Consider the following 72089-nt stretch of genomic DNA (forward strand, 5'->3'; position numbering starts at 1 on the left):
TCGCTAGTGGGGAGCGATTAATGGACTGTGCATCCATGCCCAGTGCTGACCACACACCGTTATGCCTGCACATTTGGGCTGTCCCCAGCATCATCCTGACTTGGTCCAAAGCTTAGGGTGAAAGCTTCTCAGATGCCTCCCTACCACTGGTCTGCCTCTCTTCTGTCACCAGAACGGCACAGAAATGCCGGCTAGATACTTGGGCTATATTTTAGGCTAAGTGGGGGATATCCATTCAAATTGGGGTGCAGTTCTGACACAGCATCAAATTTAAGCAAGTAAGGTGCTTTGGAAATGTTTCAAAGGATGAGAAAGGCGGATGTTACAGTTTCAAAGCACTAATAAAGCAAAATTAGGGAGTTACAGAAAGGGTTCTTTTTCTTTCTGTATGATTTTCTTTCTAATTATGGTCCTTTAAATAATTGTCTGGTGTTTTACGAAAGCAAAATGAGAGCTTAGTTAGAAATATTTACTGAAAGTGCCTGGAAAGGAGGAGGGAGGCAGAGAGGCAAGGGAGCCCAAAAGAGATATAGCTGAGATGGAAGTGTTACCTATTCTTCCTAGGCGCATTCGGTGCGTGAAGTTCTATCTGGACCCTCCTTGATAGTAGGGTGCAAGGCGAGAGAGAAGTAAGGGGTGAGGGGCAGCAGTCACAACTTGTGTGTGCAAGTGGGGGGGGTTGTGGTGGACATCTTGGGGTCGTGGTGGACAGCTCTTGGTGGACAGATCTTTGGGTCATGGTGGACAGCTCACTGAAAGTGTCGACTCAAAGTGTGGCAGCTGTGAAAAAGGCCAATTCCATGCCAAGGATCATTAGGAAGGGAATTGAAAATAAAACTGCTAATATTATAATGCCCTGATACAAAACTATGGTGCGACCACACTCGGAGCACTGCGTACAATTCTGGAAACCACATCTAAAAAAGGACATTGTAGAACTGGAAAAGGTGCAGAAGAGGGCAACCTAGATGATCAGGGGCCTAGAGCACCTTGTTTATGTTGGAAATTCTCTGTGGTGAGAGAATTCCTTTCTCAATATAGCAGAGTGCACAGAGGCACGACACAGCGGATTAGTTAAGCATGCGTGTTTGCTGAGCGTAAAGTAACTTGTAGCCAATTCATAGTTTCAGATTAATATAAAAGGCATTTATTAAGGAACTCCATTCTAGATAGGAAAGTGAGGATTTAGGATCTCTAATCTATCTATCTATGTGGATGCAGATGGATTCTGCATCCTCTCTGCACAAATGGTGCAGGGAGAGAATCTTGCCATGTTGCAAGGTAGGCAGCCAGGTAGGAAGAGAGAGAGGAAGGAGGAAGTCCCTGAGATTAGCAATCTACACATCAAAGGTATAGCATCAGAGCAGTGGAGAAGTGATGACCAATGTCTTGACCCTCTAGCCCTCTGACTTACTAGTCTATCCTCCACTGTCTGAGGCACAGAGACAGCGCAAAGTCCTTTATCTTCCAACAGTTTATGAGGCAAGACTACAACACCTGGGGCTATTTAGTTTAGAAAAAAGACGACTGCGGGGAGACATGATAGAAGTCTATAAAATCATACATGGAGTGGAGAAAGTGGATAGAGAGAAATTCTTTCCCCTCTCACATAACACTAGAACCAGGGGTCATCCCATGAAATAGATTTCCGGGAAATCTAGGACGAGCAAACGGAAGTATTTTTTCACATAACTCATAATCCAATTGTGGAATTCTCTGCCACAAGATGTGGTGACAGCCAACAACCTGGATGGCTTTAAGAGGGGTTTGGATAACTTCATGGAGGAGAGGTCTATTAACGACTACTAGTCGGAGGGCTATAGGCCACCTCCAGCCTCAAAGGCAGGATGCCTCTGAGTACCAGTTGCAGGGGAGTCACAGCAGGAGAGAGGGCATGCTCTCAATTCCTGCCTGTAGGCTTCCAGTGGCATCTGGTGGGCCACTTTGTGAAAAAGGATGCTGGACTAGATGGCCCTTGGTCCTGATTCAGCAGGGCTGTTATTGTATTTTTATATTCTTATGTAGAGTCCATTGGGTAGCACAGGTCAACAGATTCTGAAACCATGTGGCTTACCAAGGGCAAATATACTCAAAGTCATGACCCAGAGCTGTATTAGACCAATCAAGCAGCTATCCCTCCCTCCCTGGGAGGTATAGTGATCACTGCATGACAAAAGTGTCCATTGCTAAAGTGGACTTAATCAGTGCAGGTGTGACCTTGATGGTGAGGGAGACAAAGTTATTGAAAGCTAAAGGCGGTTAGCCTATAGCTTGTTGCTTTTGCTAAATCATAGAGGGGTCCCTTTTGTGCAACCCCCAAATACTGCTACTTGGCAACACTTCTGCCAGAGCCATAGATGTAGACGACTCTGAAAATGCTAGCATTTTCTCTAGTCTATGGTCCCAGAGGAACCACCTAATGGCACAGTGGGGAAGCAACCTGCCTAAAGAGCAGGAGGCCATTGGTTCAAATCCCTGCTGGTGTGTTTCCCAGAATATGGGAAACTCCTATATCGGGTAGCAGCGATATAGGAAGGTGCTGAAAGGCATCATCTCATACCGCACGGGAGAAGGCAATGGTAAACCGCTCCTGTATTCTACCAAAAAACCCCACATGGCTCTGTGATCACCAGTAGTTGACACCGACTCAACGGCACAACCTTTCCTTTCCATAGTCCCATATGCTATCGTAACGGGTGCCTTCTGTAGTCTCTCATCTCTTCTGATTCTGTTTTTAAAGCCCTAGCTAGGATGCAGACTAACATGGGGAACAAGGAAGGAGAAAGAAGATGCTGCACTGGCAGATGAAGAGGGTCACAGGATGTCCAGGCAGGGGGCTGGCCTCATTGCTCGGGTGTAGGAGCCCACCTGCTGAATGATGTGAGGGTTCAAAGTTCTTACTCTGTATCTGGGACTGTAACATCATTGGCTTTCCTGTAGCAATACAGGAAGACCCAGGTGCTTCATAAGGAAAACAGGACCAAGTCAGGGTTGGGGGCATCTTTGTTGGTGCCAGGCACTCCATCTTCCTGATCTTGATTTGGGCCTCAAAGAACAAGAAAAAGTGTGGATATGGGGAGGGGAAGTTGGAAACAAGCCAAGTGGAGAAAGTGCACAGCATCATTACTAATCACATGGAATGTCTGTTAAGGCATCAAACAGGGGCGTAACTACAATTGGGCAAGGGGAGACAGTTGTATGGGGGCCCACTGCCTTGGGGGGACACCCAGAGGCAAGTCACATGACTGACTCCCCCAGCCACGCACCTGCCCGGGCTTCTTTCAGTTGCATTCATCCCCTCCGGTCAAATCTTCTCAGATGGCCCTTTTGTCAGTCCCTGATTTCTGAGAGGTTCGGGGTGCTAGGACCCGTGAAAGGGCCTTTTTGGCTGCTGCCCCACTTCTCTGGAACTCCCTTCCTCTTCAGATTCATTTAGCTCCTTCCTTATTGGTTTTTAAATCTCTATTGAAGACTTTTCTTTTTCACCAGGCTTTTACCCTGTAGTTTACCTATTTGGTTTTTTTCTTTTTGTTAGTTACTTTAGTTTTTAATTTAGAATGTAATTTTAATGCTGTCTTGCTTTGTATGTTTTTGTACACTGCCCAGAGTCTTCGGAATGGGCGGTATATAAAATGTTTCAAACGAACGACAAATATAAATTTTACTATGCTTTTTGTTACCACTATTCAGCCTCATTTAAGATTTCTTTACTTCATGAGCTGGGCTTCAGTGAGGGTGGGCCCATCTTAAAATCTTGTCTCTGGGCCCACTCCAACCTTGCTACACCCCTGGCATCAAACTTAGGTTCCAGTTTCCCAGCGTGAATATGCTTCTGTTTAGGGAGCACGGACCCTATGCAGGGTTGGGCTGGACAAAAGGCATCCAAAATTCAGCTGATGACAGCCAATACCGCCCCCGCCCCGCCACTGCATGCACTTCCTGATTGCCTTGAGAATGATGCCATGCCATTATGTTGCATTTTGTGCCCGTGAGGCTGAAGGCAATGCTTCCTGCCCTCTTTCTAGGGGGGTTGCCATCCAAATGTGGGGGCTTCCAGCTACCAGGAGGAGATTGCTTGTTGGAGCTTGTACCCTTTGCCTCCCAAAATAGCTAAAAATGACTGCCCCAATTTTGCTTCTCGTGGAGGGACTAATAAAATTGGAAGAGATTTTGACTGGGCTCTAAATTTCATAGCCGACATGATGGGGCCTTGCCTCAGGTACCGCTGTACATAGGCTGCCCCGTCCATGGGTACAGCAGCATCAGGTGGTGATGTTGGGGTGCTTGGACAATTTAGGTCAGGAAAACTGCAGAGGAGAAGGTCAAGCATGCACACACACAAACCTCACTTAGCACAGCTGCTCTGATTGAGACTGGAGCTCCTGCAGCTGCTTTAAACTGGGGTTGGGGGATCAGGGGAAAAACCATGTATCAAATATGTCATGTCTATTTTGGCCCTGAAAGTGGATTATTTTCCTCTTGGTGCAGGTAATGACATGGCACAACAGTATGGATTTCCTGGATGGGCACAGGAATATGAGAAGAGCTTTGCAGGATCTCACTAGGACTTCCCTAACCGATTTGATACATCTCAAGTTCCTTATATCCTGCTCCAGTTCCCGTGTGAATTGCTCCTGCTTCTGGCCTTTTATGTACTTTGCATTGTCAATCCTCTGTGGGTAATAAAACACACATTTTTGTGTCGTGTCTCCCTGCTTTGGGCAATTGGACACTTGACACTGAAGTTTAGTTTCAGCACACCTAAATCTATAATATGAGAAGGGTCATAATCATGCATAACTTAGTTCAGGGGTTAGGGCCATCCCTAGGAGGGTGTGGGGCAGGGGGAAAGCAGCACTCCCCCTCAGTCACATTCCTCCACTGCTGCTGCATTGCTCCCCCTGCAACTGCCCCACAGACACAGCGCTAAGGAGCCAAGCAAGCAATCCAGCAATCCAAGCGATCCAGCAGCCAAGCGCTAAGGAGTTTTATCGCCTCCCTCCTCATTCCAGGCAAGAGAGAGGGGTCTTAATTTCCCAGCACTGCATGAGCTGGATAATAAATGAGAAGCATCTGATACATCTTTCCTGGTTCCTTTCCCCCTCTACACGGAAGGTATGCTTGCTTGGTCTATACCAGGGATTCTCAGCATTGGGTCTCCAGATGTGGCCTTCAACTCCCATAATTCCCATAATTGGACTCCCATAATTGGACTTCAACTCCCATAACTCCCATAACTCCATAACTCCCATAACTCCGATAACTTCAACTCCCATAATTGGACTTCAACTCCCATAATTCCCAACCAAAGGCCACTGCGGCTGGGTATTATGGGAGTTGAAGTCCAATAACATCTGGGGAACTCAATGTTGAGAATCCCTGGTCTATACCAATCAGAATGTGTTTCTGCAATTCAAGTGCCCTGTTTGAACTGCACACTAAGAGGAGCTGCTGGTGGGATTTTGTCAAGCCTGCACCAGTCCTTGTTGGGATGGGAGAGCAGGGGAGAAGGGCTGTGTAGTTAGCTGAAGCATTAATGGGTTCCTGCCACTAGGACCAGCCTGTCACTGCTCTGTCTTCCACTCATCCACTCAAGTTACTGGAATCAGAGAGCATCTGCCCTCCCCATGTCTACACTACAGACAAAGTTGTAGTATAGACATAGTAGGTTTGCCTGGGGTAAACCAGGCAAAATCTCAGGGGTGCAGATCCCCTGCTAAGCGTTTGAGGACTCTACCTGTAGTTTTCTGCTCACCACAAAACCTAAAAACGGATATCTTCAATCCCCAAAATATATCTCCCTTCCAAAAGTGTTTCCTTTGGTGTCTGTGGAGTGCATTAGAGTCAGAGATGGAAAACCAGTGCTGAACATGTTGGGAGGAAGCAAGGGTGCTAGTCCCCCGGAAATTAGAGCCTAGAAGGGACGGTGAGGCCATCACTGCATTTCCAAGGCTACAGTCTGTCTTGGCAAACCCCCATCCCTCCTTGCTTCCCTCCCGGCACCCCAGATCCCAAACATCCCTGGGATGCTTCCCTGGACCATGCGCCATAACACTCATCCTTCACCCTAGTAGGCAGAACTTCCATCTTCAAGGCAAATCTGCACACCAATAGTATCTCCTGGGTGCTTTCATGTGGGGAGAGAATCACCAAGGTGGTCTAACACCGACATTTTGAATTTCAGAAGGGGAAACTTCTCCAAAATGAGGAGTATGGTGAAAAGAAAGCTGAAAGGGTAAATCAGGAGAGTCACTTCACTCCAGAGTGCATGGAGTTTACTCAAAACCACAATACTAGAAGCCCAGTTAGATTGTATACCCAAAAGGAGGAAAGGTACCACTAAGTCTAGGAGGATGCCAGCATGGCTAACAGGTACTGTCAAGAAAGCCATGAAAGGGAAGAAGACTTCCTTCCGAAATTGGAAGGTCTGTCCAAATGAAGAGAACAGAAATGAACACAAGCTCTGGCAAAAGAAATGCAAGAGGACAATAAGGGAGGCAAAAAGAGAGATTGAGGAGAGAGATTGAGGAACATTTAGCTAAAAGCATCAAGGGGAATAACAACAACTTCTTTAAATACATCAGAAGCAGGAAACCTGCCAAGGAGGCAGTTGGACCATTAGACAATGAGGGAGTGAAAGGTATTATTAAGGAGGATATGGAGGTTGCAAAGAAGCTGCATCATGCATGGTGTGGAGAAAGTGGATAGAGAGAAATTCTTTTCCCTCTCACATAACACTAGTACCATGGGTCATCCCATGAAATGGATTGCCAGGAAATTTAGGACTAACAAACGGAAGTACTTTTTCACACGACGCATAATCGACTTGTGGAATTCTCTGCCACAAGATGTGGTGACGGCCAACAACCTGGATGGCTTTAAGAGGGGTTTGGATGACTTCATGGAGGAGAGGTCTATCATCAGCTACTAGTTAGAGGGCTAGAGGCCATCTCCAGCCTCAAAGCCAGGATGCCTCTGAGTACCAGTTGCAGGGGAGTAATGGCAGGAGAGAGGGTATGCCCTCAACTCCTGCCTGTGGCTTCCAGCGGCATCTGGTGGGTCACTGTGTGAAACAGGATGCTGGACTAGATGGACCTTGGGCCTTATCCAGCAGGGCTGTTCTTATGTTATGTTCTGATGTTCAGATTACACCCTCCAACAGTGACACTACATGTCTGTTAAGTTTGCTTCCATACTGGCTGTGTTTCGACACTGCAGTCCCTGCACTGTTCACATTTCAAGGTGCCGTTCATATTTCCAATGCCTTCTTTGGGGTTTTATCTTTGTGTTACAGTACTGTAATGTTGTGAAAAAAATAGCTGTATTTTCCCATTGTAGGATGGTTTGTACCAGCTAGAAAACACTGCTCTCCCTGCTAGTGGCTTTGCACAACAAGCTTTTTTTAATGGTTTCAAGCTGATACTGCCAAGCCGAAGTAAACTACCACTGAACAGTGGGTAATGTGGAAAGCACCCTGGGAATATCCCGCTCATGGGGAGTGTGCAGGCACACAGATTGCCCATGCTTTTCTTGTGGCGGCTTTGTTGGAAGCTCCCGGGGTCTTAGTCTGCCATCTTGTTCACATGGCCCACTGTAGTTCACACATAAACCAATGGGGGATTTTTAAAAACAATATTGAACACTTTTGGTTGGCCCCCTATTCTTGCATTTAAGCTAAGTTGGTTTGCCAGTCTTGTGCCACCTGCCAGCAGCATAATGCAGCCAGAAGTGAGAAAACTAAGCAGTCCTGCAGACCATGGGCAGATGGCCCCATCAAGAATCTGCAGATTGACTTTGCTGACCTGCCCCCCTCAAAAGGTTTCAAAAACCTTTTGGTAGTTATTTGTGTTTATTCTGGATGGACTGAAGCCTATTCCTGCCAAAAGGCAGATGCAGCCTCAGTGGCGAAACTATTATTGACTGATTTGATCCCCAGCTTTGGACTGCCTATCTCATTGGATTGCGATATGGGGTCACACTTTACCAGCAAAGTGACCCAAACTCTGAGCAAAACATTAGGGATCAAGATTCGGTTCATACCCTGCGCCATCCTCAGAGCTCATGTTTTGTGGAAGAAGAACTTGGATTTGAAGACCAAATTGGCAAAGACTGTACAAGACACTGGTTTGCCTTGGCCAGATGCCATGCCCTATGTTCCAATGTCCATTAGGAGTAGTCCTAATAGGAAATGCGGCTGAGCCCACATGAAATCATGATGACACAGCCTATGAGGGTGGGCATTGAACCCAGGATTAAGCACCTCTTGGGCAGCTTAGTACACCTGGACCATGATATTGTCTCTTATTGTATAGTTCTAACTAATACTTTTAAGTCTATCCACACTCAGTTCAGAGACCCATGTACCACTGCTGACTGAGGCATGTCAAAGTTCTCATTAGTAACTTCACTAGCAAATCTCAAGTCTTGTCCTTTTGCACAGCAAAAGCAAGGTTGATGAGACATTAGAACCTATTAGTATCCTATTTGTTCTTAACATCAGATGATTTCATGCAGTATTACTCCAACGAGATAATATCCAATAAAGTTAAATTATTTGTATTGTCTAACATGTAAAAGAATAACTCACATATAATTGATGCTGTTTCCCCAGAGTTTGTTGGTGAGATGATTCACATTGATGAATCTTGGACATTAAACATATTACGTTAAAAGACCATTGTTTTCAGATAGGTTCAGGTGAGGATTAAAAGTCTCTTTCCCAGAGAGGGCATTTTCCCCACTGGCCAGTAGGATCACAAGGAGAAGGTGAAAGATGAGCCAGTGCTTTCATTGGCTCTTGGACTGAGACAGCCCTACTAAGCTCTTCCCTATACATTGATTCTACATGGGATCTACTAGCTCTGCTTACATGATCAACATGGCTTTTAGTTCATCTAATAACATGATTTGATTGATTGATTAAATGCCATCTAGTCCGTGTCGACTCTTAGCGACCACATAGATAGATTCTTTCCAGGATGATCTGTCTTCAACTTGGCCTTTAAGCAAACTCAGTGGTGCATTCATTGCTGTTGTAACCGAATCCATCCACCTTGCTGCTGGTCGTCCTCTTCTTCTCTTTCCTTCAACTTTCCCCAGCATTATGGACTTCTCAAGGGAGCTGGATCTTCGCATAATGTTTCCGAAGTATGATAGTTTGAGCTTGGTCATTTGTGCCTTGAGGGAAAATTCTGGATTGCTCTGTTCTATGTTCCATTTGTTTGTTTTCCTGGCTGTCCATGGTATCCTCAAAAGTCTTCTCCAACACTAAAGTTCAAAAGTGTCAATGCTTCTTCAAAGTCCAGCTTTCACATCCATAGAGTGCCTTGACTTACTCCATTGCCGATCTGGAACCAGTCTGTGTCACCATGTTCTGTCTGGACTGTGGTTTCCTGTCCTGTGTATAGGTTTCTCATGAGAACAATGAGATATTCTGGAACACCCATTTTCCTAAGGATATTCCACAACTCGACATGGTCGACGTAATCGAAGGCTTTTCTGTAGTCAATAAAGCACATATTAACTTCTTTCTGGTATTCTTTGGCTGTCTCAGTTATCCAGCGGGCATCAGCAATGATGTCTCTTGTTCCTCGGCCTTTTCTGAAACCAGCTTGAGCATCCGGCATTTCCCTTTCCACATAGGGCTCTAATCTGCATTGGATGATCTTGAGCATTATTTTGCTTGCATGTGAAAGTAAGGAGATTGTGTGATGGTTTGCACAATCTGTTAAGTCTCCTTTCTTTGGTATGGGTATGTAGACTGACCTCTTCCAATCTGTTGGCCACTGTGTTGTTCTCCAAATTTGCTGGCATAGTTTGGTTAGGGCCTCAACTGATTCTTCTTCTGTTGCCTGCCATATTTCTGTACCTATTCCATCAATTCCTGTAGCCTTCCAAATTGGTAATGACCGGAGTGCTAATCTAATTTCATCTTCCCATACTAGAGGTTCTTGCAAGTAGGGACTATCTTCTGGAGTATCTTGGATGTTGACGTACCTGCTGTACAGATTTTCAGTATACTCCTTCCATCTCTGTTTGATCTTCTCTGAGTCAGTTACTATCTGTCCTTTGGCATCCCTTAACATACCAATTTGAGGTTGGAACCTCCGTCTGAATTCAGAGACCTTATGGAAAACTTGCCTTGTTTTTCTGTTTCTATTTCCATCCTCAAGGTCTTTACAGATGTCATTGTAGTACTGCTCCTTGTCTCTTCTGCTAACTGGGCAAAGAGGCACCTTTTAAAGGTGGTGATTCTCTTTATTGAGCAGGGGGAGATTAACTGGCCCTATTAACCTGCAGCACAGTACCTCCAGTGACTGTTGCTGGTGTCTATCTTGTGTTTCTTTTTAGATAGTGAGTCCTTTGGGGACAGGGAGCCATCTTTTTATTTATTATTTCTCTCTGTAAACCGCTTTGGAAACTTGTTGAAAAGTGGTATATAAATATTTGTTGTTGTTGTTGTTCTAACAGCTTTCTGAAATTCCCTATTAAGTTCCTTCCTGAAGTCTTTATCTTTCTTGACTTTGGCTTCTCTCTTCTTCTGGGCAATTTCCACCCTCTGTTCTGACATCCATTTTGCTTTTTGCTTTTTCTTGCTCTTTGGCAGTCTCTTTTCACATGAATCCTTAACAACTTCTTTGATTTCATTCCACAGTTCCTCTGGTTCCCTATCAATGAGGTTTAGAACTTCAAAGTGGTTCCTGATGTTCTCCTTAAAAATGGGGGTGGGGTACATTCTCAAGATCATATTGTGGAAACTGCTGGATAGCTTTGTTTTTCTGCTTTAGCTTGACTTGGAAATTGCACATGAGCAGTTCATGATCGGTTCCACAGTCGGCCCCCAGCCATGTCTTTGCTGTTATAACTGAGCTCTTCCACCTCCTTGCACTAATAATGTAAACAATGTGATTTCTGTGTACTCCATCTGGTGATGTCCATGTGTATAGGCACCGCTTTGGTTGCTTAAAGAATGTGTTCGCAATGAAGAGATCATTGGCTTTGCAGAAACTAATAAGTCATTCTGCTTCATTTCTCTTTCCTAGGCCAAAAAGGCAGACTGTTTTCCTCCTTACCTTTTCCAACTTTGGCATTCCAGTCTCCTACCACCAGCAGCACATCTTGCTTGCATGTTCTGTCAATTTCAGACTGAACTTGAGCATAAAACTCATCATAAATGAGAAAATCATAAAACTCATGAGCATAAATCACATAATAAAACTCATTGGCCAAAGTGTGCCGTCGAGTTGATTTTGACTCCTGGTGCCCACAAAGCCATGTGGTTTTCTTTGGTAGAATACAGGAGGGGTTTACCATTGCCTCCTCATGCACAGTATGCGATGATGCCTTTCAGCATCTTCCTATATCGCTGCTGCCCTGTATAGTACCAGTGGGGATTTGAACTGGCATCCTTCTGCTTGTTAGTCAAGCATTTCCCTGCTGTGCCACTTAAGGTGGCTTTAGATCCCAATCTATTTTTATGAATCCTAGCACGTCCAGAGTTCCTGAGCACCTCACATGTGTTTTAACAGCCACACCAACGTCCATCGGTATGAGTGAGATGAACCATACTAGTTAGAGTGCTGGATAAATAGGAATGGTGGTGGTGGTGGGATTCACATTAAAAAACAACAACCCCTTCTCAGCCATGAAACCATATAGGTAACCTTGTGACAGTGATGTGTTCTCTACCTAACTTTTTTCACAGGGGTTATTGTGAGGCTCAGGTGATGAAGCCACTCTGGGAAGAGCAGAATGTTTCAAGTTCCCTCCCCGGCTTCTCCAAGATAGGGCTGAGAGAGATTCCTGCCTGCAACCTCGGAGAAGCTGCTGCCAGTCTGTGAAGACAATACTGAGCTAGATAGACCAATGATCTGACTCAGTATATGGCAGTTTCCTATGTTCCTATGGAAGGGACCTTAGAAATCATCTAGTCTTTGTCCACATACACCAGTGCACATGTCCTCTCCGACCTGCTTCAAAATTGGCCCCTTGGTATACGGAAGAACTACGGGGGCTGAAGCAGCGAGGTAGATGACTAGAGCGCAAGTGGAGAAAGACTCGGCTCGAATCCGACAGATTGCAACATAGAGCTCATTTGAAGACCTATGCTCAGGCAATACATGCGGCAAAGAAGCGATTCTTTTCTGCCCGTATTGCATCTGCAAGTTCACGTCCGGTGGAGTTGTTCAGGGTTGTGAGAGGGCTAGTGAGTGCCCCTCCTCCTTTGAATTAGAATATGGAACCATTAATTACCCGCTGTGATGTGTTTAATGAATTCTTTGTGGAAAAAATCTCTCATATTCGGGCCGACTTAGACTCCGTCTCTACAATTACCTCAGTGTCTGATGTGGAGGTGTCCAGCGACTCCTCTTGTGTGATTAGGTTGGATCGGTTCCAGTTTGTGACTCCTGAGGATGTGGACAAGCTGATTGGAATGGTGCGGCCTACCACCTGTTCTCTTGACCCTTGTCCGACATGGCTTATATTATCTGGCAGGGGCGTTGTTGTAGAAGGCCTGGTAGAGATTATAAATGTGTCTCTGAGGGAAGGTAGGATGCCTCCTTGTCTTAAGGAGGCAATTATTAGACCGTTTCTGAAGAAGCCTACCCTGGATCCCTCAGACTTGAACAACTACAGGCCTGTCTCCAACCTTCTGTGGCTGGGCAAAATAATTGAGAGGGTGGTGGCCTCACAGCTCCAGACAGTCTTGGATGAAATTGATAATCTTGACCCATTTCAAACTGGCTTTCAGGCTGGCTATGGGGTGGAGACTGCCTTGGTCGGCTTGATGGATGATCTCCAATTGGCAATTGACAGAGGAAGTGTGACTTCGTTAGTCCTTTTGGATCTCTCGGCGGCTTTCAATACTATCAGCTATAGTATCCTTCTGGAGTGTCTGAGGGGGTTGGGAGTTGGAGGCACGGCTTTGCAGTGGTTCCGCTCCTGCCTCTCAGGCAGGTTCCAGATGGTGTCCCTTGGAGACTGCTGTTCTTCAAAATCTGAACTTTTGTATGGTGTTCCCCAGGGCTACATATTGTCTCCAATGTTGTTTAATATCTACATGAAACCGCTGGGAGAGATCATCAGGAGATTTAGTGCAGAGTGTTACCAGTATGCTGATGACACCCAAATCTATTTCTCCATGTCAGCATCATTGGGAGAGGGCATAACCTCCCTAAATGCTTGCCTGGATTAGGTGATGGGCTGGATGAGGGATAACAAGCTGAGACAATCTGGGTAAGATGGACGTACTCATTGTCTGGGGTTGGAACTCGAGACATGATTTTGATCTTCCTGTGCTGGATGGGGTTACACTCCCCCAGAAGGAGCAGGTGTGCAGCTTGGGAGTACTCCTGGGCCCAGGCCTCACCCTGGTATCTCAGGTGGAGGCCATGGCCAGGAGTGCTTTCTATCAGCTTTGGCTGATTCGACAGCTGCTTCCATTCCTTGAAGAGGATGACCTCAAAACAGTGGTGCATCAGCTGGTAACTTCCCGGCTTGACTATTGCAATGCGCTCTACGTGGGGCTGCCTTTGTACGTAGTCCGGAAACTTCAGTTAGTTAGAATGTGGCAGCCAGATTGGTCTCTGGGACAACCCGGAGAGACCATATTATGCCTGTGTTGAAACAATTACACTGACTGCCGATATGTTTCCGGGCAAAATACAAAGTGCTGGTTATTACCTTTAAAGCCCTGAACAGCTTTGGCCCGAGATATCGTAGAGAGCGCCTTCTTTTACATGATCCCCACCACACGTTAAGGTCATCTGAGGAGGTCCGTCTCCAGTTACCACCAGTTTGGTGGCGACTCAGAGGTGGGTCTTTTCTGTAGCTGCTCCCGGGCTGTGGAATGCACTCCCGGCAGAAATTCGTAATCTTAATTCCTTACTGTCCTTCAAGAGAGCCCTTTAAACCCATCTGTTTGGCCTGGCCTTTCAGGGATTTTAATTTGTTTTAACTGTTTTAATGTTTGCCCTGGTTCTCCAGGGTTTTTAGCTGTTTGAGTGTTTTAATTGGATTTATTCTGTTTTTATAGTTTTGATTTTAATTGCTAACTGGTTTTACTTGTTTTTATTCTGTTGCAAACCGCCCTGAGCCATTTTGGAAGGGCGGTATATAAATCAAATAAATAAATAAAATAAAATAAATAAAATAAATACTGAGGTGTACCTAGTGGATACGTTGCGAGTACATTGTAGCATGTAATCTGGAAAATGCCCAGGAGTCTTTCCCAGACAAGACCCCCCGTTTTAGAGCTCCCAAGGGCTTGGCTCTATGCTGTTTATAAAACATTTTTCTACCAAACCTTTCATCCAAAGCCCTGTTCCCATGGGTTGTGGGAGTGTGGCTTAATAGAGACCTCGCACTAACTGAGGCTGTTCTCACACGCAGCCTAACCCAGGTTAGGCATGCCCAGCCTGGATTATGGTTCCTTATGAGAAGTGCTAGGATCAGGCCTGATCCTGCTGGGCCAGTGTCACCTAACCTGACTACTAGCTCATGTGTGAGCCAGGGTGCTTCCAGCCCGGCTGCAGGTGCCCATCTCTTGGGAGGATCGCCCAATGCATTGTGCATGTTGTGCGGTGCATTGTGAAATCCATGGAGGCCAGGGTGACTCATCCCAGCCTGTTTATCTGCGCCACCAGTGTCAGTGTGGGTATTCATCTGGTTGTGTGGCCGCATGGCTTGCACTCCACCTAGTCTGTCCATGGTCGTCTGGGGGAAGGTAGTTTGAATCCTGTCTTCCTCCCTGCCCGCCCGACTGTGTGCATGCATTCCTGTCAACAACCCAGTGTGGAGCTGGGGTTTCTGTGTTTTGCAGTTCCTTTCAGTTCATTTAGCAAAAGTTGCAAGCAAAGCCTTGAGTGCCTTCTGTCCAGCTTTGCAGGGATTGGCTGGGCCCTGACTCATAAGAACATAAGAACAGCCCTGCTGGATCAGGCCCAAGGCCCATCTAGTCTAGCATCCTGTTTCACACAGTGGCCCACTAGATGCCACTGGAAGCCTATAGGCAGGAGTTGAGGGCATGCCCTCCCTCCTGCTGTTACTCCCCTGCAACTGGTACTCAGGCATTCTTCCTCTGAGGCTGGAGGAGGCCCACAGCCCACCGACCAGTAGCCATTGATAGATCTCTCCTCCATGAAGTTATCCAAACCCCTCTTAAAGCCATCCAGGTTGCTGGCTCTCACCACATCTTGTGGCAGAGAATTCCACAAGTTGATTATATGTTGTGTGAAGAAGTACCTCCGGTTGCTGGTCCTAAATTTCCTGGCAATCAATTTCATGGGATGACCCCTGGTTCTCGTGTTATGTGAGAGGGAGAAGATTTTATCTCTATACAATTTCTCCCCACCATGCATGATTTTATAGACTTCTATCATGTCTCCCCGCAGTCGTCTTTTTTCTAAACTAAATAGCCCCAGGTGTTGTAGTCTTGCCTCATAAGAAAGGTGCTCTAGGCCCCTGATCATCTTGGTTGCCCTCTTCTGCACCTTTTCCAGTTCTACAATGCCCTCTTTAGATGTCGTGACCAGAATTGTGGTGACCAGAATTGGAGTGCCTTCTGCATCCCAGGGGAGTCTCACTCAAAGTAGGGGGAATCAATCTGCCTAGAGAGAGTTGAAGACTTAACAAAGAGTGATTTTCTACTCCTGGAGTAAGCCAGAATGCTAGGCTGGTCAGTGTCCTTACTATCTTTCGGTTTGTTTTTGTGGTCTTGTTAACCTCTCTTCCCCCCTCTTCCCTGTTAAATCCAGGCTCTTATCCCTTTGTTCAAATAAACCACCCTTTTGTTTTGTAATTGCTGGTCTGTGTCTAGTTTGCCTAATTCTAACCCCCACTCCCCCATGGCCTAGCTGCTCAGTGGATGTGGGTGTGAAGAAGGGGGTAGCCCAAGAGTTAGCCTCCCACCTTATCAAGAGGGCTGCTACAGCAGCCAACACAGATTCAGCTGTGAAGGAAGAACTGGGACTGCAGAGCCAAACTTCTATTCCATCAGCAGCTCTGCTGGGTTAAAATTATTTGCCAGTAGAGTTGACATATTCCAGCTTCCAAAATCCGGGTGGCCTAATTTGTATATTATGCAAACTATGTGGCAACTAATTTGTATTGTATTGTATTGTATTTATTTATTTGACAGATTTGTATACTTTCCCCTCCTTCTCTGCCCTCAATCAATGTGTTGCAATCGATGGCTACCAGTCAATCAATGGCTACTAGTCTGGTGGTTATAGGCCACCTGCAGCCTCAGAGGCAGGATGCCGCTAAATACCAGCTGCAGGAGAGCAATGGCAGGAGAGGGGAAGGACTGGGCCATCCTGGCAGGGTATGGGGCCTGGGGCAAACCAGCCAGTATGGGGTCCCCTTCCAGCTGATTTTAATGGCAGCCAGAAGTGTGTGGGGGCCCCCTGGAAAAGCAGGCCCTGGGCGATTGCCCTGACCTAAGGACAGGGAACTATCTTATTTATTTATTACTAGTCATTAAGCCCGTTTCACTAATGGGCGCTAGAAGAGTTGTGCCTCCCCCCTCCCCTTGGGCGGAGCAGCAGCCGCCGCCATAGCAGTTGCAGCCGCCACCGCCGCCATCGGGCCCAGTCGCTCCGCTGCCGCCAGCAGGACCAGTTGCCCCTCCGCTGCCGCCAGCGGGCCCAGTTGCCCCTCCGCAGCCGCCGCCACCAGCGGGCCCAGGTGCTCCGATGCCGCCAGCGGGCCCAGCCGCGGCCACGGCCGCCCTTGGGCCCAGCTGCAGCCGCTGCCGCCCTCAGTCCCAGTCGCCCCGCCGCTGCCAAAGGGCCCAGTTGCCCCGCCGCGGCCGCCGCCACCAGCGGGCCCAGTCACCCTGCCGCGATCGGGCCCAGTCGCCCTGCCAGTGGGCCCGCCGCCACCTGAGCCGCCAACATGGCCGCCCACAGCCTGGCCTGTACGCGCGCGCCACGCATGCGCAGAACACCCCCAAGAGACACGGACGCAGGACACGGACGCAGGAACCCTAGGGTTTTTATTATATAGGATAGTCATTAAGCCCGTTTCATTAACAGGTGCTAGAAGAGTTGTGCCTCCCCCCCTCCCCTTGGGCGGAGCAGCAGCAGCCGCCATAGCAGTTGCAGCCGCCGCCGCCATCAGGCCCAGTCGCTCCGCCGCTGCCATCGGGCCCAGTTGACCCGCTGCCGCCCTCGGGCGCAGTCGCCCCGTCGCTGCCATCAGGCCCAGTTGCCCCGCATCGGCTGCTGCCGCCAGCGGGCCCAGTCGCCCCGCTGCGATCGAGCCCAGTCGCCCTGCCAGTGGGCCCGCCGCCACCTGAGCCGCCAACATGGCCGCCCACAGCCTGGCCTGTACGCGCGCGCCACGCATGCGCAGAACACCCCCAAGAGACACGGACGCAGGACACGGACGAAGGAACCCTAGGGTTTTATTATATAGGATAGTCATTAAGCCCGTTTCATTAACAGGCGCTAGAAGAGTTGTGCCTCCCCCCTCCCCTTGGGCGGAGCAGCAGCAGCCGCCATAGCAGTTGCAGCCACTGCCATCAGGCCCAGTTGACCCCTGCCGCCAGTGGGCCCAGTTGCCCCGCCGCTGCCAGGGGGCCCAGCTGCCACCGTCGCCCTCGGGCCCAGCCGCCGCCCTCGGGCCCAGTCGCCCCACCAGCGGGCCCAGTCGCCCCGCCGCGATTGGGCCTAGTCGCCCCGCCACCTCCTGAGCTGCCAACATGGCCGCCCACAGCCTGGCCTGTATGCGCACGCCACGCATGCGCAGAACACCCCCAAGAGACACGGACGCAGGACACGGATGCAGGTACCCTAGGGTTTTATTATATAGGATTGGTTTTTCTATGGAAGCAGCTTTAATCACGTTTATTGAAAGTAGTGTAAAGGTAGAAGTGGTCCTAGCACTTATACAACTAATATCACAGGGAGGTGGAAGTATGTGTTTGTGTTTGTGTATAAGAAATAAAGAGAGGGAGAGAGAGAGAGAGAGAGAGAGAGAGAGGAGGAGCAGTTTGCAGGTATGAAAGAGGAAGAGGAAGAGGAAAACAAGGACGATCTGACTGATGACTGAAGACATTTTGTGATGCAGGGATTCTCTCTGGAAATCTGATGTGGTGGAGCAGCATATCTGCCACATCGTAGCAGTTTTTGTTGTGTGTCTCTATTGATATTCTCTTTGTACATCTGTAAATGAAGCAAATAATTAAAAAAGCACCCATAGGCAGGTGTGTAGCGAGCTTCCCAGGGGCTGGGGGACAAAGTGCAGGCAGGGGGCTTCCATCGCTCGTGCTTTGTGCGCACCCCCCAAACCACACCCCCTTGTGCCTGACGTCTCATTCAAGGGGGTGGAGCAACCAACCGACCCCACCTAAGCCTTTCCCGTCCTCGTTTCAACTCACCTTCTGCTCGGGTGGTCCTACACATTTGTTTATTTATTGTTCAGTTTTTATACTGCCTTTCATAAAGCATCCCAAGGTGGTTCACAAAAGATATAAAACAATAAAATTCGATAAAGATCATTTATAACAGTTAAAATGTTCCTCACAGCCTGGCCGTTCCCCCTTCATTGACGCAGCATGTATCCATCGCTGGTCTGCTGCCTTCATCCCATCCCAGTGGCCCTCTCTCCCTGCTTTCTCCCCATGGCACACCTGTCAGCCGGCCAGCTCGCAGCAAGCAGCCGCCCGCCTTTTCTCCCCACAAGCGCGGGGTAGCATAAGCCATGCCATGTCTTCCAGCTCCATGCATGGATAGAGCGTGTCTCCCCCTCCCCCTCCTCTGGGGAGAGACGCAAATCCCTGAGAAGCCCAGAGTGGTAATAATGCTGCCCCCTCCCTCAGGGAGATGGAGGCAGGCTGGGAGGGAGGGACGCGAGCAGAAAACACAGGCATGCACCAGCAGAAGCAACCGGGCCGGGGCCACCACAACCATTAAAGCAAGCCACCACCAGCACCGCCACCGGTGGGTGGGTACCCTTTCCTCTCGCTTGTTTGCCAGAAGAGCTTCCCAGCTAGACGTGTGCTCCGCCTGCTGCCTTGCATCTCCCACACCCTGCCCATCACCCTCCACTCCGACTGCTGCTGGCTACTCCTCGCCTGCCCTGTCTTGGGCGCCGCTGCTGCTTCTGAGTGGAATGTGGGCAGCAGCAGTAAGCAGTAAGCAGCGAGGCAAGCAAACGAGGGGACTGTTCCTGCAGGCAGACATGCACGCATCTGAGCCTTGTGGGCCTCCTGACCCTCTGCGCCTGGGAACATTTGTCCCCCCTTGTCAAACGGACACTACGCCCATGCCCATAGGTCTCCAATGCTCTCCCACCCACAGGCATATAATTCCAGAGAAGTAGCCCTCCTGTGCTCTTGTAACAAAAAACCGACGAGGAGTCTTATAACAACTTGAAGTCTAACATGTTTATTGTAGCATAAGCTTTCATGAACGACAGTCCAGTCCACAGAGTTGCCAACTCTAACTGAAAACTGAAGAGTTCCCCCTCCCCAATATTTTTCATCGTATCCAGCCATTAACAGCTCCATGATGTTAACATCTCCAGGGTGGCTTTCAAGAGTCACCTGGAGACGGATGCCAATTCCTGGAGACTTCAAGCCAAGCCTGGAGGGTTGTTAACAACCCTGCACTAGGGGTGTGCACGGAACCGCGGAGCTGCGGTCCGGCACTGGGGTGGGGGGTTCCAAATAAGGAGGGGGGGGGCTTTACTTACCCCTCCCAAGAACGGCACCGTATTTCATTGAGCAAGCGGGCAGCATACCTCCCTGCCGCCCGCTTCATTCTCCTTCTCAGCGCGGCGCGGCTCCCTCCTTTTGAATTCTGAATCGGGCAGCAGGGTATCTCCCAGTCCCTGCCACCCTCTTCAATGCCCCCGCTCGGCTGGCAGCTGCCCCCTTCGAGCCCCCAAGACCCCTGCCGCCCCTTCCCTTCCCATTGCAAGGGGTCGGCAGGAGAACTCCCCTGCCGTCCCCGTCCCCTTCACCGGCTGGGCTGCAAATGGCTTCTAGGAAACTGCATTCATGCTATTGCATGTGTTTGTGAAAGAGCGCTCTTGCGCAATGGCACCAATGCAGTTGTTGTGGGTAAGCCGAGGGCTTCCCCTTCCCACCTTTGTTTGGGTCTCTTGGTTAGGTAGTTTGCCAGACACCAGTATCAGAGTTTCAAATCAAACTTTATTGCAATAACACAGAGCTCAAAAGGAAGGCGGCCGCCCCGAGACTTTGGGGCAACATCCTTATATAGCATGCTGTTTACAATTTATTCTTGCATCTGCGCAGTTTAGCTCAACTGGTTCCTATATCTATATATGGTTATACACTTGGTCCTACAAGCCTTGATTTGCTGAGATAGCTCCTATTGTAGCTTTTTTTAATACACGTGTCATGTTTCTGCCCCCCTCCTTCCCCCGAGGAAGGGCAGGCCTGTTTCTTGCAATTCTCTAGCTAAAGCTGAGTTTCGTTTCTACCTAGCAAATCAGTCTTGAGTTTCGTTTCTGCCTAGCAAATTGGTTGAGCTTGAGTTTCGTTTCTGTCTCAAAGAGACAGATGGTGGCAAACCGCATCCTTCTACAAAGAGCCGAATGTACACTTAATATCACACCAACTTGAGCACTTGAACTAAAGCAGGCAATTAAAATATAAATCATTTAAAAAACAAACAAACAAGTCAACAGTCTAACCCATCAACAATGTTATAAATGAAAGGTTATAGAACAGCACTAGGATTGTTAATTAAAAACTGACGCACTCTTCGAGCTGCTGCACAAAAGCCCGCCACTTTACGAGTAATGGCAGGTATGCTGTCCTCAAGCAGGAAAGCCACTTGTTGGTTAGGCGAATTTCCTGGGAAACAAGCCAACAGTGGAGATATTAGTTCTAAACGTAAGTCCCTATAGAAGGAGCAATAAAGCAAAACATGTTCGATTGTTTCAACTTCCCCATCACCACAGGGGTGTAGACGCTTCGCATAAGGAGTCCCACTGTAGCGACCTTCAAGGACAGCAGAGGGAAGGCATCTACATCTGGCCTGTGTAAAAGCCAACCTATATCTGGGGATGTCTAATTGTTGCAGATAAGATAAAGGAGCAACAAGGTACCTTGTGGTATCGTTACAGTAGAAACCCGGAGACTTAGATAAATCATCCTGCCGCTCCATGTCTAATATTTTCTGTTTCACCAAGGCACGGGCTTGTGATACTTCCATTTTGAGCAGGGTAAGCGGAAGCAACCCCAATGTTGCCAGTTTAGTAAATATTCTGCGTTCCCAAGAGGCATGAAATGAATCTTGTAATGTGAGAAATACTAAACTACCATGGGAGTGATGGATTTAAATCCAGTAAAAAATCGTAAGTATCCAATATCTAGCCTCCACCTTCACTAGACCCGTCTCCAGTCTCAATCTGGCATTAGAGACACAACGGGGGGTCGAAAGTACAGCTCTAAGAAATTTAGATTGAATTCTTTCCACCTGCTGAAAACTAGATAAAGGCCCTAGCTGTGTACCATATGTAAGCTGAGCAAGAGATTTGGCAAGAAAAAGTTTGATAGCAGAGGGTATAAAACGCCCCCCCTTACTCCAAAAAAACCTGAGAATAGCGGATGCACTCCTTTGAGCATTCTGGGACACATAGGTAGCATGTGGCTTCCTAGAGCCCAAGGCATGGAAGAGGACCCCCAAATAATTGAAGGTAGAAACTTGCTGAATAGGGTGGTCATCAATTTTCCAATTGTGATGTTTAGGTTTTTTACCGAGGGCCATGATCTTTGTTTTAGCATAATTAATTTCAAGACGATTTCCTTTACAATAGGAGGCCAATACCCCCAGGGCACGTCTGAGACCCACAGGTGTTCTTGCCAGGATAAGAATATCATCAGCATACAACAATGAGTTAATGTGCTTCTCTGCTAACTTTGGCGGGTGAAAATTCAGATCTGCCAAATGAGTAACCAAATCATTAATATAAAAATTAAAAAGAAGTGGAGCCAGTATACACCCCTGGCGTACCCCTTTCTGAGTGGGGATTGCAGAGGACAAATGGCCCCAGGGAGAGCCGTGCACCTTCAAGGCTGAGTTCTCATGTACAGAAGAGATCAAAGCCAAGAGGCGGCGATCTATCGAAGAAGCTCTCAATTTCTCCCACAATCTAGATCGAGAGATGGAATCAAAGGCAAATCTTAGATCTATGCAAGCCGCATAAAGCGAATTGGGATACTTCTCACAGAGGTGTTGCAAAATTAAACAATTATCCATGGTAGATCTACCTGCCCTGAACCCAGCCTGTTCCTCCACCAAGACTGATTCCCTGTACATCCAGTCCCTTAGCTTCCAGTAGAGATGTCTTGCTAATAACACTAGGGAGACTAATGGGTCTATAATTGGATGGATCACCTCTCTGACCTTTTTTAAAAATAGGCACGATAACTGCCAGCCCCCAATCCTGAGGGATGTGCCCTGTCCTATCTATCACTGTAAATAGAGTTGCTAAAACAGGTGTCCACCAATCAATATTGTTTTTAATCAACTCTGGAGGAATACAATCAATTCCAGCGGCCTTGCCAGGCCTAAGCTGGGCAATCAAATCTTTAATCTCCGCCTCCGAGACTGGTGGCCAGGGGGGTAATTCATCCCAGTTAATCTCTGTAGAAACAGAAGGAACAGTATTGCTATATAGAGACTGAAAATGGCTTTCCCATGTCTCAAGTGAAATGCAGCACTCAGGATAAAATGGCCTTTCTAGCGAGAGACCAGCCATAGTATGCCAGAATAATGTAAAATGCCTTCCTCTAACTGCCTCTATAAGCCGTCTCCACGTTGACTTAGCTTCCTCATTTTTTTTCCTAGCTAAAAGCTGCTTATAATTCTTTTTTGCCTCTAAAAGGGCTTGTAACGAAGACAGAGTACAGGATTCTTTATAAGCCCTAAACTGAGCAGTTAAACTTCTGTTAGCCCTAATACACTCAGAATCAAACCATGGCTTATGTTACCTGAGCAAATGACCATTGACACGGATAGTGAAAGAGACAAAGGTTTATTTCTCAGCGCTGAGGACAACCCCCGGTGCCTCTTGGCGAAAATCCAGGGAGCGTGCCTCTTACAGACTAACAAGAGTTTATAAAGATTTTTCTCCACCCCTTGGTATCAACATTTAGCCAATCATGGTATAGAAAAGTTCACATACTTTCAGGAAGGTTCAGGAAAGTTCCATTCCATATTTGGTAATACTTTCGCTTTCGCATAGCAGCCTTATCTACCCTACAATACAATACACACAGCAGAATATGCAGAGCTCAACACAATGTCTAACAGCTACTTCAAACAAGGAGATAAGGTCCTCAAGTATCAAGGATCCGCTCACAGCAAGCACAGCAGACAAAGCTGAGTTACTGAGTTACAAATAACAACTTGCAAATACAATGTCCTCTTTTCTGATCATGCCACACATGTCACACTTAGATCAAGGCCTAATCCGCAGCGGCCTTCTACAAGGCTTAACAGTAAGATATTTACGCAAATTTGCAACCAGGTCCTCATAGTAGGTTAGAAGCCTCTCATGATCTGGCTCAGAAACAACAGCAGTGGCTATTTGTCTATAATATTCAGAGTCCAACAGTGTTTTTAACTTGTCCCCCTGAGCTTGGGACCATTTAACACAGCAGCCTTGTGCTGATTGTCATATGTCATGATGATACCATTCAATTGGACGTGAAAGGTTGCCAAATGATCTAAAAAATATACAAATAGGAAAGTGATCACTGTCCACACAAGGAAAACCTCAAGTCGGGCTATCCAACTAAGCAGATTGCTAGATACTATCATATAGTCAATAGTACTTGTTCCAGTATTGGCCCAGAAAGTGAACTCTGCTGGGCGGTCTCCTAAGATTGCCCCATTAAGAACAAAAAGATTTAACGTGTTCAACGTCTGGGCCAAACTAAAACCTGCGTAGTTGATGGGTTAGATTGTTGACTTGTTTGTTTGTTTTTTAAATTATTTATATTTTAATTGTATTGTTTTTTCCTCCCTTGTTGTGCTGGTCATAGACCGTAATAAACTTTGATTAACTAAAGCAGGCAAATATTTTTGTTTGAACATGTTTTTAAGAGTAATCACAAACCCCATCAGTGCAAGCAACCATCACGTATCCCATCTTTCCTCTAACACTCCCCCCTTCGGGCTCAGCTAAATGACCCATTTAGGTGAGCCCGCTTAAATGGTATTTGGCATCCAGTTGCTCCTTCATCTCGGCTATCTCCTTTCGGGTCAGCATGACGAGACCAGGAGACACGTGGTCCCCAAATCTTGCTTTGGGGAGCATTGACAACAGATTACAGCAACACTGAAAGCAACAGCATCCCACTAGTGTTAGTGAAACAATGATTATAATACTTAGAACAAGATTTTGAAGCCATGAGAGATTTGGCAACCAAGAAAAGAAACTTTCCCACCACCCTCCTTTCTCTATGGCTAGAGTTTTTGTAACTTCCCGCAGTTCCTTCAGCTTCTTTTCAAGAGGGGCTTTGTTGTCTGTGATGTTAAAGCAACATAACCCTTCAAAATGTTCACAACCATAATTATTTTTCAACAGTAAATAATCAATGGCCACCCGGTTCTGCAGAACCCCTGTTCTGACTTGGTCCAGCTCTTCCATCAAAAGGGCGACAGCCTCTGAGGTCTTATTTACTGTCTGCTGCAAAAGACATGCTAACCCATTTATTAACCGGTGCAGTTGGATGTTGGAGCCTGGCAGTCCCACGATTGAGGAGGCTAGTGCAATATATTCTGCAGGGGTCAGCAGGCGAGGCATGTAAGCCACGACTCCCTCACATTCCTCCTTACCCAAGTCTCGCCTAGTCCTATGGGGCTGTGCGATAACCCTCTCTATAGACTCTCGGGAGGGCAAGGCTGCGAGAGAAGTCAGATGCCCGAGGGCACATGGCCCCCCTTGACTATAGGCATGGATATAGGTGTAAGCTTGGTGTCCACACAGCAAGAAAAAACCCAATGGCAAATACACATCAAACGGGGAGGAATAGAGATTTTGAATTCTGGAGCAATTCAAAGAAAAGGGTACTTCTGGGTTGTTCAGATCCGGCCCTCTCCCACGGGGATCTTTTGGCAACGTGTGACTGGATAGCAGCAGGCATTTAATGGGGTTAACGTTTCCCAATGTGCCCACTTGGGCTTTTCTTTGGTTGGTGTGGGGATTTGGCCTGAATGGCCCTAGGGCTGAGGATAAAACCACCCTCCCGTCGGAGGTCCTTGGGGGAACCAGGCAGACCATAAACGCAGGTTGTGTAAGTCTCTCCCACTGAAAGGGTGTGAGCCACACAGAAATCAGAAGCATTTAAGGCAGTGGCTGCAATTTCTAAAAAGAAGTTATGTTTGAGGGAGTACTGGAATTCCTCCAGTTGCGCTCCCTCTGTTCCTGGTGGAGTAGAAGTGGGCAAAACAGTGGGGAAATGAACAACCAATTTCCTCTCGAGTGGCAGTTTTCCCCGGTTGGGGACAGGGCCTCCCGCCCTCCCCCCTTTGTCAGCCAGCCAGTCCACCACCCACTTTCCCATGGTGGAGGCAGCGGAAAGACAGACAAAGACATTCGGGCGAGTTAATTCAATAATGAGTTCATCACGAGTGCAGGATCCCTGGCTGGGGTGGTGGATGTATTTGCTAATTCTTCTCATTTCAGACTTACGAAGGGAGTCTCTGATCTTGTCCTCGGGACATTGGCACTTATACAGGATTCTCCCCCAGGGTCTCACCGCCCCTGTACTCCCCATGCAGATGATAACCAGAATCAGCCCCTAGCATAGGCGACTCATCCTGTGGGTCGAACAGACAGGCTATGGTCCAGTCTTCAGAGTTCTTCTGTCTCCTCAGTGTAATGGGGGCACCACAGGGCTCTGGTCCACAACGGCAGGCTTTAGGTGGACGTGATGTATCCACACACTCTTCTCTGCGACCTACACGGCTACTGTATATGGGTAACCAGAAGCACTTGGTAAGGCCCATCCCAAAGTGGCTGGAGTGGAGAGTCTTTCTGAAAATTTCGGATCCAGGCCCAGGAACCTGGTTTGAAGGGATGCAGTTTGCAGACCAGTGGCACGGCTTGCTGGAGATGGTGGACCTGTCTATTAAGAGAAAGGAGATAGGCATGCAAATTATCTCCCTCCCAGCCACCCCCCATAGGGTCAGTGAACCAGGGTCAGGATGGGGCAACCAACATTCCCAAAAGAGTAAGGTCATAAACTTTCTTAGATCTAGTTCTCAAGGCAAACAACACAATAAGTAAAACCTGAGGCTACTCCAAATTGGTCTTTTGGCATTATTGCAATTTCAATTATTGTTTTTTTGTTTCCCTGCTGGCTCTCGCTTCCCCACTTCCCAAAGTCCAAAACTGTGGACAATGTCCTCATTTGGGGCTTGTAGTAGCTTCTGTGGCTGTGTTATAGGATGGGGATTCTTCACTCAATGAGCAATCCTGGGCAGGAGGCAAAAGCAATAAAAATAATGATAACAATGTCCATGTTTTCCTGTAGCCTGTTCTATATCCAGCCCCTTCTTCCAAGAAGTCCAGAGTGATGTACTACATACTTAAGTTTCTTCACACAACAGCCCTTTAAAGCAGGTCAGGCCGTTGACGTGGCTAGCTCAGTGTCATTCAGCAAAGGTCATGGTCGAATGAGGATCTGGACTCGGGTTTTTCCGGTCCTAGTCCAGCACTCTAACCACTACGCTGGCTGCCAACATACTTACTGACTTCTGTCAGGGCATCAGTCTCTGTCCAGTGTACCTGACTTCATTCTCCACAAAAAGGGTAAGTCGTCAGTGACATCTGGCCTTTGGGATTTTCACCGTCTCCATCTAAGCCACTTGTAGATAATGTTCCAGTTCTCTGTCAACAATATCGTCATAAAAACCTATATAAAAGAAACAGCCCCTGCCCCCAGGCAAAAATACTATACCTTGTTGAAAACCCAAAAGGGTTTCCCTTTTGGGCAGGACGTCCTATCGACGTTCCAAGACCTCACTCACCTGCAGTCGTGGTACCACGTCTTATTCCTTCTTCTCTTTTAAATCTTTCAGTGTGGGGCAGTTCTTGAAAGTCTGAGACTGGTGTACCTTCAAAGGCGACCTCTTTACAGCCCAGATGTGCCCAGAGACTCACCGACTGAACACCTATGGAGACAAAGTTCTCCTGTGCCGGCTGGTGGACATCATGGAATCCTGGGGCAGTCGCAGGCGACCAAGAGGTCCCGGCGAAGGAGTCGCCAAATTGTTGTGGGTAAGCAGAGGGCTTCCCCTTCCCACCTTTGTTCGGGTCTCTTGGTTAGGTAATTTGCCAGACACCAGTATCAGAGTTCCAAACTTTATTGCAATAACACAGAGCTCAAAAGGAAGGCGGCCGCCCCGAGATTTTGGGGCAACATCCTTATATAGCATGCTGTTTACAATTTATTCTTCTATATCTATATATGGTTATACACTTGGTCCTACAAGCCTTGATTTGCTGAGATAGCTCCTATTGTAGCGTTTTTTAAAATACACGTGTCATGTTTCTGCCCCCCTCCTTCCCCCGAGGAAAGGCAGGCCTGTTTCTTGCAATTCTCTAGCTAAAGCTGAGTTTCGTTTCTGCCTAGCAAATCGGTCTTGAGTTTCGTTTCTGCCTAGCAAATTGGTCGAGCTTGAGTTTCGTTTCTGTCTCAAAGAGACAGATGGCGGCAAACCGCATCCGTTTCAAAGAGCTGAATGTACACTTAATATCACACCAACTTGAGCACTTGAACTAAAGCGGGCAAATATTTTTTTTGTTTGAACATGTTTTAAAGAGTAATCACAAATCCCATCAGCGCAAGCAACCATCACGTATCCCGTTATCCCTCCAACATGCTAATGCATATTTGCATAAATATACCTGTTTTACATTATTACAGTCTTGTGAGTTCAGTTCCTGTGAACTGACATGTTAAAAATGCTGCACATGTCATGGTGTATGTAGGAGGAAGATGCTTAACTGGGGTGGAGAGTGGGGAGGCCTCCAGCAAGGGGAGGATGCTCCCAAGGCCTCTAGGTCTGGGCTCCAAAAGGCCTTTAGGTCCAAGCTCCAAAATACCTAAGTGCACCTCTGGTATGCCCCATTGAATTAAATGGGAACTGGCTCACCTGGGGGGGATTGCCCCTCTTGCCCCCTCCCCAGACAGGAGAGATTACAACCAAACTACCAATTAGGAGATTACAACCAAACTACAAACAATTATATTTCCCTCCACACAACAGCTCACTCCCCATTTCCCTCCTCCATCCATTGAGCAAAACTACTGGAAGCTATTCCACAGCAGAACTGTGGTCTGTTTTCATATTCACCCCGCCCCCCCCCCCCCCGTTCTCTCGCTGGACTTCTCCTTTGAAAGATGTTAATCGGCCATTGGATTGCCAATTACAAGGCATTTTCTAGAACTCGGGCAGAATGCAGAGGAGAGGCCACTTTTCAAGATGGTAGGCAAATACCACAGCAAGAGCCCTTGTTCTCAGTTCTGAAGTAGCCTTTAGCATCTTCCAGGACTTCTTTTAAGCCTAGCTGCCCCTAGATGAGCAAGCCGAGGCAACCACTTCCCCCAAAGTCTTTCACAGAAGACTTCAGCAGACAGATGTGCTGGGGCAAAGTTTTGAAGCTGGGCTGTGATGCAAGTGCCTTGTTCTTTTCCAGAAGGAGCTAGTCTTGTGGTAGCAAGCATGAATGGTCCCCTTTGCTAAGCTGGGTTCAGCCTGGTTTGCATTTGAATGGGAGACCTGTTTGAGCACTGTAAGATATTCCCCTCAGGGGATGGGGAATTTAAGTTTCTTATCAGAACTTCCCTCAATTCTAAAAGCCATTTTGGCCTGGCCTTGCTATTCATTTGTGGATTTTTTGGTCTCACATCAGCCTCTTGTGAATCAGGTAACCTCCGTATATTTCTGCGTGCCAGGAAAAGACGTAAAAGTATGGTTAAGTACCTGAAAATCATGCAAATGGATGCTCCTATTGTCTGAGGACCCACTATTATCAGGGGGAGACTTTAAGCATTTGAAATAAATGTTTGAGCTATCGAATCCTAGGATATTTGCCTATTTCCAAGAAGAAGTCAGCTGCCACCTGGGCACTTTCCAGATTACACGATGTTCAGCAATAAAATGCTTCAGCTTAGTAGGATTGTTTTGAAAACATAAATACTTTGTGCAACCCTCCTCTGATTGATTGATTAAGTGCTGTCAAGTCGGCAGAGCTAGGGAACATAGCGCCTAGGGCAAACACTGAAATTGTGCCCCTGTCCAAACATCTGACACCCATCTTTCACATAACTTTACCATAATATCAGCTGAAAAATACAAATCAAGCTCTTTAATCTTTTAATATTTCAAAAGCTATTTAGCAGTGGATGTAGCCAGACCAAACAAATGCTGGAAAACTACAAATTTCATTACGCTGGGGCTCATGAAATATCCAAATATTATGTGGAGATGTACTTGGAAAAACTAAGTAGAAGTGCCTGTCTAATTCTCTGCTGTGCATTGTAGCATCATGTTTACATAAGTTTTAAAAATAAATGGAGAATTTGATTTTTCCCAGATACTCTGAAAATAATTAAAGGATATGCAGAGTACACTATGTCACTGCTTGGAATATATTCTAGTCTTTCAGAAAGACAGTTAAAATGAGAGAAAGAGAGCAAGAAACTCCCAGTGGGCCTTAATACTAAGGATTTCACATTAATTCAAAGACAAACTCACCATTGATAGCTATATTATTACGACATCACATTTAACTCATTTAATCACAAGAAGCAAAGTAAGAGCAAATGAATACAATCCTAGCTCATAAACTTCAGCTCAGTATTCACAAGCGTGATTCTCTGTACATAGTGACAATCTGAATATGTGTACAGTGACATATTATATTATTATTTTTTTTAAAAAAATTACCTGTAGCCCCTTCGGGGGACTTCCTAAAGGCTGTGTGTGTGTGTGTGTGTGTGTGTGTGTGTCTGCAAAGGTTTTCTCCTCCCTCTGCTGGCCTCTAGGGCCTCGTAGGGACCATTTGAGCATGTGCAGTGGTCATTTTAAAATAAATATATATATTTAAAAATGGCCACTGAAAACAAATGGCCACCGTGCATGCTCAAATGGCCTCTGCGAGGCCTGGAATGGCCTAGGGCCTCACAGAGGCCATTTGAGCATGCCCAGTGGCCATTTTGTTTTTGGTGGCCATTTTTTAAATTTTTTAAATTTTAAGAAATGGCACCCTGCCTTCAAATGGCACCTGGGGCACATGCCCTGCCTGCCCTACCCTAGATACACCCCTGCAAGTCGGTGTCGACTCTTAGCGACTACATAGAGTGATTCTCTCCAGGATGATCTGTCTTCAGTTTGGCCTTTAAAGTATCTCAGTGGTGCATTCATTGCTGTTGTAATCGAGTCCATCCACCTTGCTGCTGGTCGGCCTCTTCTTCTCTTGCCTTCCACTTTTCCCAGCATTATTATGTTCGCAAGAAAACTGGTCCTCAGTCCTTTATTAATTAAGCAACAGTGGCATCTATTTGCCATTTCTTTGCATGATTCAATTTAAAAATTCTTAATAAGTCCATTTCTCTCAGACTCTTTTATTGCACCTATTTCTCGATGCCCTAACCTTTTACAGGTGAAACTCGGAAAATTAGAATATCGTGCAAAAGTCCATTAATTTCAGTAATGCAAATTAAAAGGTGAAACTAATATATGAGACAGATGCATTACATGCAAAGCGAGATAAGTCAAGCCATAATTTGTTATAATTGTGATGATCATGGCGTACAGCTCATGAAAACCCCCAAATCCACAATCTCAGAAAATTAGAATATTACATGGAACCAAGAAGACAAGGATTGAAGAAAAGAACAATATCGGACCTCTGAAAAGTATATAGTATACTGTGCTTGACTGGCCAGCAAACCCGCCTGACCTGACCCCATAGAGAATCTATGGGGCATTGCCAAGAGAAGGATGAGAGACATGAGACCAAACAATGCAGAATTGCTGAAGGCCGCTAATGAAGCATCCTGGTCTTCCATAATACCTCATCAGTGCCACAGGCTGATAGCATCCATGCCACGCCGCATTGAGGCAGTAATTGCTGCAAAAGGGGTCCAAACCAAGTACTGAATACATATGCATGCTTATACTTTTCAGAGGTCCCATATTGTTCTATTATTCAATCATTTTCTGCCCGTTTCTGCCCGCTTGACAAGGACATCTGAGGGGGCCCTGCTCCGGGTGCCGACAATGAGGGAGGCCCGGTTGTCGTGCACTCGGGACACAGCCTTCTCTGTTGCTGCTCCTAGACTCTGGAATGCTCTCCCAGTGGCCATTCGTTCCTCGGACTCCATCACGGCTTTTAGAAAGCTTGGAAAGACTTGGCTTTTTACCCAAAAAGGGGGTAAAATAGTGCTATTGCTATATAATAATATAGGTAAAAAGCAAACATTAAGTATTAAAACTATAAATCTAATTAAAAGCCTGGGTGAACAAATATGTCTCCAGTATGTCTTCATATGTCTTCTGTTAATAAATAAAATAAAAATTGTTAACAAAGAAACTATTTCATTTAAATACCCACAAGATATTGAAATAATGGGGACATTGTTCTTTAGTTTTCAACAGCTGCTCTCTTTGTGGCACAGTCTTTGTCAGGGCCAACCCAAATAATGATTAATGTCAATTTGGTTGCGTGTTTTAGTTTTAATAGGACTCATACTCGAAAATCTGGCCTCACATAAATAGGCTGATGAAAATGGGAGGAGGATTTTCATTGCCTTTTTGTGGAGAACCTCACACTCATCCTTGCGTTTTATCCAAAACTGTGCTATGGGCATTGATTGAAAGACAGATTGGAGACCAGCATCTGATGACAGCTCCAGCAACATTTCTTCTTCTTGAATGGTCCAATTATTTTGGCTATGCATCAGAAATGGATCTAGCACCCATAAATTTCCCTTTTGCTGGTCCTCACCTGGTGGATAGCATTTGCTGTAATGATTTGAGATGATTGTGTATAAAAAACTTGATGATCAAAGTGAAGACCCTCCTCAGAAGAAATTAGAGAGGAAAGTGTCTCAAACATGTCATAGTTTCCTCCTCCAGACTGAAGTATCCACAATTATATATTTTTTAAATGCACTAATTTTATTAGCCATAGTAAATATTGTTGTCAGTGGGTCTTGAAAGCTAAAATTAAGAGTATTTATCGAATATCTTAGCTGGCTTTCTCCTCTCTCCACTCCACCTCCCACCAGTGGATTCTTTCAATTGACAACCCAGAAGGGTTTTATGCAACCCAGTTGCATAAAAGTAAAGAGCATTAGCCCCTCCAGTGGCACCGTAGGTATCTAGGTTTTGCTCCCATTTAGATATAGCTTAGAAGACCCCTTAGCATGCCTGGAACCATGGTCACGATAAAGCCTCGATATTGAAAAGACAGATTAAAGTATTTCTTGTCAAGCAAGGTGATGACAGAAACCACTTTGGTAGGTATAGGTCCCTAGCTGAAGCTGAATGTGGTCAAAACTCAAGCACAAGTCAGGGGAAATGCCCAGAAAAAGAGGTGGTGGTTGTGAGCATCACACTGGCTAGCAGCCACAAGGAACTGGTCATCCGGGAGCTGCAAAATAACACATTTTCCATGGAGATCACAAGCCTCCAAGATGCGATGTCTCAAAGAGCAAATCAGAAAACAAGGGTGAGGGCCTTTGATTCAAATTAGCCTATCAGAACTCAAGGAATAATTGCTGTCCAAAGATGGGGAAAGGTTCCTACATCAAGGAAAGTATTTAAGAACTCACTTGGAGGTGTTTGGGGTTGCCATCTTCCAGTTCCAACTTGGTATTGTGATTTTGGCTACTCACCAGAACCTATACTCATCTAAGCTTGACAAACTTACTATTGCTGCCTTGCTGCTGTGCTCTTCCACTATCTGCTAGAGTTGCTTGCTAAAAAAAGCTTTGAAATATTATTCTGCCGATGTGAATTATTCTCTGGGCAATAGACAACAGGTGGAAAGAGACTCTTAAGTTCTGGTTTCTGCGGCTGAACTACTAGCCAGAGACGTGGAGATCTAATGATAAAAAAACTTCTATAACAGAAAGGTGTAATATGAATGGTGGATCTCTGGCTTGGAAATATGGTTACGATGCTTCTCCTTTCACACAAACACGGCTGGAACCGAGAGTGGCTAGAGAGAAGGGCAAATGACAGCACTGAGCTGGGACTTTCTACTCCTTTTAGGACTATAACCGTGAACTCCCCCTGCCCTCGCCAATGCATCTGAATGGGGTTATAGTCTGAATAGAGATTTTGATATGAAAGAAATCTGTTGCTGATGCCAGAACTCTCTCCAAAGGATCCATACAAGGTGTGAGAAGCCCTGGTTCTATCAGGAACCCAGGCAGGCTTCTAACACATCTGAATGTGAGCACAGGGATCACTTATTGGATTCTATGCAAATCCAAGAATCTTCATCCAGCATGATCTTTGTGGTTTTTAGACTCTCAATAGCCTAATCCTAAATGCTATTCAAAGCCATGGAAAACAGAAAACAGAATGGGAGCCCCTCAGCCTTTTCTCCTTCCCTTCCCAAGAGGTGCTGCCGGGGGAAAGGGCTGACAATTGTTCAGAGAGGGGAGAACGCCCTCTCCATCATGCTCTGCAGATGTTACTGGAGGGGTTGCTGCTTCTGCAAGCTGAGGGGACCACCAGTGAGTCTCTCCCAAAGCACTGGGTTTGAGGAAAGATAGTTTTCCTGGGACTCAATGATCCCACTAGGCACTGCAGCAACATCCATTTTATCTTCTCCTAAACCATTGCCCCAAATTTGGTGTGGCAACCTTGAAATCTTGCATTTTTATGCATGACAGCCTAATCAGAACCCACAGGTTTGGCAGAGGCAGAAGCCTTTTCTGTGGGCCTCACAAAACTAGCAGAAATCCACTCCGTAATCTCCAGTGTTGATTGCTGCTGAAAGCCAACCCGGTCCTGCTCTCTATGTCTTCTGCCAGATAAATGCAGATTGTCAACAAGGGGAAATGAATACCTTTCTGGTCTGAATTGTGGTCTGAACCCAGACTGATCTGGCTGCAGAAAATAGGCTTCATCCCCAGTTGCCTCAGGAACTACCTCCAGAAGTTGCGGTATACTGAGTCAGACCATTGGTCCATCTAGCTCTGTATTGTCTACACAGACTGGCAGAAGCTTCTCCAAGGTTTCAGACAGGAGACTTTCCTAGCACCGCTTGAAGATGAAGGGATGCAAAGCAGATGCTCCACTACTGAGCTACGGCCATACTCCCAAAGATGGAATACAACCCAGACTGAGATTTCTCCAAATATATATCTGAGTGAAAGATGTTGAATGGACAATACCTTGTCCAGGAGATGTTACGATGATTGGCAAGAGTCAGTTGGCAGTGGCTATCTTTTAGGCTAAGGGTCCCTAGCCGGGACCAGATGTTATTGAACTGCAACTCCCACCATCTCCAGCCAGAATGCTCAAAGTCCATTGTGGCTAGGGATGATGGGAGTTGTAGTCTAGCAACCTCTGGTTGGGAACCCATGTCCTAGGCAGTTCAGATTCTTCTGTCTAAAGGGAGCCTTAGCTTAATGGTGGAGGACATTCTCTGTATAAAGGAGACTGGAAAATGGAGATTGTAGAAATTGAACTCTCAGTCTTCTTTATGTAGGAAGGAAGGGAGGGAGGAAGGAAGGGAGGGATGGGTTTCTCTGGATGATGGGATAGATTTCCTGAGGGAAGCCCTAAAGAGCTACCTCTCAATGGAGCCCACAACAGTGGACTACATGGACCAATGGTTTAAATCTCTGTCTATGTAAATACCTTTACTATTTCTTGGTTTGCATGATTACCTACTGTAAATGTTAACAGCCCAGAAAGACTTCCTGGCAGAATCTCAGGGTCTCATTATCCCTAAATTTTGATAGGAATGGCCTTTCAACCTTGCAGCACATACTGCCTTCATTTCCTTCTTGGGGATGCTGTCATTCTGAGAACTATAAATAGGGAGAGCCTTCCTGCCCCAACTCTGATTAGTGTTCAAGCAGGTGCAAATTTATCTCACCAGCCATGAAGATTGCCTACCTGATCTGTAGTTTCTTCTTCTTCTTTTTGCTTCTGGGGAGCCCAGGTGAGTTGTAAGAACACTGTGCTCCATTGCGGGATTAGGTTTTCTTCCAAAGTGTTGCCAGTCTGGTTCACAGAGTTGCCTCTGCCAGTTGCAGCTTTATCTTGACCAGCAGGCCCTGCTCATGCCCTCATCATCTCTCATTTGGATTAATGTAATGTGCTCTGCCTGGGGTTGCCTTTGAAGATGACCCGGAAACTTCAGTTGGTCCGGAATGCGGTGGCCCGCCTGCTTATGGGCGCTAGGAGATAAGATAATGTGACACCGCTTGTGGTTGCTGCACTGGTTGCCTATTTGCTTCCAGTTCCAATTCAAAGTGCTGGTTCTTACCTTTAAAACCCTTCAGTGCTTAGCACCTGTTTACCTCCAGAACCACCTTTCCCAGCCAGTCCTATCCTGTGAGATCTTCTCAGGTTGCCCTTGTTTCAGACCCTGGTCTCAGAGAGGTCCATAGCACTATGGGAGAGGAGAGCTGGTCTTGTGGTAGCAAGCATGACTTGTCCCCTTAGCTAAGCAGGGCCCACCCTGGTTGCATTTGAATGAGAGACTAGATGTGTGAGCACTGTCAGATATTCCCCTCAGGGGATGGGGCCGCTCTTGGAAGAGCAGAAGGTTCCAAGTTCCCTCCCTGGCATCTCTAAGATAGGGCTGAGAGAGATTTCTGCCTGCAACCTTGGAGAAGCCGCTGCCAGTCTGTGAAGACAATACTGAGCTAGATAGACCAATGGTCTGACTCAGTATATGGCAGCTTCCTATGTTCCTATGTACTAGGGCCCATGGAAGGGCTTTCTCTGTTGCTGCCCCTTCACTTTGGAATTCTCTCCCCCCCAAATTTGGTCTGCCTCCTCCCTTTCAGCTTTTATGACCTTATTGAATTTATTTATTTATTTATTTAAATCTCAAATGCTGTTCTTGCTTTGTATACCACCCTGGTGGCACAGTGGTAAAACTGCCGCCCTGTAACCAGAAGGTTACAAGTTCGATCCTGACCAGGGGCTCAAGGTTGACTCAGCCTTCCATCCTTCCGAGGTCGGTAAAATGAGTACCCAGAATGTTGGGGGCAATATGCTAAATCATTGTAAAACCGCTTAGAGAGCTCCGGCTATAGAGCGGTATATAAATGTAAGTGCTATTGCTATTGCTATATTAAATCTTTAAATAAATAAATAAATAAATAAGTATGTATAAAGGGGAGACAAGTTTTATAAACCCACGGAGAAGGTTGGAAGTAGGCTTTGAGCCCGATCAGCTCTGCACTGTGGCATTTAAAGACAAGGCAGCCGATGATGAGGGGCTGTTTCTGTTTCTGAGTATGGGAGCTGGGAGTTCCCCAGCTGAATGCAGCAAGCCAGGATGAGGACCAACTCACCTCTTCTCCTGGCTGTTCCTGAGGCTGACCTTTTCTGTGCCCATCCAGTCATTCTGGAGTTCAAGAAGGGCCAGGAGGCCACCTCGTCCCCTGGGAGTCTGACACCTTGGTCTGCCTTGATTTGCTCCCTGTTTGAGGGTGCTCTGTCCCAAAGCCTGACAGCTTGTGCTTGGTCGATGTGAGGTTTGCAACACCTTGTTCCCCTCCTTCCCAAGGGGTACCCTCTGCTGAATCACTGGGCAGACTCCAGGACATTCCTGGAGGCTCTGTTGCCCTCCTCTGTGGTCCTTACATGACCTGTCTCACACTGCGCAGGTCTCCCAAAGGATGGGGCTCTTCCCAATTCCTCCCGTCCCATGCTGCCTATGGGACTGGCTCTGGATGGGTGCACTTGCTGAGCCTGGCATGCTCCCCACAATGTCACCAGTCAGTGACATGGGGAGATGCATGAGCACACCCTCGGAGGAGAGTGCCCTTCCTCAGGGTAAGTCCTCTTGCCCATGGTACTTGCCACCTCCTGACAAGTTGCCACAGTTTGGTTCACAGGTATATATATATATAAACTGCAGACAAGTTGTATAAACCTCTGGAGAAGGTGAATATTTATTTATTCATTCATTCATTCATTCACTCATTCATTTAGAATATTTATACCCCACCCATCCAGTACACTACTACTCGAGGCAGCTCACAACAATAAGATAGATACAAGATACAATAAAAGTAATAAAATTAACTAAATTAAACAAAAACATTGTCAGATTAAAAACCACAACCATTATTGGGTAACAATTAAAGATAATTTTAAAAGCTAAAAACGGAAAATTATAAAAAGCGAAAGAACCTACCTAATATAACAACAAAAAAAAGAAGCATTAAAAAGCCTCCTTAAAAGGGTGCATTTTAAGATGTTTTTTAAAAAGACTGAGGGAGGGAGCATGGCGAAGCTCTTCAGGGAGGGCGTTCCAAAGCCGACAGGCCACAACTGAAAAGGCCCTGTCTCTAGTCCCCGCCAACCAGATCTCTGTTAGTGGTGGGGATATAAAGCAATGATTTCTTTTAATAATATAGCATGGTTTAGAATGAACTCAAATCCCACTTAATCCAAACATGTTAAAACATTCATTTATAATTTTCAATTTGAAACTCTTTTCTTTCACACCCCCAAATTGAATCAAATACGATTTCCTTATGTGAAAGAACGAGGGAAAATTTATCAGACTCTTTGAGATCAAGCATTATCAATTAGGTATCATAGATCATATCTTCAGTTGACCAGAACTGGCTTTCCAATGGGCTAGCAACTTCTGATTTGCAGGCAACAATAAATGTCAACTTTTCTGCTGAGCTCACGTTATAGAGGATTCTGGAACATGATGTAGATCTTGCAATGGAATCCTTGCTCATTCACTGAGTGTAAAGCTCTCACTCCTATGGTTTGCAGGTCCCTGCAGCTGGTGTTTGGCAGAGGGTTGCAAGCAAGACCTTAGATGGTCTGTAAAGCAGAGACTCGTTCTGCTAGTTTGGGCTGGTTAGCTTCTTTATTTAAAAGCTAACTTTTAAGGGTAGCTTTGGTTTATTAAATTATAAGGTTGTTCACATGACCATTTATCCCAGAGCCACGGTTGCTTCTGTTGCCCCACTAGCTGCATCACAATAGCACATGATCGCTGCTATACCAAGCAGTGCAGTGTAGAAATCCCTGAAGCCGGGTCTCTCTTTCCTCTGCCCTCTATGGACAAAATGGCTGCCAGAAACCCAAGAAGAGCTGCCAGCAGCCCGGTCATCCACACAACCAGGGAGAGGGGTAGGAGGGTGCATACAAGCCTTACTATGTCATCCAGGTTAAAAACCCGGGGATGCGGTTAAGGAGCTCCAGGATTGGGACAGATGCTTCTCATAACCAGCTCTACCTGGGCTGGGGCAGTCCTACCTGGGTAGTGCTGGTCATGAGAATGACCGTAATAAGTTATTTGTCAGTTTTTCCAGTGCTTGGGAAGGTATCAGTACTGAGGTATTGGTAATCGGCAAATATATTTATATTTGATTAATTTAATCAAAAATTTAAATGCTTTAAAAAGCTTTTGGCTTTCTTATCTCGCTTTGCATGTAATCCGTCTATCTCATATATCAGTTTAACCTTTTAATTTGCATTACTGAAGTTAATGAACTTTTGCACGATATTCTAATTTTTCGAGTTTCACCTGTAGTTGTATTTGTTTGTAGTTTTGTTTTTGTTTATTTTAATGTGTTTTTTTTTTAATTGGATGTTTCATTTTACTGCTGTTTTTATTTTGTGAGCTGCTCAGATGATACCTTGTTAGGGATCACACATATAAATAATGTTGCTGCTGCTGCTGCTAACCAGCAGATGATTAAGGAAAATCTCTGCAATTGGTGAAAAACTCAGTTCATAAAACAATATTATGGTTGATCGTGTTATTCTGCTATGCTTTTTTATTTACTTCTTTAGCAGCGCTAGCCAAGCCAAATACCAGAAAAAAATGTCATGCTAATGGTGGATCATGCAAGTCGTTTTATTGCTCCGGATCTTTGAAAAAAATTGGGAAATGTTCTTCACTGAAAAAGTGCTGCAAAGCAGGGTAAGAGGCCTCTATGGAAATTAATAGTTAATAGCAGTGTGTGTGGGGAGCAGTGGTTGTTTAGCGGGGTTCATGGAATGATCTGAAAATGCACACACATATGCAAGCAGAAACAAAAATACACATAAACACACACACACACACAAACACACAGAAGATCAAACACATGCATGCAGTGCACAACACAAACACTCACACACACAGAAATGCAAACACATGTACATGCACACAAACACACACACACAAAGCATACACATGTACATGTACATGTTCATGTACACACACATGTACATGAAAAACACACATGTACATACACACAAACACACACATGAAAAACGCAAAGACACACACACACATGAACATGCACACAACACAAATGTATGCACACACAGATATGCACATCACAAACACACACATATGCATTTGCATAAGCACACACACAAACGATTACAATAACACACATGCACAAAGACACTACGCATACAAACACACTCATGCACACATGACAAAAATGTGCTCATATGTACACACAAATGAACACAGACATGTACAGATGGGTATGCAAACATACACACACATGCACATGACATAAGTACATGCGCTCAACACATGCATACATAAATACAAAAAACATATATATGTCTGCACACAAAAACACAACTACACAAACAGAAAGACAAAAACCAAATCAAGGCCCAAATCAAGATGGGGACGAAGGAGTGGCTGGCACCAGCAAAGATGCTCCAAGTTGGCCAGTTCCTGTACAGCTGTATGAAACATCTGGGCCTTACTGTATTGCTAGAGGAATTTTCCTGTGCAGGAGCATAACCACAATTGAATGTATGAAACATCTGGGCCTTACTGGGCCATCTTATTTATTTATTATTTCTCTGTGTAAACCGCCCTGAGCTATTTTTGGAAGGGCAGTATAGAAATCGAATTATTATTATTATTATTATTATTATTATTATTATTATTATTATTATTAATAAGGCACTACCTTGGCGTGGTTGTGGGGCTTGCGTGCTCTGAGGAAGGTGAGAGCTATGCCAGAGGTCCAACCATACTGGACAGGTCTCACCAGAGGAGCCAGACAAAGAGTGCCTCTCCCATCAACAATATGGTGAGACATAACTTTAATAAATCTATACTGGATTGGTCGTCGCCTGGGTCAACAAGGACCGCGCCAGGTGCTGGAGTCTCTGGACATCTGGTGGCAAGTGGGCAACAGGACTCAGGATCTTCAGTTGAGCAACCAGGGCTGGAGACTGCAAGGTTACTGGAAGAAATGTCGCTTAACCCCCCCCCCCAAAATACCAAAAATGCCAACAAGGAAATAATGATCTGCTATTACAAGTCTAGTCCAACCAGAAGAGGTTATTTAAAAAGAATGTACCAAATTTGGAAAGAGAAGCATCCAGATACAGAAATAACAGAACAAAGGCTAGCAGACCAGAGAAGATTCATAATAAGAAATAAAGTATTCACGGGAGTTGAGCTCGAAGAACTGCAAAGAGCAACACAGGCTCAAGATATGGAAGAAGAATTACCACCAACTGAAGAAGTTGCTCAGGCGCAGGTGGAGGAGGTGTTGGAAATCGAGGATGCCACTGTTGCTGAACTGTTTCAAAATCAAAACCAGGCAACCTCCCCTTTGCCTTCACCTCAAAACCCCCAAAGCTGTTTAACAGAAAAGCAACAAGAACTAAAGCAAAAAATAACTGAACACATGAACCAAACAACCACCAGGGTTCGACTTCCAGCTCTAAAAACAGTTGCCAAAAAACAACTTACTCAGGCATTAAAAGATGTCAATGCTGCACTTGCAGAAATAACAACCAATAATTTGCAAGAAACAAACCAATTAATGTACAGTGCAGCAACAATATCAACACAAGAGCTCGGATATAAAATCAATGGACCTGTAAAAAAAGAAAGCAGTACATCACCTAAATGGAAGATTAGATAAGAAAATAAAATAACCAAGCTTAGATCAGATGCTAGATGAAAGACACGAAGCTGAAGAATGAAAACACCAAACAGTATCTGATCCAAAAATACCACCTAGATTCAAGGAAAATTAGAGAAGTCATGGAAATAATAAAGCAGCAAATAACAGCAGTGTCAAAGAAGATTAGCAGATACGAAGCCAGAATTACACAACACAGGCAGAATCTTCAATTCCAGTCGTATCAGAGACGTTTCTACCAAAGCATAGAAGGAGAAACTGCAAGAAACCTAGAAACACCAAATAAAGAAGAAACAGTGTAATTCTGGGGGATATCATGGGACAATCCAATAGATTATAATAAAAAAGCAGGCTGGATGAAAGAGGTCAAAAAATGTAACCAACAAATGCAAGATCTAATAATAACACCAGAATTAATAAGTGAAAGAGCAAAGAAAATTAAACACTGGACTGCGCCAGGCGACAATGAACTGCATGGCTTTTGGTTTAAACACCTATCAAGCCTTCATAAAGAACTATCAAAACAGTTCAATCACATTTTGCAAGGAGGTGATATTGAACAATGGCTAACAACTGGCAAAACTCATCTCATCATGAAAGACCCAGCAAAAGGTGCACTTCCAAGTAATTATAGACCGATAACCTGCCTGCCAATTATGTTCAAATTATTAACTGGAATAATAACAGATGAAGTGATGCAACACTTATTAACTAACAAACAGCTTCCAGTTGAACAGAAAGGAAATTGCTAGAACACCAGAGGCACAAAAGACCAGCTGCTGATTGACAAAATGATTTTAGAAAATTGCAAGAGAAGAAAAACCAATCTAAGTGTTGCATGGATTGACTACAAGAAAGCCTTCAATTCATTGCCTCACACATGGATACTAAAATGTTTAGAAACAACTGGTGTCAGCAAAAACATTCAGATATTTATATAAAAAAGCAATAAGCATGTGGAGTACACAGTTAACAATCAAAGGGGAGACACTTGGACAGGTTAGCATTAGAAGAGGTATTTTCCAAGGGGACTCACTGTCCCCTCTGTTGTTTGTAATTGCCATGACCCCACTTTCATAAATACTAGTTCAAGTTCAAGTTCTTTAATGTTACAGCCACAAGCCAAAACAGAAGAGAAAAATTACAGTTATATAATTGATTACAGTTATATAATTGATGTATGTAATTAAAATAGGCTGAAATTAGAATTAGTTAATTTTTTTGACAAAATTGAAAACATAGTGATAATAAAAATTTAAAACAGTAAAATATCCTTATTAACCATCCGGTGACGTATATTTATGGCAGCAGCACAGAATTTAGCCACATTAGATGTAATTAAACACTCTGAGTCCGAAAGCCACAAGGAACAATAAAATTGCTCCTGTTGACCGGGAAATTTACAAAGCAAAGGAGTAATGAAAGATTCACGGATATCCTTGTAAAACAGGCAGAATAATAGAACATGTTCAGTCGTTTCCACCTGATCCAACCCACAAAGGCAAAGTCTGTCAGCAAATGGAACCCCTCTATAGCGCCCTTCTAGAACTGCCGAGGGTAAACAGTGGCAACGAGCCAAGGTAAAAGCTTTCCTATACCTCGGAAATTCCAACCAAGTAAAATAATTCATTGCAGAGACTAGATATCTTCTTTCCACTGAGATGTAAAATTTGGAAACCTTCCCGAGGTCATTTTGCCGTTCAGAGTCGAACACTCGTTGTTTAACCAGCAACCTTGCCTGATCAAATCCCAGCTTAGACAGAATTGTAACAGAGAGGCCCAAAGTAGCTATTTTAGCCTCAATAGACTGGATCCACCTGGAGCCAAAATCATCCTGTAAAATTAGAGGAGCCAGGCCAACTGGATGATAAATTAGTTTGAGCCAGTAACAGAGTATAATAATCTGGATACTGGCCTCCACCCTAATAAAGCCAGTCTCCAAACGGGCAGCAGCATTTGAAATAGATCTTGGAATATTAAGGGCAGTTCTCAAAATTTTTGACTGCACACATTCCAAAGTTGTTATATTTGGAAAAAGCCCCAGCTGCGCTCCATAAAATAGTTGGGACAGTGACTTTGCTTTGAATAACTTAAAAGCTGCTGGGACAATAGACTTCAATAATTCAGATGGTAAGGATGATTGGCTCAAAATGAAGGGTTCCCTCCTAGTGAGCAACCCTGAGTCCTCAGAAGTTTTAGCTGCCTCCCCAGTAGAGGGCTCAGCCCCCAATATTTGCTCCAGAGGAAGCACAACTGTCCCTTAAACAGCAGATTTCATCTTCTTCCTTTGATTTACTCGGTTCTTTTGGTTCCTGTCTCTGTTTTTAGTGCCAGCATGAGAACTTTGTGGAGCATCTAGAATTTCAAATAATCTATTAAAGTTCATTTTTGTGCCCCGTCCTGATGCAATAGAAGACCTCTTATTTTTATTTTTAGTATTATGTTTGTGTTTATGTTTATTTTTGTTTTTATTCTTATCTGTTTTTATATTAGTATTTGAGTTTTCCTTCTTCTGTGACCCTTTTTCTTTCGCCTTGGCAAGCTGAATAGGAGAATGTGTTATTCTTATTTCATCTGAATATAAGGCAGTTGAAGATAAATTGAGCAGAGATGAGGAAAGATCATCAGTTGTTACATCAGCCTTCTTGGTAACCATCAATTGTAAAACTGCCTCAGTGAGCGTAGTTAGCAAGTTCTTACACTCCTCAAGAAATGCTCTAATCAGTGGGATTTTTCCATGGACCAGGTGGAAGCGAGTCTGTTAAGCTGCTCTTGCTGTTTAATCATAATTTCCATAATAGCAAGAGACCATTGGTCCTGATTACATGTGGAACCTCCATCACACATAGAGCCTCCATTATCGGGTGCAGAGGAAACTTGAGGCATTGTAACAGTATCTTTCCGAGTATTATCCCCCAGACCAGAGTTAATTGAACTGGCAACTCTTGTCTCTGCATTAGCAATCTTTGAACCAAATTAGAGCATGTATTTTGCATCTCCTGAGTAACTGGGAAGTCCAGGCAGAAAGGTCCAAGAGACCTATCTAAGTCAGATGTTGTCCCAGTCTTTTCTAAAGCCATCCCTGGGGTCAGTGTTGAAAAGTCCACAGATTTAACAGGAGGAAAGAAGTAAGTCATAGTAGCCTGTCTGTTATTTTTCCGGCCCTTTGTAAATTGTACTCCGGCATCAGCTGGCAAAATGCCCAGCGTACGATAATGGCTCTAGTAAATACCATTTCACAAGGAGATGGTGATAGTTTATCCTTAAAAAAGAGATAATTGCCAATTAACAAGATAAGTTGCCAGCTGCATTTAAGAGAAAAAAAACAAAAACACCAACCAAGCCATTAGCAGCATTAATGGACAAGCAAAGACTTCAGGGCTTCAGGAATTAAATCCACATAGGCACAGCTAACCAACCTTGTATCGGCAATTCACATTTGAAAACAAATATCAAAGTCCTAAACCTTTGCCCAGCTTTTTCCGTTAAATCTCCCGGTTTGTTTGCATTCATTTGTTTAAATTCATTATCTTCAGCAGGAGCTCAGATAGCTGCGTCTGTGCTCGCCAACACCGGAACCGGAACCCCCAAATACTAAACAAAACAGGCCTCGGATACCAAACATCTAAAACATCAAGTCAAATCAACCATCTGCTGTACATGGACGATCTGAAGTTGTATGGAAAGTCCCAGTCAGAAATTGAATCACTGCTAAACACTGTCCGTATATTCAGTAGCGATATAGCAACGAAGTTTGTACTAGACAAGTGTACTGCATTAATAATGAACAGAGGAAAAATAAGAAAAACAGAAGGAATAGAACTGCCCAATGGAAGTAAGATCAAGAACCCGGAAGAGAAAGAACATTACAAATACTTGGGCATTCTCCATGCTGATAACATTGCACACACTGAAGTTAAAAGAAAAATTGGAAGTGAATACATCAGGAGAGTTAGAAAAATCCTCAAGTCCAAACTCAATGGCAGGAACACCATACAAGCCATAATCACCTGGGCGATACCTGTTATCAGATACACTGCAGGAATAATGGACTGGACCCAGGCAGAGCTAGAGATGCTAGATCTCTAGATCAGATCAGATTCTATTGCTAGATCAGCAATAGAATGCTGCAAGTCCATCAAAAAGTAGAGGAGGAGAAAAGAGGCCTTGAAGAATATATAAGGGACAGTGAAGAAGATGCACTTCAAATGGTCAATAACGAGAAACTATTCAACACCAATGAAACAAAGCAGGCCTACAAGAAAGAACAAGTCAAGAACTGAGCAGAAAAATGGAGAAATAAGCCCCTGCATGGTCAAAGAAACAGAGGGTTTAATACTGGCTGCACAAGAACAGGCACTAAGAACAAATGCAATAAGAGTAAAAGTAGAAAAGTCAACAACAACAGCAAGTGCCGCCTTTGTAGAGAAGCAGATGAAACAGTGGACCACCTAATCAGCTGTTGTAAAAAGATCGCACAGACTGACTACAAACAAAGGCATGACAAGGTAGCAGGGATGATACACTGGAACATCTGCAAAAAATACAAGCTACCTGTAGCCAAACATTAGTTGGACCATAAAATTGAAAAAGTTGAAGAAAATGAAGATGTAAAAATATTATGGGACTTCCGACTACAAACAGACAAACATCTGCCACACAGTACACCAGATATAACTGTAGTTGAGAAGAAAGAAAAACAAGTGAAAATAATCGACATAGCAATACCAGGGGATAGCAGAATAGAAGAAAAAGAAATAGAAAAAATCACCAAATACAAAGATCTACAAATTGAAATTGAAAGGCTGTGGCAGAAAAAGACCCAAATAATCCCAGTGGTAATTGGCACCCTGGGTGCAGTTCCAAAAGACCTTGAAGAGCACCTCAACACCATAGGGGCCACAGAAATCACCATCAGCCAATTACAAAAAGCAGCTTTACTGGGAACAGCCTATATTCTGCGACGATATCTATAACAACAACAACAACAACAACATTGACAATAAAATTCAGCCATCCTAGGTCCTTGGGAAGGACTCAATGTCTGGATAAAACAAACCAGTCAATAACACCTGTCTGACTGTGTAAACAAGAAATAATAATACTGTATTGCTAGAGGAATTTTCCTGTGCAGGGGTATAAGCATAATTAAATGGGGAGGGGACAAATGTAACCTGGTTTTCAGTGTCCATGGGTTGCCTGGGGCCACCCCAGATCGCCAGACAAGCCTCCCCTTGGCACCCAGCTGGTGAACCAAGCATTCGTCAGCTGGGAGAGGCTGTTGGGCCGACAGTCTACACCTCGATGCCAGCAATAGCCCCTAAACCCCCTAGTATTCTGCTGCTAACGGCATTCAAGGGTCACGGTGGGAATCATACGTGGACATGTGGCCCATTGGTCTTTCCCAGCTGGCAACTGCTTTGTTTGATGGCTAAGTGCTTCCTTTCACTCCAAACGAGGAAGAGACAAGAAGTACCTGGTTGGCAAACAAAATGCTCGCTAGTGGGGAGCTATTAATGGACTGTGCATCCATGCCCAGTGCTGACCACACACCGTTATGCCTGCACATTTGGGCTGTCCCCAGCATCATCCTGACCTGGTCCAAAGCTTAGGGTGAAAGGTTCTCAGATGCCTCCCTTCTGTTACCAGAACGGCACAGAAATGCTGGCTAGATACTTGGACTATATTTTAGGCTAAGTGGGGAAAATCCATTCAAATTGGGGTGCAGTTCTGACACAGCATCAAATTTAAGCAAGTAAGGTGCATTGGAAATGTTTCAAAGGATGAGAAAGGCTTATGTTACAGTTTCAAAGCACTAATAAAGCAAAATTAGGGAGTTACAGAAAGGGTTCTTTTTCTTTCTGTATGATTTTCTTTCTGATTATGGTCCTTTAAATAATTGTCTGGTGTTTTACGGAAAGTAAAATGAGAGCTTAGTTAGAAATATTTACTGAAAGTGCCTGGAAAGGAGGAGGGAGGCAGAGAGGCAAGGGAGCCCAAAAGAGATATAGCTGAGATGGAAGTGTTACCTATTCTTCCTAGGCGCATTCGGTGCGTGAAGTTCTATCTGGACCCTCCTTGAGAGTAGGGTGCAAGGTGAGAGAGAAGTAAGGGGTGCGGGGCAGCAGTCACAACTTGTGTGTGCAAGTTCGGGGGGTCATGGTGGACATCTTGGGGTCGTGGTGGACAGCTCTTGGTGGACAGATCTTTGGGTCATGGTGGACAGCTCATTGAAAGTGTCGACTCAATGTGTGGCAGCTGTGAAAAAGGCCAATTCCATGCCAAGGATCATTAGGAAGGAGATTGAAAATAAAACTGCTAATATTATAATGCCCTGATACAAAACTATGGTGTGACCACACTCGGAGCACTGTGTACAATTCTGGAAACCACATCTAAAAAGGACACTGTAGAACTGGAAAAGTTGCAGAAGAGGGCAACCAAGATGATCAGGGGCCTAGAGCACCTTGTTTATGAGGCAAGACTACAATACCTGGGGCTATTTAGTTTAGAAAAAGGATGACTGCGGGGAGACATGATAGAGGTCTATAAAATCATGCATGGAGTGGAGAAAGTGGATAGAGAGAAATTCTTTTCCCTCTCACATAACACTAGAACCAGGGGTCATCCCATGAAATAGATTTCTGGGAAATCTAGGATGAGCAAACGGAAGTATTTTTTCACCCAACGCATAATCAACTTGTGGAATTCTGTGCCACAAGATGTGGTGACAGCCAACAACCTGGGTGGCTTTAAGAGGGGTTTGGATAACTTCATGGAGGAGAGGTCTATCAACGACTACTAGTTGGAGGGCTATAGGCCACCTCCAGCCTCAAAGGCAGGATGCCTCTGAGTACAAGTTTCAGGGGAGTCACAGCAGGAGAGAGGGCATGCCCTCAACTCCTGCTGTAGGCTTCCAGTGGCATCTGGTGGGCCACTTTGTGAAACAGGATGCTGGACTAGATGGCCCTTGGTCCTAATTCAGCAGGGCTGTTATTATATTCTTATGTAGAGTCCGTTGGGTAGCACAGGTCAACAGATTCTGAAACCATGTGGCTTACCAAGGGCAAATATACTCAAAGTCATGACCCAGAGCTGTATTAGACCAATCAAGCAGCTATCCCTCCCTCCCTGGCAGGTATAGTGATCATTGCATGACAAAAGTGTCCATTGCTAAAGTGGACTTAATCAGTGCAGGTGTGACCTTGATGGTGAGGGAGACAAAGTCAAATTCAAGCTATGCCTGTTTAGTGAAATGGTTCTGCGTTTGCTCATGTCCTCGAAACTGGGCATCCCAGATGCAAAATGCAAAGATTTTGTTTAGGGATGAGCTCTCAGCCTTATCTTCCCCAGTCACTCAATCAACATACCGAGGGTGGAAATGGCCGTATGTTTTCTCATTCTGCTGAATACTGGCACCTAGTCGCTGGGTGTCTCCCGCCCAGAACAGCTTTGCTTTTGAAGGTCTACTAGTTAATTTTCCTCCAAAAGGGAGTTTTTCTGGAACACCCTCCTGCAGCCTTTGAATCTCTGACCTGGAGGCATGTTGCCAAATTTTGCTTGTGCTCATGATCTGCTCATGCCAAGAGACAGCGGGGTGGGTGGGTGGGGGATGAAATATTATTGAAAGCTAAAGGCGGTTAGCCTATATCTTGTTGCTTTTGCTAAATCATAGAGAGGGGGCACTTTTGTGCAACCCCAAAATACTGCTACTTGGCAGCACTTCTGCCAGAGCCATAGATGTAGACGACTCTGAAAATGCTAGCATTTTCTCTAGTCTATGGTCCCAGAGGAACCACCTAATGGCACAGTGGGGAAGCAACCTGCCTAAAGAGCAGGAGGCCATTGGTTCGAATCCCTCTGGTGTGTTTCCCAGAATATGGGAAACTCCTATATCGGGTAGCAGCAATATAGGAAGGTGCTGAAAGGCATCATCTCATACCGCACGGGAGAAGGCAATGGTAAACCGCTCCTGTATTCTACCAAAAAAACCCACATGGCTCTGTGGTCTCCAGTAGTTGACACCGACTCAACGGCACAACCTTTCCTTTCCATAGTCCCATATGCTATCGTAACGGGTGCCTTCTGTAGTCTCTGATCTCTTCTGATTCTGTTTTTAAAGCCCTAGCTAGGATGCAGACTAACATGGGGAACAAGGAAGGAGAAAGAAGATGCTGCACTGGCAGATGAAGAGGGTCACAGGATGTCCAGGCAGGGGGCTGGCCTCATTGCTCGGGTGTAGGAGCCCACCTGCTGAATGATGTGAGGGTTCAAAGTTCTTACTCTGTATCTGGGACTGTAACATCATTGGCTTTCCTGTAGCAATACAGGAAGACCCAGGTGCTTCATAAGGAAAACAGGACCAAGTCAGGGTTGGGGGCATCTTTGTTGGTGCCAGGCACTCCATCTTCCTGATCTTGATTTGGGCCTCAAAGAACAAGAAAAAGTGTGGATATGGGGAGGGGAAGTTGGAAACAAGCAAAGTGGAGAAAGTGCACAGCATCATTACTGATCACATGGCATGTCTGTTAAGGCATCAAACAGGGGCTACAATTGGGCAAGGGGAGACAGTTGTATGGGGGCCCACTGCCTTGGGGGGACCACCAGAGGCAAGTCACATGACTGACTCCCCCAGCCATGCACCTGCCCGGGCTTCTTTCAGTTGTATTCATCCTCCAAAATTGATGTGACTTGCATCGTCCACAATTTACAAAACCTTTTAAAAAATAATTTAGGATGATGTTCTGTTGTGCCACATATGACAAGGGTAGTGTCCCTCTCCTGGTCCTTTTAGATCTCTCAGCAGCTTTTGACACTGTCGATCATGCTATCCTTCTTGACTGCCTGCGTGGGTTGGGTATTGGGGGCACTGACTTACAGTGGTTCCGTTCTTACTTTAGTGGGTATGCATTGAGGACAGATGCTATGACTCATGGCCACTCCTTTATGGAGTTCCCCAGGGTTCAGTTCTTGCCCCTGTCCTCTTTATCATCTATATGGAGATGCTGGGTCAAGTCATTTCCCAGTTTGGGCTGAGATTTCATCAATACGCTGATGATACTCAGTTTTATATTGCCATCCCAGACCACGCTGGGGATGCGGTTTCTGTGCTTACTTGATGCCTGGAAGCTGTTAAGTTCTGGATGAATCAAAATAAGCTCAGACTGAATCCCACTAAGACTGAACTACTTTTCCTCAGCCCTCGTACTGGCCAACAGCTGGATGTGAACCTTGTTCTAGATGAGGTGGCGCTGCCCCCAAAGGAGCTTGTTGGTGATTTGGGGGTCTTTTTGGACTCGCGCCTCCTGCTTGAACAGCAGGTGGAGGCTGTGGCCAGAAGTGCTTTTGCCCAGCTTCATCTGATTCGCCAATTATGCCCTTACCTTGATCGGCAGGCATTAATGACAGTGACTCATGCCCTTGTTATCTCCCGCTTAGATTATTGTAATGCTCTCTATCTAGGGTTACCTTTGAGGATGATCAGAAAGCTACAAAGAGTCCAGAATGCAGCAGCTCGCCTACTCATGGGTGCCAGAAAATATGACAGGGTAACCCCTCTCCTGCAGTCATTGCACTGGTTGCCTATTTGCTACCAAGTTCAATTTAAGGTTTTGACCTTCAAAGCCTTGCGGGGTTTGGCGCCTGTCTACCTACAGACCTGCCTCTCCCATCCAGTCATATCCTGTCCGGTCAAATCTTCTCAGATGGCCCTTTTGTCAGTCCCTGATTTCTGAGAGGTTCGGGGTGCTAGGACCCGTGAAAGGGCCTTTTTGGTTGCTGCCCTACTTCTCTGGAACTCCCTTCCTCTTCAGATTCATTTAGCTCCTTCCTTATTGGTTTTTAAATCTGTATTGAAGACTTTTCTTTTTCACCAGGCTTTTACCCTGTAGGTTACCTATTTGGTTTTTTCTTTTTGTTAGTTACTTTAGTTTTTAATTTAGAATGTAATTTTAATGCTCTCTTGCTTTGTATGTTTTTGTACACTGCCCAGAGTCTTCGGAGTGGGCAGTATATTAAATGTTTCAAACAAACAAACAAACAAATATAAATTTTACTATGCTTTTTGTTACCGCTATTCAGCCTCATTTAAGATTTCTTTACTTCATGAGCTGAGCTTCAGTGAGGGTGGGCCCATCTTAAAATCTTGTCTCTGGGCCCACTCCAACCATGCTACACCCCTGGCATCAAACTTAGGCTCCAGTTTCCCAGTGTGAATGCTTCTGTTTAGGGAGCACGGACCCTATACAGGGTTGGGCTGGACAAAAGGCATCCAAAATTCAGCTGGTGACAGCCAATACCGCCCCCGCCCTGCCTTCCTGATTGGCTTGAGAATGATGCCATGCCATTATGTAGCATTTTGTGCCCGTGAGGCTGAAGGCAATGCTTCCTGCCCTCTTTCTAGTGGGGTTGTCATCCAAATGTGGGTGCTTCCAGCTACCAGGAGGAGATTGCTTGTTGGAGCTTGTACCCTTTGCCTCCCAAAATAGCTAAAAATGACTGCCCCAATTTTGCTTCTCGTGGCGGGACTAATAAAATTGGAAGAGATTTTGACTGGGCTCTAAATTTCATGGCTGACATGATGGGGCCTTGCCTCAGGTACCGCTGTACATAGGCTGCCCCGTCCATGGGTACAGCAGCATCAGGTGGTGATGTTGGGGTGCTTGGACAATTTAGGTCAGGAAAACTGCAGAGGAGAAGGTCAAGCATGCACACACATAAACCTCACTTAGCACAGCTGCTCTGATTGAGACTGGAGCTCCTGCAGCTGCTTTAAACTGGGGTTGGGGGATCAGGGGAAAAACCATGTATCAAATATGTCATGTCTATTTTGGCCCTGAAAGTGGATTATTTTCCTCTTGGTGCAGGTAATGACATGGCACAACAGCTTGGATTTCCTGGATGGGCACAGGAATATGAGAAGAGCTTTGTAGGATCTCACTAGGACTTCCCTAACCGATTTGATACATCTCAAGTTCCTTATATCCTGCTCCAGTTCCTGTGTGAATTGCTCCTGCTTCTGGCCTTTTATGTACTTTGCATTGTCAATCCTCTGTGGGTAATAAAACACACATTCTTGGGTCGTGTCTCCCTGCTTTGGGCAATTGAACACTTGACACTGAAGTTTAGTTTCAGCACACCTAAATCTATAATATGAGAAGGGTCATAATCATGCATAACTTAGTTCAGGGGTTAGGGCCATCCCTAGGAGGGTGTGGGGCAGGGGGAAAGCAGCACTCCCCCTCATTCACACTTCTCCACTGCTGCTGCATTGCTCCCCCTGCAACTGCCCCACAGCCAAAGCGCTAAGGAGCCAAGCAAGCAATCCAGCAAGCCAAGCGATCCAGCAGCCAAGAGCTAAGGAGTTTTATCGCCTCCCTCCTCATTCCAGCCAAGAGAGAGGGGTCCTATTTTCCCAGCACTGCATGAGCTGGATACTAAATGAGAAGCATCTGATACATCTTTCCTGATTCCTTTCCCCCTCTACACGAAAGGTATGCTTGCTTGGTCTATACCAGGGATTCTCAGCATTGGGTCTCCAGATGTTATTGGACTTCAACTCCCATAATTCCCAACCAAAGGCCACTGGGGCTGGGGATTATGGGAGTTGAAGTCCAATAACATCTGGGGAACCCAACATTGAGAATCCCCGGTCTATACCAACCAGAATGTGTTTTTGCAATTCGAGTGCCCTGTTTGAACTCCACACTAAGAGGAGCTGCTGGTGAGATTTTGTCAAGCCTTCACCAGTCCTTGTTGGGATGGGAGAGCAGGGGAGAAGGGCTGTGTAGTTAGCCGAAGCATTAATGGGTTCCTGCCACTAGGACCAGCCTGTCACTGCTCTGTCTTCCACTCATCCACTCAAGTTACTGGAATCAGAGAGCATCTGCCCTCCCCATGTCTACACTACAGCCAAAGTTGTAGTATAGACACAGTAGGTATTGCCTGGGGTAAACCAGGCAAAATCTCGGGGGTGCAGATCCCCTGCTAAGCATTTGAGGACTCTACCTGTCGTTTTACTGAACTCCTCACCACCAAACCTAAAAACGGATATCTTCAATCTCCAAAATATATCTCCCTTCCAAAAGTGTTTCCTTTCCCTCAAAAAAAAAAATTTAAGGGAGGAGTTGCTCCTCAAATTTCCCCTCTGTCTGAATCCCTGGAGAGTGTCATGGGTGAGTGGAATAATTGTGGGAAGGGCTGGTGTCTGTGGAGTGCATCAGAGTCAGAGATGGGAAACCTGTGCTGAACAGGCTGGGAGGAAGCAAGGGTGCTAGTCCCCCAGAGGGTAGAGCCCAGAAGGGACGGTGAGGAGGGTTGCCTAGAGGAGAAGCCATCACTGCATTTCCAAGGCTACAGTCTGTCTTGGCAAACCCCCATCCCTCCTGGCTTCCCTCCCGGCACCCCAGATCCCAAACATCCCTGGGATGCTTCCCTGGACCATGCACCATAACACTCATCCTTCACCCTAGTAGGCAGAACCTCCATCTTCAAGGCAAAGCTGCACACCAATAGTATCTCCTGGGTGCTTTCATGTGGGGAGAGAATCACCAAGGAGGTCTAACACAGACATTTTGAATTTCAGAAGGGGAAACTTCTCCAAAATGAGGAGTATGATGAAAAGAAAGCTGAAAGGGAAAATCAGGAGAGTCACTTCACTCCAGAGTGCATGGAGTTTACTCAAAACCACAATACTAGAAGCCCAGTTAGATTGTATACCCAAAAGGAGGAAAGGTACCACTAAGTCCAGGAGGATGCCAGCATGGCTAACAGGTACTGTCAAGGAAGCCATAAAAGGGAAGAAGACTTCCTTCCGAAATTGGAAGGCCTGTCCAAATGAAGAGAACAGAAATGAACACAAACTCTGGCAAAAGAAATGCAAGGCGACAATAAGGGAGGCAAAAAGAGAGTTTGAGGAACATTTAGCTAAAAGCATCAAGGGGAATAACAACAACTTCTTTAAATACATCAGAAGCAGGAAACCTGCCAGGGAGGCAGTTGGACCATTAGACAATGAGGGAGTGAAAGGTATTATTAAGGAGGATATGGAGGTTGTAGAGAAGCTCAATGAGTTCCTTGCATCATGCATGGTGTGGAGAATGTGGATAGAGAGAAATTCTTTTCCCTCTCACATAACACTAGAACCAGGGGTCATCCCATGAAATGGGTTGCCAGGAAATTTAGGACCAACAAACGGAAGCACTTTTTCACACGACGCATAATCAACTTGTGGAATTCTCTGCCACAAGATGTGGTGACGGCCAACAACCTGGATGGCTTTAAGAGGGGTTTGGATGATTTCATGGAGGAGAGGTCTATCATTGGCTACTAGTTAGAGGGCTAGAGGTCATCTCCAGCCTCAAAGCCAGGATGCCTCTGAGTACCAGTTGCAGGGGAGTGATAGCAGGAGAGAGGGCATGCCCTCAACTCCTGCCTGTGGCTTCCAGTGGCATCTGGTGGGCCACTGTGTGAAACAGGATGCTGGACTAGATGGCCCTGATAAAAAGCACACCTAGCTGTTGCAAACCTGAAAAACCAGAGAGAGTTTTGGATCAAGGAGCACTCCCGAGCTACATACTTGTTCTTTCTGGGGAGTGTAATCCCATTCAGAACAGGCAGATCTAAACTAGGCTTGGAAAAGAATACCCTCCTGCGTTCTTTAGAACAGGAGAGAATATTTTGGAGAATTATTCTCCCCATCCTGTTATATTCCTGGGAGATTATTTTTTTCCAAGTCTAATCTAAACCAACTCTTGAGTTCTGATGCCCCACAGTCAGTACCTCTGTCTTATTATAAATGAAGGTTTTTACATATTTGCATTATATAAGATTCAGGTTCATTCTAAACTATGTTATGTCATTAAAAGAAATCATTGCTTTATATTCATCTCCTCCGCGGGTTTATAAAACTTGTCTCCCCTTTATACATATATCTGTGAACCAGACTGTGGCTACACTTTGGAAGAAACCCAATCCCACAATGTAGCACAATGTTCTTGCACCTCACCTGGGATCCCCAGAAGCAGGAAGAAGAAGAAACCACAGATCAGGTAGGCAATCTTCATGGCTGGTGAGATTTGTGCCTGCTTGAACACTAACCAGAGTCGGGGCTGGAAGGCTCTCCTTATTTTTAGTTCTCAGAATGACAGCATCCCCAGGAAGGAACTGAAGGCAGTACGTGCTGCAAGCTTAAAAGGTGATCGCTATCAAAATCTAAGTACAATGAGACTCTTTTCAGCAGCTAATGTTATGGTTCCATGCAGGAACAGCATCTGTAGTGGATTCTGCCAGGAGGTAATCATGCAAACCAGGAAATAGTAAAGGTATTTACATAAAGATTTAAAGGAGAAGAATGGCAGTTCAACTCAGAGCAAAGCCAGTTTGGGAAGAATTCAACCAAGTAAGGGGTCTGGAGACAGTTCTTTAAGTCTGAGGAACAACAAGGATTTATTTAGAAGTTACAGAAGGATAGAAAAGCTGAGCTAAATGCTGAAAGGGGAGAGAGACTAAACAAACAACCATCTCTGGAAAGACAAAATGGAGACTAACAGTGGAAGAACAAAGAGGGGAGGAGGCCAGCACTTTTATCCATGACCCTAATCCCCCCACATGGTCACTTTGAGACATTGCAGCTGAGAGCTGATGCTGCCAGGGTCCTAACTCCAACATGTAGTCCACTGTTGTGGGCTACAATGAGAGGCAGCTCTTCAGGGCTTCCCTCAGGAAATCTATCCCAATATCCTAAGAAACAGCCCCCCCTCCCTCCCTCTTTTTCAAGATTCTAGCAATTAAATGCTCAGTCTTCTGTATTTAAGAGAGCATCTTCTTCACTATGAGCCCCACCACCCATTGAGGTCATCTGAGGAGGTCCGTCTCCAATTACCGCCAACTCGTCTGATAGCTACAAAGAAACTGGCCTTCTCGGTTGCTGCCCTGAGATTGTGGAATGCGCTCCCTACTTAGATACGATCCTCCCCATCTCTGGCAGTTTTTAAAAAACATCTGAAAACCCATCTTTTCAACCAAGCTTTCTCTCAGCTTTTTAACATTTGTTGGTTTTAATTTTGTGATTGATTTTAAATTATTGAATTGTTTTAAGTTTTTATATGTGTTTTAATTGTTTTATGTTAACTGCCCAGAGACGAAGGTTTGGGCGGTATATAAATGGGATAAATAAATAAATAAATAAATGTAGAGAATTTCCTCCACCAGTGAGCTAAAGCTCCCTTCAGACAGAAGAATCTGAACTGCCTAGGACATAGGTTCCCAACCTTGGTTCCCCAGAAGTTTCTGGACTACAACTCCCATCATCCCCAGCCACAGTGGACTTTGGTCCATTCTAGGTACTATTGACTAAAGAAAAACTAAGCCCTTCAGGGCTAGTATTGCTTGAACTGTCATGTGGAAATACCGAGGCTGCCCCAGGACTTTGGAATGCTCTCCCTGTCCAAATAAGAGCTTTTCCATCGCTGATAGCTTTTAAAAAGACTCTTTAGACACACCTGTTTTATCAGACTTTTAATTAAGACTAATTTTAAACAGATTAATTGTTTTATTCTGTGATATTGTTTTATCTCTTATTCTGTTCACTTTTTAAAATTGTTTTTATTCTGTGAAAGTATTTCAGTTCTTATTCTGTTTTTGTATTTGTTTTATTTTGGATTTTGTACACTGCCTAGAGATCCATATATCGGAAAGGTATAAAAATGATATTTGGCCTTGGTACACAGACATACGATGTGCATGTGTGTGTGTGCGCGTGCGCGCACACATACACACACGGAGGATGTGAGCTTCTTATGCACACGCAAAGGATTCTTTTGCATTATGTGCAGCAGATGTCACAATTGCTGTCATAATTCCTAAAGCTTTGTCATCTGGGCCAGTTAGTCTTTTACAAATGAAAGCTGAAGATTTAGGGAAAGGGCCAAAAGAGGCTGCATTGTCTCCTACTCTTCTCCCACAAAACTCACCATCTATTCTCAATCTCTCTCTCTTGACAGAGCGGACACTTCCACTGCTTTCCAAGAGAGGGCTTCCACTGACTCCTTGTCTGGTGGGATTTTCCAAATAAATTTGCCTCGGCAGAGTCTAACACTGTCTAAGTAATTAGCAATAGCAATAGCAATAGCACTGATATTTATATACCGCTCTATAGCCGGAGCTCTCTGAGGAGTTTTACAATGATTTTAGCATATTGCCCCCAACATTCTGGGTACTCATTTTACCGACCTCGGAAGGATGGAAGGCTGAGTCAGCCTTGAGCCCCTGGTCAGGATCGAACTTGTAACCTTCTGGTTACAGGGCGGCAGTTTTACCACTGCGCCACCAGGTGCTCTATTAGCTCTATTAGCACTATTAGCTCTATTAGCACAGGAGTGGACCGTATCTATGGGCACAATAGGTGGCACTCTCCTAAAAATTTCTCAGTCAGCCATGTTGTCTCTGCCTCCATTTTGTGTGCCTGCTACTTCCCACTGTTGTTCCCCACTGTTCTTGCCTGCAGCTTGCTGCTGCTTTGTGAGGTGAGTGCACGTAGCACCAACCTCTAAGAAAAGCCCCAGATCTTTTAGAATATTAATATTAATAAGGCAGATGCCAATAAGCTTGCTCACTTTAGTTGTAGTAAAGTGGTCTTTGTAAAGTGGTCTTTGACCACCCTATAAAGCATTCAGAGAGGGACTATGCTGATGGACTCCTCAGGCAGCCAGTCAGAGTGCCCAGAGGGTGGGCAAATCTTTTCTTTTTAGCTACCAGCTAGACTTAAAAATTATTCTCTATTCTGGTAAATTATTTCGGGTTGCTCCAGTCAGGACTCGACGTCCCTGACTTGCTGCATTCCAGCTACCGTATGGGAGGCACATTTTAATGCACTTTTTGGTAGTGCCAGTCATTCCACCCCTGAGTCAGAGCTCTCACTTGAAAGTATTCAGAATTGGCCCCCAGTATTGATTGGAGAGGCCAAACAACTTATTGATCAACTTAAGAGTGGCAAAGCCCCTGGAAACGATTTTATCCCAGTTGAGATGATCAAGGCAAATCCTGAGTGGTGGGCATAAGTGTTGCCAGGCTTATTTATCCATATAAACAACTCAGCCAGCATACCAGAAGACAGGGGTCTGGCAGTTGTGGTACTTATGTGGTACTTAGTTGTGGTACTTAAAGGGTAATAGAAATGTTCCAACTAATTACAGACCTCAAAGCCCACTTAAGATTATTAGCAAAATGTATGCTGGGCTATTAAATCAGAAACTCATATACTGGTTGGAGCAGGAGCAATTCCTGGAAGATAAGCAGGCAGGTTTTAGACCAGGGCATTCTACGATTGACCAGTGTCTGGTCCTACAACAATTAGTTGAGAAATATACAAGAGCCCTCAAATCTACCTTATTTGCTGCATTCGTAGACTTTAAGCAGAGTTCGATTCAATGCCTATGGTCCAGGTTCTGTAGCACCTCGATTGATAAGAGGCTCTTTATTATTATTATTTATTTGATTTATATACCACCCTTCCAAAAATGGCTCAGGGCAGTTTACATCAAAATAAAAACAAAACAATTAAAATCAAAACGATCAAATCAGCAGAAAACCAATCAACATTTAAAACATTTAAACAGTTAAAAACCCTGGAGAACCAGCCCAAACATTTACAAAAATTTAAAAACCCTGGAAGGCAAGGCCAGATGCATTTTAAGGGCTCTCTTGAAGGCCAATAATGAACTCGGATTATGGATTTCTGCTGGGAGCACATTCCACAGCCCAGGAGAAGCTACAGAGAAGGCCCGCCTTTGAGTTGACACCAGACGAACCAGTGGTAACTGGAGACGGACCTTCTCAGATGACCTTAACATGCAGTGGGGTTTATGAAGGTGGACCTAAGCCATTCCGGACTTTGAAGGTAATAACCAGCACTTTGTATTTTGCTCAGAAACATATCAACAGCCTGTGTAAGTGTTTCAAAACAGGCATAATATGGTCTCTCTGGGTTGCCCCAGAGACATAGGAACATAGGAAACTGCCATATACTGAGTCAGATCATTGGTCTATCTAGCTCAGTATTGTCTTCACAGACTGGCAGTGGCTTCTCCAAGGTTGCAGGCAGGAATCTCTCTCAGCCCTATCTTGAAGATGCCAGGGAGGGAACTTGAAATCTTCTGCTCTTCCCAGAGTGGCTTCATCCCCTGAGGGGAATATCTTGCAGTGCTCACACATCAAGTCTCTCATTCATATGCAACCAGGGCAGACCCTGCTTAGCTATGGGGACAAATCAATCTTGCTACCACAAGACCAGCTCTCCTCTCCTGCCAATCTGGCTGCCGCATTTTGAACTAACTGAAGTTTCCGAACCATGTACAAAGGCAGCCCCACGTAGAGCACATTGCAAAAGTCAAGCCCAGAAGTTTGATGCACAACTATTTTGAGGTCATCCAAGGAATAGAAGAAGCTGTTGAATCAGCCAAAGCTGATAGAAAGCACACCTGGCCATAGCTTCCACCTGAGATACCAGGGTGAGGCCTGGGCCCAGGAGTACTCCCAAGCTGCGCACCTGCTGCTTCTGGGGGGAGTGTAACCCCATCCAGCACAAGAAGATCTAACTCATCCCTCAGATTCTGAACCCCTACAATGAGCACCTCCATCTTGCTTGGATTCAGCTTCAATTTGTTATCCCTCATGCAGCCCATTACTGCCTGTAGGCAGGCATTTAGAGAATGAGTGCCATTTCCTGATAATGAAGATGAAAAGGAGAAATAGATTTGGGTGTCATCAGCATACTGATAACACCCAGCACCAAACCTCCTAATGACTTCACCCTGCGGTTTCATGTAGGTATTAAAAAGCATTGGTGACAGAATGGATCCCTGAGGTACTCCATAACAGCTCCTGTTTTGAAGAGCAGCTGTCCCCAAGCTCCACCATCTGGAATCTACCCGAGATATAGGAGTGGAACCACTGCAAAGCAGTGCTTTCTATCCCCAACCTCCCCAGGTGATCCAGAAGGATACCATGTCGATGGTATCGAATGCCGCCGAGAGATCCAAAAGGACCAAAAGAGTCACACTCCCTCTGTCAATTCCCAATTGAAGATCTTCCATCAGGCTGACCCAGTCAGTCTCCACCCCATGGCCCACCCGAAATCAAGTTTGGGATGGGTCTAGAAAATCAATTTCCTCCAAGACTGTCTGGAGCTGGTCAGCCACCACCCTTACAATCACCTTGCCCAACCAAGGGAAATTGGAGATTGGCCTGTAATTATCCATTGTTAAGGGGTATAGGGAAGGCTTCTTAAGGAGCGGTCTAACCATTGCCCCCTTCAGACAAGGAGGCACCCTACCCTCCCTTAGTGATGCATTTATTATATTAACTAGGCCACCTCCAACAATCCCTCTGCTAGATAGAAGCAGCCAAGTTGCGCAAGTATCCAGCGAACAAGTGTTAGGTTGCACCGCCCTAAGCAGCTTGTCCACATCCTCAGGAGTCACAGATTGAAACTGATCCAACCTAGTACTGCAAGAGGGATTGCTGGACACCTCCTTCATAGACCTTGCAGAAGCAGTGGAGTCCAAGTTGGCCTGAATACAGGAGATTTTGCTCTTGCTGCTGAGTGCACTCTGGCCCCTTCGTTGTTCAATATCTATGTAAACTCTTTAATCAAGTGCCTGCAGGGCTTGGATATACACACCCCAAAGTTGGCAGACAAATGGCTTCCTGTACTTTTATATGCAGATGACACAGTCTTTTTGTCCCAGTCACAAGTGGGGATGAGAAAAGCTCTTAAGGCGTACCCTCTATTGCAAGGAAGAGCAACTAGATATTAATGATCAGAAAACCAAAATCTTGGCCTTCTCCAATAGGAGGAAAAAATATAAAGGGAGGGTTAGGGTTTTAGGTTTTAGGTCGGGAATGCCAGAGTAGACATGACTGAATCAGTACTATTCTTTTCAAGAATTAGCCAAATATTCTCCCTGTGTTGGCACAATGGATCAAGTCACGATAGCGCCTCCTCAGGAAGGAGTGGTAAGAAGGTAGCAGGTCATCTCCTCTGCTAACATGTATGTTAATGGTTGGCGCAGGGCATGGGAAGCTCGCTGTAGAAGAGACTTCACCAGGGGCTTTCCCAGGCAGCAGGCTTTACCGTGGGTTTACCGAGAGGCTTTATTATTTATGTATTTATGTATGTATGTATGTATTTATTTAACTTATATACTGCCCAAACTTTCATCTCTGGGCAGTTAACAATGACATAAAAACAATTAAAACAAATATAAAGGGTTAAAACAGTTTAACAATTTAAAAACAGTATAAAATTAAAACCTACAAATTTAAAAAGCTGAAAAAGCTTGGGTGAAGAGATGGGTCTTCAGATGTTTTTTAAAAATAGTCAGAGATGGGGAGGATCGTATCTCAGCAGGAAGCGCATTCCACAATCTTGGGGCAGCAATCGAGAAGGCCCGTCTCAATGTGGCCACCAGACGAGCTGGCGGTAACTGGAGACAGACCTCCTCAAGTGACCTCAGTGGGCGGTGGGGCACATAACGAAGAAGATGTTCTCTTAAATACCCAGGGCCTAAGCCATTTAGCGCTTTATAAGTTATAACTAGCACTTTGTATTCTGCCCGGAAACCTATTGGCAGCCAGTGTAGCTCCATCAGCAAGGGAGTAATGTGGTCTCTCTGAGATGACCCAGAGACCAACCTGGCTGCTGCATTCTGAACCAACTGAAGTTTCTGGATTACGTACAAAGGCAGCCCCACATAGACTGCATTACAGAAGTCCAGACTGGAGGTTACCAACAAATGTACTACCGTTTTGAGGTCAATGATCTCGAGAAACGAATGCAGCTGACGTATTAGCCGAAGCTGATAGAAAGCACCCCTGGCCACCACCTCAACCTGAGAAACCAGGGAGAGTTGTGAATCTAGAAGTACTCCCAGACTGCTAATCTGTTCCTTTTGGGGAAGTGTGACCCCATCTAGAACAGGTAGGTCAAAATCGTCTCTGGAGTTCTGACAATAAGTACCTCCGTATTATCTGGATTCAGCTTCAGTTTATTCTCCCTCATCCAGCCCATTACTGCCTCCAGGCAGGCATTCAGGAAAGATATGCCATCTTCTGAAGAAGTTGACATGGAGAAATAGATCTGGGTGTCATCAGCATACTGATAACATTCTTTTCCAAATCCCCTGATTATCTCTCCTAGCGGTTTCATGTAGATGTTGAAAAGCACTGGAGAGAGTATAGAGCCTTGAGGGACACCATACTTAAGCTCAGATTTTGAAGAGCAACAAATGGTGTCCAAGACAGCCACCAGCCACCGGAGGGATGCTGTGCTGGGGTCGGACAGGGCCAGGGTCCCCCTGCCAAATAAAGAGAATCAGAGGACCAAAGAAGAAGCTGCAGAAGGCCTGGGAGACCTCTGTGGGATCCCAGAGGTGAGCAGGAAAGCACTGCCAGCACAGAACAGAGGTACCTCTGGGCCCTTTTCATGAGCATTGCTGGGACAGTATGGGGATGCGGGGGCGGGGTTGTTTCAACAAACAACAAACATTTATATATCTCTTTTTGACAAAAGTTCCCAAAGTCTTTTACATAGAAAAAATGATGATAAATTAATAAGATGGGTCCCTGTCCCCAAAGGGCTCACAATCTCACAGACACTAGCAACAGCCATGGGAGGGATGCTGTGCTGGGGCTGGATAGGGCCAGTTGCTCTCCCCCTGCTACATAGAAGAGAGTCGCCACTTTAAATAATGCCTCTTGGCTCAGTTAGCAGGGATACCTAACAACGACTAGGTATCGCAGCCATGCAAAAGGCATACAACTCAGCGACACTCATAAACTATGTATGGGCTGGTCCCGCTGATACTTGTCCAGTCCGTATAATGAATCAAATCAAATGCCGAGAGCAGCTGCATCCTGACATTTTTAGCGAATATCCTGGTGTCCTCCTGCAACACTTAATTATCACATGGGGTAGGGCAGTTTGTGTCCTGTCTGAGTTACTCATGAGGAAAGGCGAGGCAACAGCCCAACAAAGCAAGAGAAAGACACAGCAAGTGAAGGGAAAGGCAGGTCTGCTGCTGGCAGAAGCGTAACTATAATAGGGCAAGGGGAGACAGTTGTCTGGGGCCCACTGCCTTGGGGAGTGGACCCCAAGGCGCGCACTCGCCCGGGCTTCCTTCAGTTGTATTCATCCTCCAGAATTGATGTGAATGGAGCTACCAGAACAGCATGTCTTTCTCTAGTACCATTAAATGACTTGCATCGTCCACAGTTTACAAAACCTTTAAAAAAATAATTTAGGATGATGTTCTATTGTGGCACATAGGGTATCGATCCATATCTATAGCTATAGCTATATCTGTTTCTATCTATGTGCTTTTTGTTACCACTATTCAGCCTCATTTAAGATTTCTTTTCTTCATAAGCTGAGTTTCAGTGGGGGGGAGGCATTTTAAAATCTTGTCTCTGGGCCCACTACAACCTTGCTATGCCCCTGGTTGCTGGGTGGGCCTTGTTGTGGTCCAAGGGAACAAGATGACTCAATGCTACTTGGAAGCAGAGTGAGCCCTCAAGTATGTCTTGTGCCCAGAGACTACTCTTCCTGGGCTCTGCCTCGCTGCCTTGGGTTGAAGCCTTGAAGGGTCTGACCTGTGGAATTTGGCATTCCTCCCATCTAGGGAGGAGAGCTGGTCTTATGGTAGCAAGCATGAATTGTCCCCTTTGCTAAGCAGAGTCCACTCTGGTTTGCATTTGAATGGGAGACATGTGAGCACTGTAGGTTATTCCCCTCAGGGTATAGGGCAGCTCTGGGAAGAGGATCTGCATGCTTGCGTAAAGAAGGTTCCAGGTTCCCTCCCTGTCAACATCTCAAAGATAGGGCTGAGAGAGATCCCTGCCTGAAACTTTGGAGAAGAAGCTGCTGCCAGTCTGTGTTGACAATACTGAACTAGATAGACCTATGGGCTGACTCACTATAGGGCAGCTTCCTATGTTAATACTTTTATTCTGTTCAAAACAGAAGCTTAATGGGAAGGTTCCTTCTCAAAATACCAATAAATGTTGTGCAAAATGTCTGAGTATGAAGGCTCAGAGAGCCACAGACGCAAGTAACTGTAACTTCAGACCACAGTGACAAAGTTTCTTCATTGCTGACAAACCATAATCAGCAAGTGGCATACCTCAAAATGGCTTCATCTTTCCACCCGTTTCTGTCTAGCAACTCTGTGAAGTAACACAAGTCAGGCAGAGATGCTTCTGACGAAGTTGTCATCACTGCATAGATATAAAATATATTCTACAATGACAGCATGCTTTGATGCTTACAAACATTCAAAATACACGATTAGACAGTGCCAAAATAATCACTTTATTTATTGATTGATTGTTCAATTTATATACTGCTTTTCATTAAAATCATCTTAAAGCAGTTCACAACATACTTAAAACAATACACAATTAAAATACGGAAGGTACAGCAATTAATATAAATATAAAAATAATCTCCATTTAAAAATCTATATACAACAATAATCCAAAAATACGGAGCAGCAGGAGTAAAAACTAATCTCATTTAAAAGCCTGGGTGGGTGAAGAGTCACGTCTCTACTTGTTTTCTAAGAACTGTGGTGGAAGCTGAGGTGTGGATGCCTGCCAGGAGAGCATTTCAAAGCTTAGAGGTTAGCTACTTACAGTAGGGACCGAGCCCTTTCTCATGCCCTAAAGAGTTTACAACCTGCAGATGATCGAGGATGATCGCAGATGATTGCTCGCCCAGATGACTACCGTGCCTAGAGGCAGGTAGACAGATTGCCTCCCAGATAGCTTTGGGATGGAGCACCCTGCTCTGCTTCCTTCCTCCCATTTATTTTAGAATCAATGTACAAATGTATTTCTAAAAATCCTGACAGGGTGAACAACACTCATAATAAAACCAAAATACCATTCAATATTTTTTGGAATAGCCAGTATTTCAATCTTGAGGTTTAGCTTTGTGATTCTGCAAAGAATAGACATAGCAGAACAGAAGAGACATGGGCACTTTTTTGTTTCAAGAGTCTTCATGCTCATATTAAGAAGTTGTCCATTAAATGGCTGTTTTATAGCTGCTTCCCTCATAGAGACAAAGGAATCGTATGTAGATTTAAAAGTAAAAGGTAAAGTGTGCCATCAGGTCGATCTCAACTCCTGGCACCCACAGAGCCCTGTGGTTTTCTTTGATTGAATACAGGAGGGGTTTACCATTGCCTCCCCCCACGCAGTATGAGATGATGCCTTTCAGCATCTTCCTATATCGCTCCTGCCCAATATAGTACCAGCGGGAATTCGAACCGGCAACCTTCTGCTTGTTAGTCAAGCATTGCCCCGCTGCACCATTCATAGGCGAAACTAGGAGAGGGCAGCCAGGGCACATGCCCTAGGTGCCATGGGGGGGGGAGCCAGTGCCATGCTACCCCCACCCCTCCCCAATTCACAGATTTTTTTTTTTTTTAAATTGTTTTAACCTGTAGCCCCTTCGAGGGGCTTCCTAGGGGCTGCTGGGGGGGGGGGTCCTGCAAGGGTTCCCCCTCCCCCCGCTAGCCTCTTGGATCACTGCCGCAGCCTGTCTCGGGCTAATTTTCAGGCCTGTTCGGGCCTACAAATATCAGTGCAGTGGCCATCTTGGAGGTCACTGCACATGCTCAAAAGGCCTCTGCAAGGCCTGGCAAGGCATAGGACCTCACAGGGTCCATTTGAGCATGTGCGGTGGTCATTTTTTAAAATTAAAAAGGCTGCTGAAAACAAAAATGGCCACTGCACATGTTCAAATGACCTGTGCAATACCCAAGTCTACATTTTCCCCTGATCTAGGGAGTCAGAAGAATGCAAAGTTGTTGGCAAGGGTCCTGAGCATTTAAAAACCAGATAAAAATGGCACAAAAGTAAGTGGACAAAACATCCCTTAAAAAGACAATGTTGGTTTAATACCTTGTAAGCTGGGAAAACTGAAGGGTGTGGGGAAGAGGCAAGGAATAAAATGGAAATATCCACTCACATGCTGTTTAATTCTCGATACAGAGCTCTATCTTTATCTGAATATTTGTCAAGCAATCTGATTATAAGGTTTGTGAGATTTCAAACTTGGAAACTGCCTCCCTTTAACTTGTGTGGTGCTTTAAAAAAACAAACAAACCTGAATATCATACTGTTTTGCTGTTATGTGGCTGGGTGCAACTTCCACCTTCTTCCTGATCAGGCTGCTGGATCCAAGCCTATTGTAAGCTGCTGGATAATTTCAGATTGTTTGGGGCCCCTAGGATTTCCCATTGCAACCATCTTCCTTTAAGGCAAAAGCTGTTTGGACAGAAAAAAACCATCCCTGAAATTTTTGGAGTCAGCAACCTGTAGTGAGGTGTGCTGAGCTGGCAGAGCATTTGCTAAAGAGAGCTAGCTTTCACTGCTTAGCTCAATGGAGACATGCTCAGCACATGGATGTGCTGCGTTTCCTTGAGAAGGTGACTGGCACATATGTGCCACATGTGTGGTTGTATGTGTGTGTGTATGCCTGTGTGTTTTGCTTACAATCTGTTTCTCCTGAAAGTGTCTGAACTTGTATTTGTGAGCTGATATTATGGTAAAGTTATCTGTAAGATGGGTGTCAGAGGTTTGGACAGGGGCGCAATTTCAGTGCTTGCCCTAGGTCCTATTTTCCCTAGATACGCCTTTGGCGCCATTAGGTAACTAAAGGTTTATTCAGAAACAACTCCATTTTCTTCTTCTCCTTTCCCTCCCTTTTCTTCCTGACTCTGCCTCCCACATTCTCTACAGGATCCCCACTGGGAGAAACGTTACAACAACACAACATAAAAGGTTTTGTTTTAACTAATATTTTAACCTTTTCTGTTGTCATTTATTTTGTTTTGCTGTAAACCACCCAGAGACATACATTTTGGGCGGTATAATGATATGTTCAATAAATAAATAAAATAAATACTAGATAGAATTCAATAATGGCTTTCACATCCAGCAATTTCAGTTGATCCCCGGAAGCCTCCTGTGGTAGATTCCTGGTTGCTTCCTGCTTTATTTTGCAATCGTTGGAGCTTCCAACCATTTTTCAGAGGCAACCCCAGAGCGACTGTGGCACAGTCTCCTCGGCGGTGGGGGGGGGGAGCTCTTGATTTATGAGACCCTTGGCAAACTGACCTCCATGGGTCCCTCCTCCCAGAGCAGACTGAGAATGAGTTGTTGTTACACCACCACCTTACTGACTGACTGACCTATTCATTCATTCATTTCGTTTCATTTCTATAGTGCCTCATACCAACGTCTCATGGTGGTTTACAAAACAAGGGATAAAACAGAATTAAAACCAAATTAAAACAGCTCTAAATATTTTTTTTAAAATACAAAACAGCAGAACAACAATAAAAACCAACTTACAGCTGACCAAAGGCTTGGTGAAGTAAATGTGTCTTGAGCACTCTTTTAAAACCTGCAGGAGATGAAGACGCTTGTACAACAACAGGCCGTTTGTTCCAATGCCTCACAACAGCTACAGAAAAAGCCCAAGATGAGATGAGGGCAGCTGCAGGTGGACTTCTCAAAAAGATCTTTTAAAAAAACACATTTTTATTATTTTATCTATAATACAAAGACACTTAAGAAAAATAGAAAAGAAAAGAAAATAATCAAACAAAGCAATTACAATGATTCTCATTACAATCTGTATATAACCGCCTGAATTTCCCCCCACTCCAATTTCCCTCCCCTACTTCTCCACTAAAAGATTTAGTGGCTCCAACACTAAAAGAATTGATCATAATAACAACAACAAAATTAGTGCACCCGCTATCTACACTGAGCAATCTGCATTACATTTCTCTACAAAGAGAAGCTGAATCTCGGATGAGGTACCAAACCCTGTGATATATTATATTGAATAAATGGCTCCCATGTCTGACTCTCCCAAAGATCTTAATAAGTGCTGGGGGTCCTGAAGTCCATCTACATAAGAACAGCCCTGCTGGATCAGGCCCAAGGCCTGTCAGGCTCGGACTGGCTCACCGAGCAGCAAGGCATTTTCCTGGTGCACCCTCGCCTGGTGCACCCTCCTGCGCTCGCTGGGCTCTCCCCGTGCCAGCTGCCCGGCTCCCCTTTCCCCCCTCCCTGTCCGGAGAGCCCCACCTCCTCTCCTTCCGATTGGTCGTGAGAAGTAGGCTCAGACTGCCCTTAGGGCAACAGGGCATATGTGCCCCACCTGCCCCACCCCACCTGCTGCACCCCACCCCACCTGGTGTGCCCCGCCCCACCTCTGCACTCCAACTCCCACCCTTAATTACCCATTCGGCTTAAAACCTGCCCCCTCCCCACATATATTCCACCACCCTCTCAGTGCCCCCAGTCCGGCCCTGAGGCCTATCTAGTTCAGCATCCTGTTCCACACAGTGGCCCATTGAATGCCCCTGAGAAGCCCACCAGAAAGAGGTGAGAGCATCCCTTCTCTCCTGCTGTTGCTTCCCTGCAACTGGTATTCAGAGGCATCTTGCCTCTGAGGCTGGAGGTGGCCTATAGGTGCCAGACTAGTAGCCATTGATGGACCTGTCCTCCATGAATCTGTCTAAGCCCCCTTTAAAGCCATCTAGTATTGTCTAGCCGCCCAGTATTGTCTACCTCAATATTGTCTACACTGACTGGCAGCAACTCATCAGAATTTCAGGCAGGAGTCTTTCCCAAACCTACCTGGAGATGCCAAGGATTGGAACTGGGCCCTTTTGAATTTAAGTAGATGCTCTTCCACTGAGCTTCGGTCCTTAGCTGGTGAGAGGGCGGGCAGGAAGAGCCCATGGCAATTATTGCTATTTTAAAACAATGCAGTGTGATGGGGGGGCTTGCCCTCCCCCCCAGTTGCAGGGGAGTAACAGCAGGAGAGAGGGCATGCCCTCACCTCTTGCCTGTGGGCTTCTCGGGGGCATCTGGTGGGCCACAGGATGCAGGACCGAATGGGCCTTGGGCCTGATTCATCAGGGCTTTTCTTACGTTCATGTAACTAGAAAAACCTTTCTTGTCATTGAAATGTAGTGTGGGAACATAATCAGAGTAGTCTTTGAATGAAGAGGCCACTTCTCAGAGGTCTCAGTACTGAACTTTAGCCACTCCAAGATCCACAGATACATACAAGATAAGAGGAATGTGTTCCAGCAGGTGGTCAAGAAAGACACTTCCTCATAAGTCTTACAAAAGCCTTTGGCTAGGCTCCAAACAGCCTTTCGCAAGGTGGGAGAGGCTTTTAGGTTACACCAGCTTGTGAAAGGCTGTCTGGAACCCAATCAAGGGCTTTTTAAAAGACTTGTGAGAACCTATAAGCTTCTCCCACCCTCCAGCTTTTGAAAGGAGAATAGGATGATAGAATGCCTAAGAAAGAAAAATCACATTAAGATTTATTTATTTATTTAACAAATTTATATACTGCTCCAAATTGAGTCATGACCCGGTCAAAGAACCCGGGCCCCTGAGGGCCCCCCAACAACACCTCTCCTATTTTCTTAATTATCTTCCTCACTCTGAGGGGCCGCTGGGGAGAGGGGCGAACATGGGCCCCCTCTCCCCTAGCTACACCCCTGCTTGGGTCCCCTGATATTGTTGGACTGCAGCTCCCATCATCTGCAGTTACAAGGATGGGATGATGGAAGTTATAGTCCACCCACACCTGGGGACCCAATGTCGATTGCCCCAACTAGATTACGAAAGAGTGTGACCCATCCCATATTTATAGATTTTGGAGTTCTGAATCCAAATTTCAGGGTTGATTGTCTACTTCCCAAAGCAGAGCAATGGGATGCAAGAATCAGAATTTTACTATCTATAGAGGATTGACACAAAGTAGAAGTTAGCACAGGAATTGGAGCCAGATTTATTTACTTACATACTTGTTTATTCTCTTGATACATTTGTATACCATCTATAAAAGAAATCTCAAGGTACTTCACAATCAGCTAAAGTAATCAAAGATTTAGAAGCAAACATTTAAAACACATATACCACACACACACACACACACACACACACACACACGTGTAAATTCTCTAAGATGTACCCATAGGTAATCCTGTGCGTGGCATCTCTCACAAGAGTTCACAACAAGCAGAAACACCGTAGTGATTGGTCACTGGGGATTCCATATGCAGATAGGGAGGAGGAGCTTGCGATGGTTAAGGACAGTTGGAATACAACTGTTACAGGTTGGAAGATGCTCTTGATTGTAGAGGAGAGGAATCTATGTATATAAAAGGATAGTGGGCAGGGGTCTGCGAAGAGGGGTCGTGAGGGAGGAAAGAGCCCCTTCAGGAGAGGGAGGCTGTCCTTATGTGAATTAGATGAGTGAACAAGGTCTGTTAGCTCAGGGGCAGAGAGAGAGAGAAAGAGAGAGAAAGAAGGAAGGGTGAGGGACAGGCCTGAGCCTGTCAGCAGCCTAAGGGGAATGAGTGGCCATGGCAGAGCATATTAACAGCAAGGAAGGGCCCAGTCAACCACTGCTGCTGTTTGGGGCTACCAAGGCCATTGGCAGAGGGTAGGAGGCAGGCAAGGGATGGGCCCAGGCTTGTCAGTGGCCTGAGGGAAACGAGGAAGGGCCCGGTCAACCACTACTGCTGCTCCTGTGGGGATGAGCAGAAGCAGGGCTTGTGTGAGGGTGGGGAGGTCTCTGGGGATAAGGGGCTGCAGCTTGGCCAATAGGCACCAGCAATGCTGCAGCCATGACCCAGAGGGATGAGGGGGTGGAGTAAAGTGACCAAGAGGGGTGAGAGGGATGGAATCAGTGGGATGGAAGAGGAAGAGCATGAGTGCAGCTCAGGTGAGGGTGGAGAGATCTCTGAGATGAGGGGGGCTGTGGCAGGGGGTGAGGGGAGAAATCAAGTACTAGCACACAGATGCTCTCCAAGGGTTAAGCTAGTTCAATTTAAAACAATAAAGCAATACAAATTGCACTAAACATCTGGCTGAATAGGTTTGTCCTCAGCACATTTCTAAAAGCCATCAGGGATGGAGTAGCTCTGATTTCAACAGAAAGTGTGTTCCACAACCCCCAGGCAACTTCAGAGAAGGCTCGCCTCTGAGTCACCATCGGACCAAATGGTGGTACCCTCAGGCGAACCTGCTTTGTTGACCTTAATAGGTGGTGGGGTTCATAATGAAGAAGGTATTCACTTAAATACCCTGGGCGCAAGCAATTAAAGACTTTATAGGTAATAACCTGAAGGGATCTGAATTCAGCAGGAAAACTCTGAGATTTTGGGATATTTCTGGGAAGGCAATCCTCAGCTTTCAATTAGTCTTTCAGCTGAACTTTCAGCTTTCAACTAAATCTAAAGTAGTTGCTGTATTTTAAAAATTATTATTATTAATAATTATCATTATCATTACGACTACTACTGGGCTGGTTCAAGCGTAGCCTTTTTTAAAATCAAGATTTTATTAATTTCTATACAGAGAATACAAAAGGCAAGGGAAAAAATTGAATCAGAAAGATAAAAGACATCTCTAAGCTTCTATATATTGTGGTAAAATACAATCGAAAAAATACAGATTTACTGTCTATACCGTAAAAATTGATCATGTAATAGCAAACAAATTTAGGACTGGTTTATGTATTCTTGCAGATATCAAACAGTTTCAACCAGCAGACATTATATAATTACTTCAGTGCAGCCTTTCTTTAGTGAGTACATTCTAAAAAAGAAGCAGGGGGAGAGAAAAAGGAAAAGATGGAATCTTAAAATTATTACCTTTAAAAAGATTAATATAAAAAGATAAGATTGTGTATCATAAAAAGGTGTGTAACCAAGAAACTGCCTGAGACAGTCAGAAATCAACTACATTATAAACCAAAAAATGAAAAAGATTTTTTGTCAATCAGTCAGTCCAGTAGTCAGAGCTGTCTATAAGTTTGAAAAAAGAGAAATCATACAGCCAAAACTTATTTTGAATCTAAGAA

The sequence above is a fragment of the Hemicordylus capensis genome, chromosome 1, assembly GCF_027244095.1.
Source record: "Hemicordylus capensis ecotype Gifberg chromosome 1, rHemCap1.1.pri, whole genome shotgun sequence".
Lineage (NCBI taxonomy): Eukaryota > Metazoa > Chordata > Lepidosauria > Squamata > Cordylidae > Hemicordylus > Hemicordylus capensis.